The 65,127-nt window shown below is 43.3% G+C and overlaps 1 protein-coding gene and 4 long non-coding RNA genes across 5 annotated transcripts; all 5 read right to left on the bottom strand.

Annotated features, from left to right (window-relative positions):
- Positions 1 to 11,667: 11,667 nt before the first annotated feature.
- Positions 11,668 to 17,615, bottom strand: LOC129714837 (uncharacterized). The gene is made up of 5 exons (XR_008726409.1): positions 16,469 to 17,615; positions 15,058 to 15,084; positions 14,084 to 14,119; positions 12,431 to 12,457; positions 11,668 to 11,699 (listed from the first exon to the last, which is right to left on the bottom strand). It is a non-coding gene; the product is annotated as an uncharacterized LOC129714837 (long non-coding RNA).
- A 598-nt stretch (positions 17,616 to 18,213) lies between these two features.
- Positions 18,214 to 20,415, bottom strand: LOC129714812 (prostatic spermine-binding protein-like). The gene is made up of 3 exons (XM_055664656.1): positions 20,395 to 20,415; positions 19,323 to 19,358; positions 18,214 to 18,688 (listed from the first exon to the last, which is right to left on the bottom strand). Exons 2-3 carry the CDS (start codon positions 19,345 to 19,347, stop codon positions 18,258 to 18,260), a joined length of 456 nt encoding a protein of 151 aa, XP_055520631.1. The 5' UTR covers positions 19,348 to 19,358; positions 20,395 to 20,415; the 3' UTR covers positions 18,214 to 18,257.
- A 1,001-nt stretch (positions 20,416 to 21,416) lies between these two features.
- On the bottom strand, positions 21,417 to 24,883 carry LOC129714854 (uncharacterized). The gene is made up of 3 exons (XR_008726425.1): positions 23,714 to 24,883; positions 22,101 to 22,127; positions 21,417 to 21,443 (listed from the first exon to the last, which is right to left on the bottom strand). It is a non-coding gene; the product is annotated as an uncharacterized LOC129714854 (long non-coding RNA).
- An 8,569-nt stretch (positions 24,884 to 33,452) lies between these two features.
- Positions 33,453 to 35,927, bottom strand: LOC129714826 (uncharacterized). The gene is made up of 3 exons (XR_008726404.1): positions 35,901 to 35,927; positions 33,975 to 34,010; positions 33,453 to 33,479 (listed from the first exon to the last, which is right to left on the bottom strand). It is a non-coding gene; the product is annotated as an uncharacterized LOC129714826 (long non-coding RNA).
- Positions 35,928 to 59,124: 23,197 nt separating this feature from the next.
- On the bottom strand, positions 59,125 to 64,097 carry LOC129714846 (uncharacterized). The gene is made up of 3 exons (XR_008726418.1): positions 64,046 to 64,097; positions 63,313 to 63,339; positions 59,125 to 59,142 (listed from the first exon to the last, which is right to left on the bottom strand). It is a non-coding gene; the product is annotated as an uncharacterized LOC129714846 (long non-coding RNA).
- Positions 64,098 to 65,127: the final 1,030 nt, after the last annotated feature.

The following is a 65,127-nucleotide window of genomic DNA, read 5'->3' as shown; positions in this document are numbered from 1 at the left end:
ATTTCGCACACGGAACAATAAAACACAATTGAATCATTGAATCACTTAAACCACCACGATTATCAAGTGTGATATTTCGTGAAATCACAACATAAAATACAACTATAGCTGAGAACATCCTCGTTTTTGATCTGATGGTGGGAAGAATGTGGTTGATAAAGCAACGACAACGGACACCCCTCTGTGGAAGTGGTGGTCTGAGACTGGGTTGATGAATTTCCAGCCAACTCAACCATCTTCTTTTGCGCAAGAAACAACTTAAAACATATGGAGAGCTTCCATTTGATACGTATGTACTTTAATCTGACCAAGATGCTATAATGGTACTCGGTGAAATGCGAAACATAGTCCATCTCACCTTGTCCGGGAATTCGGCATTGTTCCGTGTGCCAGGAACATGACTGTGATCTGGACTGCAGTGTACAGGTCATGGCAAATTCTATGTTGGGCGTCCGAGAATGGGCTACTGGTAATAGCATTGTAGACATTGTTTTCCACGGCGCCTGTGTAGATGTTGGTGAGAGTGTTGGGGACATGCCAAACTTTCTAAGCCTTCTATGAACGAAGAAGCGCCCGTGTGCTCTTTTGGCTATTGCTTCGATATGGCGATTCCAGTTAAAATTACTGATGATATTCTCAGTTGTTTCATGATACCGCACGGAATGAATCAAATGAGCCTGATGCTTTTGTGATGGGAGCAATATTGGAATAATCCGAATTAGTTAACAATTACAACATGGTTGCACAAAGCCAACTTGGATGCCATCAACGAATCACGAGCGTCATAATAACGACGACTGATTTACCTTCATCTTTTGAACGTAGGATTGTTTCTGTACAGAGAGAAAGGTAAGTGGTAACATTAACGATGATATTACTGCAGATCTCGCCACACCTCACTTTTTTCCACTATAAAAGTGAATAATATTGTACAGATATACATTTGGACCTGGTAATCCCAATATTATTAATGCAGTGAAGTGCCAAATAACGACCCCACACCCGGAAAGACCGACTCACTTTGCATCAACCATTTAGAAGAGCAACTCCGTCGACTATGCACTCCCAATTTTATTCTACACCCCTTTCTACAAATCCTACAACTGTTAATGATAATCTAGAACAATAATGTGTATGAATGTGCATAGCAACATAGAAACGTAGAAAATAGGTGCAGGAGTAGGCCATTCGGCCCTTCGAGCCTGCACCGTCATTCAATATGCTCATGGCTGATCATGCAACTCAGTATCCTGCATCTTCCTTCTCTCCATGTCCCCTGATCCCTTTAGCCACAAGGGCCACATCCAACTACCTCTTAAATATAGCCAATGAACTGGCCTCAACTACCATCTGTGGCAGAGAATTCCAGAGATTCACCATTCTCTGTGTGACAACCATAGAAACATAGATAATAGAAGAAGGAGTATGGCATCCATTCCTCGATGGCTGCTCCATAATTCTGTATAACCAAGCTGATCTTCCAAATTCACAGCTAAATTTGTAAAAATAAAGCCGATGAAATGTGCGACCCACATTTCTTCCTTTTTATATTCATGGTGTGGCCGATAACACATATTTCAAACATGTTGGAAATATCTTTGCTTTCTGAAATCAGTAATCTTCAATAGAACGCAAAACTGCACATCACAGGAACAAACCTAATCTGCTTGCACACAACCCTCCATTTTCTGCACGTTCAGGTGTTTGCAAAATGCCACAGTGTCGTGTTTGTCCCCATCCTCCTCTCTCGTTGGGGTATTCCACTAACCTATCAATTTCTGCGTTAAAGAAAACTTTCCCCGTACAGCTCCTGTAAATGTCATCCGTCTCCCTCAACGACAAGCCTTGTAATATTTGATAATTGTAACCGTCGGTGTGCCCGATCTATACCTATCAATACTAAGTGTCTGTTTGGTTAAACAGAAGCAGGAGCATGCCATACGTCTAGGAAACAGAAAACATAGAAAACGTAGAAAATAGGTGCAGGAGGAGGCCATTCGGCCCTTCGAGCCAGCACCGCCATTCACCGCCATTCACCGCCATGGCTGATCATCCCCTATCAATAACCCGTGCCTGCATTCTCTCCACATCCCTTGACTCCACTAGCCCCTAGAGCTCCATCTAACTATCTCTTAAATTCATCCAGTGACTTGGCCTCCATTGCCATCTGTGGTAGAGAATTCCATAAATTCACAACTCTCTGGGTGCAAAAGTTTTTTTCTCACCTCAGTCTTAAATGACCTCCCCTTTATTCTAAGACTGTAGCCCCGGTTCTGGACTCGCCCGACATTAGGACCATTTTTCCTGCATCTATCATCTAGATTCCAGTGAATACAAGCCTAGTCTTTTCAATCTCGCCCCCATATGACAGACCTGCCATCCCAGGGATCAATCTCGTAAATCTAGAAAATCAATGCTACAACATGTTTTTCTTTAATGGCGAAATCACTCGACATAATTGCACTTCGACTTACCAATCTCCAAACGAATTGTTTCTGATATCCCAAGTTCTGGAAGTTAATGTTGTTTGTTTTGATTCAGATAAATCACCCCAGACGCCAGCATCACACGAGAAGCAGCGCGTTTACGGGTCGTTTGGACATGAGCTGTATCGGCGTATATACGATCTGTCAGTGATGATATTTATGAGGATCGCGAGTGCATTCATTTCTTTAGTTTAGCTTAGCGATGCAACGGGGATACAGGTCCTGATGTTCACCGAGTCCGCGCCGTCCAACGACCCCCCAATACAGCAGTCCTTATGTTATCCCAGTTTTGCACCCGCCACACGAGGGGCAATTGCACAGAAGCCAATCAACCCACAACCCTGCAAGTCTTTATAGTGCGGGAGGAAACCTGAGCACCAGGAGAAAACTCACGCGGTCACAGAGAGTACGTACAAACTCCGCACAGGCACCATTCATGGTCAGAGTGGAGCCCAGCTCCCTGGGGTTGTAAGGCAGCCACTGTGCCGCGCTGGCGGTAGTACTTGCATGAGCATGATAATTTTGGTTGTGCTCTGGTGCAGCAGCAATAGACTACTGAAGAGTCAGAAGCCGTGTTTTTTAGATGAATCGTTAAAACTAGATGCCCATCTGCTTTTTGGTGCACAAGAAAAACACCCAATCGGTTTATTTCAAAGAAATGCTCGGGAACTGACACCATACTCTGGACAATATTTATGATTTGAAAACAGCGTTGAGACCGTTGATGCGCCCAAATGTTTGATCTAATATCGTTCCCTGGATTTTCCCATATCGCTTAAATAATGAGAGTAAGAATATCTGATTGCTTTGTTAATAACAGCAGATAGAGCTGGTGCACAACGATGTATATGGTGCGAATCAGATGTTTATTCTTAAGGCAAGCCAATTTCACTGCTACCAACGTCCCCAGCCAGCAGTAATCTATAGAGAGGGTTCTGTACCTTCAACTTTTGAACGCAAGGCTTTCTCTGTATCGAAAGGAGGGGAGGTTATAACATATTGATGATACTAATGCAGAGCCCGTTATGCCAGTAATGTTTCCAGTATGACGATACATATACCACCAGGGGCGCCGTATGATGGTTACCTCGCCAATGGTATATCTCGTCTTTTCCCTTCTTTGTGTGTTTTGTTTGTTGTAAAATGGATGTTCATCTTATTAGTTTTGTATTATGTGAGGGGGGGGGGGGGACTTAAAAAAACAATTGTTTTCCTCGACGGAGATGCGACTTATTTCGTGTCGTATCTCCGTCCGCACCGCGGCCTAACATCTTGGAGCTGGCGGTCTCTTGCTGGGACCTCGGAGCTACAACCGCGGGAGTCTGCGGACTTACCATCGTGGAGCTCGCGATCCCTGGTTCGAGGCCGACTTCGGGAGCTCAAACCGCTCCGACGCGGGAGCTTCGTTCACCCCGACACGGGAGCTTCGATCGCCGGAAGTCAGGGTTTCAATCGCCCCGACTGCCGGTGGTTCGACCCCACACCACCGACCGCGGGTGAAATGGAGAAAAGAAGATATGACTTTATTGCCTTCCATCACAGTGGGGAATGGGGAAGAGCCGCTGTGGTGGATGTTAATGTCAAATGTTTATGTGGTTGTGTGTTTTGTTGCCTTTTTGGTATGACTGTATGGCAAACCGAATTCCTCATTTGTTCCAAAACATACTTGGCTAAGATATTTCGATTCTGATTCTGATTATGATAATAGTGTACAGACATATATTTAGACCCGATAATCTGAATGCTGTAAATGCAGATAATTACCGAATAGTAGCGCAACACGGGAAAGGACCAACTTATTTGGCATCAACCACTTTGAATAGAAACCTGTCAATTCTACTCCACGCACTTCTGTCAGTTCTAAGTGTTTATTTGGTAAACGGTCCGTAAAACCGATTTATGGTTTTCCTAATGTGATACATTTCTATGAATTTTAAATGTTTATTTGGTAAACTCTAGAACACCCAAAAGTAATGTTTGTTTTACTGGTGAGATCACTCGCATGTGACATAATTGCACTTCGTCTTACCAATTTCCGAGCGAAGGCTTTCTGAGTTTTTCAGTTCTGAAAGTTTATGAAGTTTGTTTTTATTGGATCAAATCACAACAGACGCAGCATCACACGGGAAAGAGATAGTTTGAACCTGAGCCTTAGCAGCGTGTATACGATTTATCGGCGAGGAAATTACGGCTCACCGAGTAGGCGCCGACTAACGTACACGTGATCACAGTTTATCCCGGTTTCACATCCAACACACTCGGGGCATGTTTACAGAAGCCAAGTAAGCAACAAACCTGCACGTCCTTGCAGTGTGTGGGGAAACCGGCGAACCCAAGGGCAAACGCACGCCGTCACATGGAGAACGTACAAACCGTACAGTCAGGATGGAACTAGGCTCCATGGCGCTGCAAGACAGCATCTCTACTGCTGCGCCACCCTTGCATTACGACCTGTATTTGAATGATAAGTTTGGTTGTGCTCCAGTGCAGTACGGAAAGAATACATAGAAACATAGAAACATAAAAAATAGGTGCAGGAGTAGGCCATTCGGCCCTTCGAGCCTTCACCGCCATTCAATATGATCATGGCTGATCATCCAACTCTGTATCTTGTATCTGCCTTCTCTCCATACCCCCTGATCCCTTCAGCCACAAGGGCCACATCTAACGCCCTCTTAAATATAGCCATAGTTGAACCGGCCTCAACTACCTTCTGTGGCAGATAATTCCACAGATTCACCACTATGTGTGAAAAACGTTTTTCTCATCTCGGTCCTAAAAGACTTCCCCCTTATCCTTAAACTGTGACCACTTGTTCTGGACTTCCCCAACATCGGGAACAATCTTCCTGCATCTAGCCTGTCCAACCCCTTAAGATTTTTGTAAGTTTCAATTGGACCCCCACTGAATCTTCTAAATTCTAGCGAGTACAAGCCGAGTCTATCCAGTCTTTCTTCATATGAAAGTCCTGCCATCCCAGGAATCAGTCTGGTGAACCTAAAGTAACTGAAGTACTGAAGTATCAGAAGCCTTGTTTTTGGGATAAAACTTTAAATGCGGTCTTTCTGGTGCACGGACAATACCCAATTGGTTTATTTCAAGGAACTGGTTGTGTATCCTTGACAGTATTTACTACATGTAAATAATATTGTGACTGTTGACGTTGCCACATATCTTTTTTCGTAGAATCTTGCTCTGGGGTTTGCCACGTCGCTTATATAATGAGAGTCGTGACATCTGATTCATTTTTTTAATATCACTGACATTTGATTAGGCTGGTGTACAGCGACTTCTACAGTGCGAAACATATGTTTATTCTTGTTGCAAACCAACTTCAATGCTATCAACGCATCGTGAGCATCATCAGAAGATATGAGACGGAACAACGAAAATGTGCTTTACCTTCCTTTTTCGAATTCATGGCTTTCGCTGTACAGAAATAAATGAAATAAAGGAAGGCAATAACACACGGATGACCTTAGAAACATAAAAAAAACATAGAGAATAGGCGCGGGAGGAGGCCATTCGGCTCTTCGAGCCAGCACCGCCATTCAATGTGATCATGGCTGATCGTCCCATATCAATAGCCCGTGCCTGCCTTCTCTCCATATTCCTTGACTCCACTAGCCCCTAGAGCTCTATCTAACTCTCTCTTAAATCCATCCAGTGACTTGGCCTCCACTGCCCTCTGTGGCAGGGAATTCCATAAATTCACAACTCTCTGGGAGAAAAAGTATTTTCTCATCTCAGTCTTAAATGACCTCCCCTTTATTCTAAGAACCTCAGTGCAGAACTCGTTATGGCAGCAATTTCCATTATAACATCATATTTCCCAGACATCTATTTGGATTTGACAATCAAAGTGCTGTAAATGCAGAGAAATACCCAATGGTCGCGCAACACGGGAAAGGACCCATTCAATTTGTATTTAGAAGAGCAACATCAATTCTACTCCTTCATTTTAATTTTATACCCTGTTCTCTAAATGTTAATGACAATACATAGCTCAGTAATGTGCTTTAATATGTATGAACCATAGAAACATAACACCCAGTAGCAGAGGCATGTCATACAGTCTTCCATGGCTGCTCCACAATTCAATGTCTCAAATATACTACCAACTAGTCAGTGCCTACTCAGTTCTGTTGTGCTGAAGCAAAGCAAGAATTTCATTGTCCTATCAGGGACACATGACAATAAACTCACGAGCTTGAACATGACCCGCACTTCCTCCTTCTAGTTTAATTGCCGGGTATGGCCAATAAAACCCATTTGAAACAGGTTAGAACGACATCCCCGCCAAACATCAGTGGGCACCAATAGAATACAAAAGAGAACAATACGGGAACAGGTCTTGTGGACGACGAGGTGTAACGATTTGATGCCATGTTTAGCAACCCCAATGTGCCTGCATATGATCCCTATCGGCTCCCCCACACACCCCATGTCCTACACGTTCACATGGCTGTAAAATGTCTCATTATGGTATCTGCTCCCACCCTCCATTCGCGGCGGGGCATTCCAGTTATATACCAATATCTGCGTACAAAAAACTGTCCCGGCGTATCTCCTTCAAACTTTACATCCTCTTTAACGCTACACCTTGTAATATTTGATATTTCTAACATAGGGGGAAATTTGTACCGGAGGGGAAACCGCCAATTTTCGATGCTTATTATAATTTGGATAAGCGATCTATGCTATCATAATTTTAGAAAAAAAACTATCCTTGCTAAGTGTTTAATTAGAAAACAATAGAACACAATTGGTGCATTAGTACTTCAAAAAAGAAATGGTGTCAGTATTGGTAAGGGGGGTAAGGAAGAAAAATACGAAGTCGGTATATCCCTTTTGCGCGGTTTTCATAGTTGAGCTTTTGTGTTTTTTTTTTCTTTCTTTCATTTCTAGGGTCTATCTCTTAACTCTTTTCCCTAATTAATGTTTTTTTTAATTGATCACTCTTTTACACTAACACAACGTGCTTTCACTTTCTCTATTTTTTTTTATTTCTGTCTTTCCTTAAAGCTTAAACAATGAAGGGGTTCAATAAATATAATAAGATATATGTGGCTTGTACTACTGCAATTTACTGTACTTCTAATAAATACATATATTAAAAAAAAAGAAAACAATAGAAAAGTCAATGATACAAAATATATTGTTTAAACCGGGGAAATAACGCGCATGTGACACAATTGCACTTCCTCTTACCAGAATCCACACGCATATTTTCTGATTTCTCCAGTGCTAGAAGTTAATATCGTTTGTTTTTATTTGGTCAAATCACAAGAGACATTACTAGAGAAACTGATCGTTTATAGATGAGACGTTGCGGCACGTCTCCGTCTTGTCATGGAGACGTTATGAACATCACGAGTCACGAGAGTCCGCGCCGACTGCATTTTTTCAGTTTAATTGTGTAGTTACAGTCGGCCCACAGAGTCCGCGAAGAGCGACTAAGAAATCAAAAAATAAATAATACTTATCCGTCGGGGGGGGGGGGGGGGGGGGGGGGGGGGGGGGTTAGCGCCTCCCGGATGGTAGGAGGGTAAACAGTCCCGGCCCCTACACTGACTCTAGCAGCACTTTAGCACACAAGCTAGTTAACCCCACAGCCGTGCATGTTAACCTCCGAACCTTTACAATGTGCGAGGAAACCGGGGCACCCGGAGAAAACCCATGCGATTACAGGGAGAATGCACAAACTCCGTAGAGACAGCGCCTGCAGTCAGGATCGAACCCGGCTCCCTGGCGCTGTGTGGCAGCACCTCTACCGCCGCGCCCTTTCATTGCATCTTGCATTGGAATTAACATTTTGGTTTCGCTCCAGTGCAGTACTGAAAGACCACTGAGGTGTCAGAAGCCGTGTCCTTTGGACGGAACCCCGAAACCAGACGGCCTGCGGTCTTTCGCGTGCACGAAGAATTATTTCCAGGGACGCGTGAGAACGTGCACGGTATCATGGCCAGTAGAAACATAGAAACATAGAAACACAGAAGCATAGAAACATAGAAAATAGGAGCAGGAGGAGGCCATTCGGCCCTTCGATTCATTGTTATCACGGCTGATCGTCCCCTATCAATAACCCGTGCCTGCATTCTCTCCATATCCCTTGACTCCACTAGCCATAGAGCTCTATCTACCTCTCTCTTAAATCCATCCAGTGACTTGGCCTTCACTGTGGCAGGGAATTCCATAAATTCACAACTCAAAAGTTTTTTCTCACCTCAGTCTTAAATGACCCCCCCCCCCCTTTATTCTAAGACTGTGACCACTGGTTCTGGACTCTCCCCGCATTGGGAACATTTTTTCCTGCACCTAGCTCGTCCAGTCATTTTATAATTTTTTATCTTTCTTTGTCACATAATTTAGATCGCATAATCCTATTCTGGATATTGCCACGTGTTTTATACAACGAGAGAAGGCATGTCTGATTAGTTTTTCAATAAGAACAGATTGAGATGGCGCACAGCGAATTCTATAGTGTGAAAGAGATGTTTCCTCGGAGCAAGGCCACGTTCAACGTAATCAGCGCATCGCGAGCGTCATCAGAAGGAAGACGAATAAACAAAAACAAAGGCTGCTGTACCTTCTTCTTTTGAACGCAATACATTTTCTGTACAGAAAACGGTGGAGTTAGTAACTTAACTTAACTTAATGCAAAACGCGGTATGCCAGCAATGCTTCCAGTGTAATGATATTGTACAGAAATATATCTAAACTTCACAATCTAAATGCTAGTGCAGTGAATTATCAAACAACAGCGCAACACAAGAAAAGACCCATTCATTTTGCTCCGACAATTTCGAGGAGTAATTAAGTAAATCGTATTCCACTTTAATTCTACAGCGAAGGAATTCCCATTTCACGTTTTAATACATCTAAAAATGGATGAAAAGCTTGAATCCGTATGAATATTAGAAACAAACATAGAAGCTGGCGTGCGCCATTTTGCCGTCTGAGGATGCTCCATGATTCAGTTTGACCATAGATGATCTTCCAAATTCACTACGAGCTTTTCAAAATAGTACGGATGAGATGAGTGGCCCAGACGTCACAGGTTTACGTTGATAGCCCTGTAAGGCTGACAACGCCAATTTCAGATGGGTTGGAATTACGTTTTTTTCTTAAAATAAGTTGACATCAATAGAACACTGAACAGCACCTCATATTCCGCTTGGGGAGCCTGCATCCTGCGGCCATGAACATTACATTCTCCAAATTTTGTTAGCCCTTGCTGTCGCCTCCCCTTACTCAGCCCTCGGGCTGTCTCCTCCCATTCCTCAGCCCTCGGGCTCCTCCTCCATTTTCCTTTCTTTTCCCCGCCATCCCTCATCAGTCTGAAGAAGGGGTTCGGCCCGAAACGTTACATATTTCCTTCGCTCCTTAGATGCTGCTGCACCCGCTGAGTTTCTCCAGCATTGTGTACCTTCGATTTTCCAGCATCTGCAGTTCCTTCTTAAGCACAAGATAGGGAACAGGTTCTTCGGTTGAGGATGCCTGTGCCGCCCCTGATGCCAAATGAAACTAGCCCAAGCTGCCGACATATGATCCGCATCCTTCTATTTCCTGCACGGTCATGTGCATGTAAAATGCCTGTCAAACGTCACTTCCCTGTTCGTTTTTTACCCTCGTTCCTCGGCAGAGTATCCCAGTTACCCGTCGTTATCTGCGCAAAAAAAAAAAATGCTTTCCCTGCAAAACTCTTCTAAACTTTCCGCTGCTTGCCTAAAAGTAAAGCCTTGTAATAGTTGAAATTTCTACACTGCAGAAAACTAACTGTGTCGATTGGCTCTAGCTCGTCATACGTTTATCAACTCTATCACTGGTGAGCGCTTATTTGATCAGATTGGTAGCTGAAAACTGAATGCAGGAGACGCGTTTCACGTCGCGTAATGTGTCCGAGTCTTAGAGTCATGGAGTGATATAGTGTGGAAACTAGCCCTTCGGCCCAACTCGCCCGCACCCACCAACAATGTCCCAGCTACCCTAGTCCCTCTTGCTTGCATAAGTCCATAACCCTCCAAACCTGTCCTATACATTTACCCGTTTAAGAAGGAACTGCAGATGCTGGAAAATCGAAGGTACACAAAAAATGCTGGAGAAACTCAGCGGGTGCAGCAGCATATATGGAGCGAAGGAAATAGGAACCCCTTCGGTGAGACCAAGCGGAGGCTGGGCGATCGTTTCGCCGAACACCTCCGCTCGGTCCGCATTAACCAACCTGACCTCCCGGTGGCTCAGTACTTCAACTCCCCCTCCCATTCCGTATCCGACCTCTCTGTCCTGGGTCTCCTCCATGGCCAGAGCGAGCACCACCGGACATTGGAGGAACAGCACCTCATATTCCGCTTGGTGAGTCTGCATCCTGAGGGCATGAACATTGAATTCTCACAATTCAGTTAACCCTTGCTGTCTCCTCCCCTTCGCACCTCTCCCTCCCCTCCGCCCCCGGGCTCCTCCTCCTCCTTTTTCCTTTCTTTTTTTCCCCCCCCCCCTGGAGAAACCACCCCCTATCAGTCTGAAGAAGGGTTTCGGCCCGAAACGTTGCCTCTCTCCTTCGCTCCATAGATGCTGCTGCACCCGCTGAGTTTCACCAGCATTTTTGTGTCCCTTCGCTTTTCCAGCATCTGCAGTTCCTGCTTTAACACTTAAAACTGACAGAAGTGCGTAAAATTGGGTAAGGCGCCGATCGGGTAGTCAGACAGTTTCCACCTCAAATATTACAAGGCATAGGATGCTCCATAGATGCTGCTGCACCCGCTGAGTTTCTCCAGCATTTTTGTGTACCTATCCATTTACCTGTCCAACTGGTTCTTCAATGGTCCCAGCCTCATCTACCTCTTCTGGCAGCTTGCTCCATGCACCCACCGCCCTATGTGTGAGAACGTTACCCCTCGGATTCCTATCAATTATTTTCCCCTTCACCTTGAACCCTTGTCCTCTGGGTCCTCGATTCCCCTACGCTGGGTAAAATACTGTGTTATTTGGTGAAATATGCAACACCATATGTACTAATACATTTTCCCTGACATAAATACACTACTGCTGATTAAAAATGCTCTCAACATATTAAGGGCAGTATTTCTGCACTGGGCAACCATAAAGTCCCCATGCTACGAAACGTACACTTTACTAGTGTAACAACTCGACTGTGCCGAGTGTGCTTTGACTTACCAATATCCGAACGAAACTTTTCTGAGTTCTCCAGTTCTGGAAGTTAATGTATATATATGTTTTAATCGTTCAAATCACAACGGACGCAAGCCTTACTGTGCTCAGGGAAACAGGCCGTTCGACCCTGAGCATTATCTGGGTTTTTGCGATTCGTATGTGACGAATTTTATGAGAGTACTGAAATGATAATAATGGCCACCGAAAACCACTGAAGTATCAACAGCAGTCTTTTCGGATGAAAGGTTTGAAGTGTGGTATTTCCCGTGAACAAAAACAAGCAGTCAGGTTATTTTTTTTTTTTTTGTCTCGTTTGAGTGTGAGTGTGGTTTATAGTGTGTGTGTGTGTGTGTGTGTGTGTGTGTGTGGGGGGGGGGGGGGGGGGGGGGGGGGGGGGGATGGATTTTGTATGGCTGCAGAAACCAAATTTCGTTTCAATGAGGTTCAAATGACAACAAATAAATGGTACCATTGTATCATTTAGGGGACTTTCATGGTATCCCGGGCAGTATTTATCAATTAGTTATTAATTAAAAACAGTACTGTGGTGGTTTTACTGTGTCACATATGTTTGACCGTAGAATCCTGCTCTGGAATTTGCTTCGCTACATATAATGAGAGTGGGTGCAACTAATTAGACGTTAGATTGGGCTGGCACATAACAAGTTGTATGGTGCGAAGCAGACGTTTCTTCGTGGCGCAAAGCCAACTTCAATGCGCTCAATCCATCGAGAGCTCCAACAGAAGGCAGAAGACTCAAACAATTTTACCTTCATGTTTTGAATGCAGGACTTTCGCTACAGAAAGAGTGGGACGCAGTTACATAATGACGACGTTATTGCAGAAATCCTTAGGTCGACAATGTTTCCAATATGATTCAAACAAGTGATTTAATGATTCGATTCAATTGTACTTTATTCTCAAATGTGCCTGGGGACAGCGAAATGCTTGGCTTTGCATGCAATCGAACAGCAGATCTGACCTAGGCAGAACGCGAGTGAGGCCACGTGTCTGGCGCCGACAACGTAATAAACGATACACAATGTTCTACATGAATATAGTTAGAGCTAATTACCTAAGTGCTGTTAATGCAGGGGATGACCAAATAGCAAACACTCGGAAGACAGGGGGAAAGCCACACTCATTGTCTACCGGCCATCTAGAAGAACGATTTTACTCTACATCCATGGGATTCCACCTGCTCCATGCATTCGTGCAAATCTGTTTGACCGGCGCGCTGAAATACGCACGAACGAGGAAACATGGAAAATAGAAGGAGAGGTGGGCCATTCTGCCCTCTGAGGCTACTACATAATTCAGTTTGATCGGAGCGGATCTTCCCAATCCACAGAAATAACCTCACATTTATCCGCATTAAACTTCATCTGCCATGCATCTACCCACTCCCCCAACCTGTCCAAATCACCCTGCATTCTCAAATCATTCTCAAAGCAGCCCCCTCACAGTTCACACTGTCACCCAGCTTTGTGTCATCTGCAAATTTGCTAATGTTACTTTGAATCCCTTCATCCAAATCATTGATGTATATTGTAAATAGCTGCGGTCCCAACACCGAGCCTTGCGGTACCCCACTAGTCACCGCCTGTCATTCTGAAAGGGACCCGTTAATCCCTACTCTTTGTTTCCTGTCTGCCAATCAATTTACTATCCATGTCAGTACCTTACCCCCAATACCATGTGCCCTAGTTATGCCCACTAATCTCCTATGTGGGACCTTATCAAATGCTTTCTGAAAGTCCAGGTTCACTACATCCACTGGCTCTCCCTTGTCCATTTTCCTAGTTACATCTTCAAAAAATTCCAGAAGATTAGTCAAGCATGATTTCCCCTTCGTAAATCCACGCTGACTCAGACCGATCCTGTTACTATCCAAATGTTCGGTTATCTCATCTTTTATAATTGACTCCAGCATCTTCCCCACCACCGATATCAGGCTATAATTCCCTGTTTTCGCTCTCTCGCCTTTCTTAAAAAGCGGGATAACATTAGATACCCTCCAATCCACAGGAGCTGATCCTAAGTCCATAGAACATTGGAAAATGATCACCAATGCATCCACGAATTCTAGAGCCAATTCCTTAAGTACCCTGGGATGCAGACTACATTCCACCTCTGTCCCGCTCACTCCCCTGACATCAGTCTGAAGAAGGCTCTCGACCCGAAACGTCACCCATTCCTTCTCTACGGGGGTGCTGTCTGTCCCACTGAGTTACTCCAGCATTTTGTGTCCTCCTTCGATTAAAACCAGCATCTGTAGTTTTTGCACTATTGATTAAAGATTGTTCCCAACAAAATGATAGTCGTTTTTATAACACTAGGCTCTCATAACGTGCGTAGTGCTAGGACATATCTATATTTGACATGAAATCACTAGCAGGTGACTTGATTACAACTCGTCTTACCAATATCCGAACGAACTTTTTCTGATTTTTCCAGTTCTGGAAGTTAATATAATTTGTTTCTGTTTGGTCATACCGCAACAGACGTAAGCATTACAAAACAAACAGACCATTTCACCCTGAGCAGTAGCCGTGCATCTACAATTTGTTCCGGAGAAATTTTATGAGGATCACGAGTGCATTGGAATGATAATTCTGGTTGCATCCTAGTGTAGTGTCGAAAGACTACCGTGTCTTTCGACACTACCGTGGGGTTTTGGGTGAACGGAACATTTCAGAGACACATAGAAATATAGAGAATATGTGCAGGAGTAGGCCATTCGGCCTTTCGAGCCTGCACCGCCATTCAATATGATCATGGCTGATCATCCAACTCAGTATCCCATCCCTGCCTTCTCTCCATACCCCCTGATCCCTTTAGCCACAAGGGCCTCATCTCTTAAACTCCCTTTTAAATATAGCCAATGCACTGGCCTAAATTACCTTCTGTGGCAGAGAATTCCAGAGATTCACCACTCTCTGGGTGAAAAATGTTTTTCTCATCTCGGTCCTAAAATATTTCCCCTTTATCCTTAAACTGTGACCCCTTGTTCTGGACTTCCCCAACATCGGGAACAATCTTCCTGCATCCAGCCTGTCCAACCCCTTAAGAATTTTGTAAGTTTTTATAAGACCCCCCCTCAATGCAACTGCGCGGAGACGTTTACGGCATCATGGACAATATGTATCAATTGAATACAGTATTAAGGCTGTTTCCTCTTCCACATATTGAATCGTAGTATCTTTCTCTGGATATTACCACATCGCATTTATAATGGGCTGCTTAGTTTTCTTAATGGTTGGATTGAGTTGGTATGTAGCGATTTCGATAATGCAAACTAGATTTTGTTTTTGGTACAAAGTCAACTTCAATTGCATCAGCGCATCGGGAGCGTCAACAGAAGGAAGAAAAAACAAAATAACAAAAGATGTTTCACCTTCATCTTTTGCCTGCAGAACTTTCTCTGGAAGGGGGGGGGGGGGGGGGGGGGGGGGGGGGGGGGGGGGGGTGTAATAAACGTCCATTAGGTTAGTTTAGCTTATTCTCACGTGTGCCGAGGTAGAACGAAAAGATTAATGATGACACAAATGCAGAACTTGTTATGCCAACAATGTTTTCAAGTTGACGATACATAATAGTATAGACAGTTATTCAGAGTTTATAATCTAAATACTATTAAGGCAGAGAATTGCCAAATAACAGCGCAGTACTGGGAAATAGCCAAACATTTTCCAATTACTATTTTAAAAGTATCCCATCAATTCTACTCCCTCGTTTGAATTCTCTATCGATGGGATTCCCCGTCTCCGCGTGTTAATGACAATCCAGTTGATTGGCGTGTCTGAATATGTATGAAACATAAAACTAGATGCAAGAGCACACCATTCCGCTGTACGTGGATGCTCCACAATTAGGTCTGACCAAGCTGATTTTTGCAAATTTATTACTATCTTTGCAAAATAGCGCAGACGAGGTGTGTGATCCAAACTTCCTCATTTTACGTTGACCGCCATGTAAGGCCGATAACGCTAATTTCGGATAGGTGGGAAAGAGCTTTTTCTGAAAATCGGCTGACATCAATAGAACACAGCACAGGACAACACAGGAACATGGTGTCTGTGGTGACCTTGAAGCCAAATTAAATTAACCCCAATATGCCTGCTCATGATCCGCATCTGCCCATTTCCCGCACATTCACGTGCATGTAATAATGTACCTTTCACGTCCACTGTGTCATTTTGCACCCTCCCCCCTAGCCAGAGCATACCAATTATGAAGTAATATTTGCTTAAAAGTCCGCGGTCGCCAGCAGGATTAACAAGCTCATCAGGAAGGCTGCCTGAGGACTCGAGGCGGAGTTGGATTCATGGGAGGTGGTCTTGGAGTGGGGGATGCTCCTCAAACTGCGGATCATCCCGGACAATACAAGTCACCCTCTCCATGACGCACTGGTCAATCTGAGGAGTACCTTCAGCAACAGACTGGTTCCTCCAAGATGCAGCACAGAACGCCACCAGAGATCCCTTTTCCTTGTCGCTATCAAACGGTGTAACTCCTCCCCCTCTGTCGTAGGGTAGACTGACGGTAGCCCCCCTCCCCCCCCAATCTTTGTACATTCCCAATAATTTCCAGTCTTCACGTTAATTACATCATATATCTTGTGTTTTATGACTGTTGGCCGACCAACATCCCTTGTGGGGGTGAATAAAGTTGTGTTGTATCGTATCGGCCCGTATGGTTATCGCATCGTAAAAGCCACTTCCCTCATAACTCCGTCTCATCTCAACGATATAACTTGTAATATTTGATATTTCTACCCAAGAAAAAAAACAAACCCTAATTCTTACCAATATCCGAACGAAGTTTTTCTGATTTCTCCAGTTCTGGAAGTTAATGAAATTTGTTTTTGCTCCACAAATCACAGCAAACGTAAGCATTACGCGATAAATGGATTATTTAATACTGAGTACCAGGTGTGTGTCCACGAGTTGTCAGTGTGGAATTTCATTGTGGTCACGAGTGCATTGGAATGATAATTCTGGTGTGCAGGACCGAAAGGCTATTGGCGTGTCAGAAGATAGACATAAAATGTTGGAGTAACTCAGCGGGACAGGGAACATCTCTGGAGAGAAGGAAAGGCTGACGTTTCGGGTCGTGACTCTTCTTCAGACTGACGTCAGGGGGGAGGGAGATACAAAGATAAGGAAGCGTGAAGGTTTGAAAACGGGGCAAAGGGAATGGAGATTAATGAAAATGTGGAATAGATAAATGTTAGCTGCGAGGTTAACAACAAAGATGAAATATAGTCGGAGTTAGGCAGATGGGACGGAGAACTGGTAGAGGAGGGACGTGGAGAGAGAGGAAAAGCAAGGGTTATTTGACGTTAGAGAAGTTAATGTTCATGCCGCTTGGGTATAAGCTGCCCAAGCTAAATATGAGGTGCTGTTCCTCCAATTTGCGCGGGGCGTCACTCTGACAGTGGAGGAAGCCCAGGCCAGAAAGGTCAGTGTGGGAACGGGAGGAGGAGTTACATTTAAAATGTCCAGCAACCAAAGTGTCAGAAGTGGTGGCTTTTGACTGTAAAGTTAAAGCATGACCGCCCGTGGTGATTCCACTGCTCGAAAAACACACCCATTCGATTTATTTCAAGGGAATGCGTGGGAACGTCCACGGTATTCTACACAATATTTTCTCAAGTGAAAATAGTGTTAAGAATTTTTGATGTGATACATATCGTGAATCGTGCTGTTAATTTTGTACCATCGCTTGCATATTGAGGATAAGCACGTCGGATTAGTTTATAATGACGAGACAGAGATAATATATATCCATTCCAAAAGTGTGTAACACACGATTATTTTTGCTGCTGATGTCCTATTAATTCCTTTCTTCAACGTTTGTGAAAGGAGAGAGTATAAAGTCCGTACCGTTGTATGAGACCCGCATTCTTCAATAACATCCCCATACGCTCCAGCACTCACACTAGCGAATGTATGAAAACTTCTAGAAATAGTTCACCTGTTTGAACTTCCTTCAATTTCTCTGCTACGAGATTGAAGAAAACATAACACAACTTTTTACTCGAAGACCATTACCATCATGATATATGAGCCATGTTTAGCAGTTCGATGTTACGTGAAGTAGAATTCCATGTCACAGTTTTTTTGTTAATGGATTATTTCCAAACTCACCGTTAGTTGGCAGTAGAGTTGATAATCCACCAGAATCCAATTATTTCAAGAATTATTTGGTTATTTATTTGTTTATTAGAATCTGGGGTTCGCAGGCAAAACCGACCTTTATTGTCCGTCACGCATTGCGCAGGAGGTATCTCCTCTCATTGCAATTTGCTATATGTAAACAAAACAAATACCAGTTGTCCAAAATTACTAACAGTCACGGTTTGTCAGAGAAGATGAAATCTAAAAGCTCACTATGTCGACAAGATAACGATGTTTGTTATTGCAAATGTTTATGACGGGAACAGTTGCACGCTTTGGACTTTCTCTAACTGGTAAACTTGCTGCTGAGAAATGAATAGCGCTGTTTAAATTCTTGCTCATGGCTGCAATCCTAACTCTACTTAAAATACTCACAATTGTTCTTCAATTGGTCGCTGATCGCTGAAAATTAATATTAATTATCATCAACATTATCATTCTCATCACCTTTACCATCATCATCACCATCACCATCATCATCATCATCATCATCATCATCATCATCATCATCATCATCATCATCATCATCATCATCATCATCATCATCATCATCATCATCATCATCATCATCATCATCATCATCATCATCATCATCATCATCATCATCATCATCATCATCATCATCATCATCATCATCATCATCATCATCATCATCGTCATCATCATCGTCATCATCGTCATCGTCATCGTCATCGTCATCGTCATCGTCATCATCATCATCATCATCATCATCATCATCATCATCATCATCATCATCATCATCATCATCATCATCATCATCATCATCATCATCATCATCATCATCATCATCGTGTTTACCTGAGTCTTTTTGGCGGATAGTTGTTTCTGGGATCATGTTAAAATAAGGAAACATAGAGCATGAAGTTCAGTACGGGTTTAACGAAGATTTATATGAAAACATTTAATTATTACATATTTAGACCGCATATTTCATTTTAGATATCCATTCTACCAGTATATCGATCGCACTCAATGGCCGCGAAAGTAAAACAATTGTACTTTTTAGAAACCTTTCCGCGTTTTCTTCAACTAGTGCGAAGGACGTTTGCAGTCATTGATCAGGGCATTAATGTCGGAGCAATATGTGTCAAATAACTTAATTTGCGCTGTTCTGCATTGAAAGACGCTCGGCTAGTAAATAATCAAAGTTAATAATTACTGATAGTGGAAGCAATGCCTGTTCTGCCGAGCAGCAGACAGTGTGATCAGTTTATGAATTAGTGTAAATGAGAGTGACTACGGCAGAAGGACGACTTCAGAGTGACTCTGCAAACCGATGGGGCACTTCGAAATCTGTTATTCAAACGGATGGAATTATTGCATATTCTACCATTCAATTTAGCTGGCATGTACCCATCGATTGTCCGAAGTGGCCTTAACGAGAATGCGCTGAGCCCACTGGAGAAAAATATTAAACATATCTTTCAAGGGGAGAACACGTGAACACGCATGACCTCACCAGCTTCCTCGAGTTTATTCGTCATTTTTTCCAGATCTGAAATTAGATGTTGATATGAAACAGATTTATAGTCATTTTCAACTTCCAACTTCTAACTGGCGATCTTCAGGTTGCAAAACCCGTGGTTATGCGGAAGGGATACCAGAGATAGACACATAGAGACATAGAAACAGAGAAAATAGGTGCAGGAGTAGTCCATTCGGCCCTTCGAGCCTGCACCGCCATTCAATATGATCATGGCTGATCATCCAACTCAGTATCCCATCCCTGCCTTCTCTCCATACCCCCTGATCCCTTTGGCCACAAGGGACACATCTAACTCCCTCTTAAATATAGCCAATGAACTGGCCTCAACTACCTTCTGTGGCGGATAATTCCACAGAATCCCACACAAAGTGCTGGAGTAATTCAATGTCAGGCAGCATCACTGGAGAAAGAAGATGTGACGTTTCGGGTCGAAGCTCCCCTTTTTAACCTTGTCACCGTATATTGAGTGGGATCCCTGTCTGCAGTCAACGGTTCCGCAGCAAGAAGTTCATTAAATATTGTGGGTTGCACTTCTGTGAATGCGGGCGGTACAAGCGTGTCTGCATCGGAGCTCCAGAGCAGGTTCAGTGCATTTCACCCATTGTTGCATCCTTGCTCGTCCGAAGCTCTTCTCGTCATTTTTTTCTGAGTTATTTGCATATTCTCAAATTGCGTTACACCTACCACAGTCGCCTTGACGCCGTACGCAGCGTCTCGACGCCGTACGTCAAGCACGAAACTTCCCGCGGACTTCGCTCGAACTTCCCGCCACTCACACGACCTTCGCGTGGCCCCCCCGCTTCCGGTTTGGTCGCGCTCGCCGCATGCAGGTCGCATGCTCGTGGGGCAGGCCCTTTACACGCTCCCGGCGCTGTCATGGGTTTATTCCATGGTATCTTATACAGTATCGTTAATGAAGAGTGGTAACATTTTCCAACTCAAGTCTCCACAGTTGTACTTTCCCTACTCTTCATGTTGAAAGGAAAGTTCGATTGTTTTATGTGACCTAAGTGAATTATGGATATACGCATTGCCATTGATTTACCTGTATCTTTGATCAGCAGCTCTTTCACTGAAATGGAAATTCACAAATCAATATTTAATATTATTGCTGGAATGGACACGCACCACGAACAATTCTAGATTAATGAATCATTTTCAAAATTTAGTGTAAACCAAGCAATTTGTGATCAATAACCACATCACGGTGAAATTAATCAATATGGTTTAGGAAAAAAAATGAAACAACAGATGCAAATTGAACATTAAGTAGGTACTTGGTAGATTTTAGCCAAACCAATGTTTGAGAAATTGATGGGACTGAGTGCAAACTGAAACGGAGCGCTACCATTTGACTGAATTTAAATTTACCATTCGGGTGGATTGCTAAAATGGAGTGACTTGCTTGTTGTGAAATGGAGGGAGGTACTAAGGATTAACGAAGTTGAACACTTACGAAGTCGTTGCATCAAAGAAGCCATTTCTGGGTTCACTCAGACTGTTCAAAGTTCCCTTTAAGTGCTTTTCCTTTGCCCAATAAGAATGAGGTTGACGCTTTTATGATCCTACCTTGGCTGTATAGACCCCCTGAAACCAACAGCGCAAGGCGGGAGAGAAACCATCGGCCGTGTATTGCGCTCGGTGGAAGTGTGGGAAAATATCATCGTTGCGTATTGCGTATATGCATCAACGACCGCTCGCTGACTTTGAATAAATTGATCACGCGGTGAAGATTGCTAGGGGTTTTCCATAGGGCTAACTTTGTGTTTATTGTCTGGGCCTTGGCGATCACAATCGTGTATCAGTATAGGATGAAATGGAGCGATATAAAGCGGATGAGAAGATTTTTCAGAAAATCGCAATAGTCATGGAGAACCAGCAAGCCAATTAGTATTTTCTCATGAAACAAAATCTCCGCATCCTGCTGGAAGCTGTCCTGCTGCCAGATTCTCATTAAATCATTCTAAACCAATTGTTTGTTAAATGACAATTACAGTTCACACTTAGAAATTGAAATTAACCGAGAGAAAGATAAATGTAAAATACGAAATACCCTTGAATACTTACTGGCAGATTGTAGAAGTTTCTTCAGTTCTAAATTGATCAGAACACCATGTCATTATTTTCTCAACGCGATATTAGCGGGAACATCGAAGCGGAAATGACAAGGATTATTTTGAAAGACATATGAACCACGCTCTTGTAGTGAAATAGTTAGCCCTTGTCCCACTTACGAAATCTGAACGGAAACCTCTGGAGACTTTGCGCCCCATCGAAGGTTTCCGTGCGGTTCCCGGAGGTTTTTGTCAGTCTCCCTAATGGTCGAAAGTGGTTTCCGCTTCTTCTATGTTCCGAGGTTGAGGAAGGACATCCTTGTGATTAAGGCAGCGAAGGCAAGCACGGATTATTGATAGGGGACGATCAGCCATGATCGTAATGAATCGATCGAAGGGACAAATGGCCTCCTCTTGCACCTAATCTTTATGTGTTTATGTTTCTAGGTTTATTCGTTTTGGATACTTTGAAGTTGACATCTTACTAGTGCCTGTATGGAACGGGTCCCGCCCCAAATTGTCCTCTGAGCATCCCCATGCCAATATGCTGCCCGACCCTCTGAATTTAACAGGTATTTCCAAGCGATTTATACAAATGTGTGAATTATTAGAAGTCAATTCATCTTCATTTCCTTTGAAAAATGAATGCATTCGAAAATTGACGCGGTCAGTGCGCACGCTAGTTGGCATTATTTACCTTTCAGTTGTCTGGTAGCATTGATTTCTGCGGAAAAGCAAAATAAGTTGACGTTATGGCTCAAAAGGACACTTCCTGCTGTATATGCACTTTTTACAAAAGTGGAGAAAACGACACATCGGCTAGCTACAGGAGAGTCAGCCCTATAGTTCTGCATTAGGATAATTCGGAGAATAGTTACAAGGGATAGCATAAATTTGCTTTTATGGAAATAAAGTTAATCATGGATTTGCAAAAAATAAATCTCCATTGATTTAATTGAATTCCTGTTTTGGAAGCAAAAAGGAGAGCAGCATATGCACTTTAGCCATATTTTACTAAGTACCAAGTGGCGGAGTAACCCGCTATAAAATAGTCCACTGATCCAACGTCCAGGTACGTTGTAATGCTCCTCAGTATTAAAACAAATACCATCAGCAGGGTTTTAATTAGTGGCGAGATCTTAGCAGTGTGCAGATTTCAACACGCGGAGAGTTCTGTTTAGTAACAATGTTGAAGCACCTTGTCAATATTTTCAAAACCATCAGCATGGCTGGCAACAGGGGCAGAATCTCCAAACTATAGTGTATGGAAGGAGCTGCTTGAGAAGGTAGTTGAGGCAAGGGCTATCGCAACGTTAAAAAATCAATTGTACAGGTGCATGGGTAGGGCAGATTTAGAGGGGTATAGACCAAATGCACGTGTGGGACTAGTTTAGATTGGACATTTTGGTCGATGTGGCAAGTTGGGCTGAAGGGTCTGTTGTCACACAGTATAACTCCATAACTCTGTGACTACATGATCATGAATGTCCTGTTCACTGAATGAGAAAGTGCCAATGCGATTTATTTTATTATGTTGGATATAAAGAATTAAATAAATAAATAGATAAATAAATAATTCCAATCTACGCATGTAGGCAGGGTGAAGAAGAGCGATATATTTCACTTCGCAGAGAGCAACATAGTTGTAGGACATGCCATTATGTTGGACAAAAGAAGGATTGGAGGAAGTTGATAAACTGGAGGAATCTCATGGGTTGGAGGTCTGGAACTCAGCTCTCTCCGCGTCGCGAAGACGGAAGATAGAAACAGACATGTGGAAATTTGGGATAAGTTCTGCAACCAGAGACTGTCTGAAAGTAGGATTCTCAATTCCGCCAGCAGATGATCTGTGCGTTCGTTTTCTCTGGCACGTGTTATTATCTTTTATTAAAAACACGGATATGTCAATGTTGCAGTTGCAACATTTCTGGCTGTCATACCTGTAAAAGCAAAACATTTTTTTGTGGTAAGACGCAAACGATGTTTTCTTCATTTGAACGGAAAGAGATCAGCTCCAGATTACAATGCGTGGAATCCGCGGCCTCCGTTCAGTTAGAACAACTATGCATTCTGATTTTGTTTCCCTTTGAAACAACTGGAAATAAAGTAGGCGACACTTCAAATAGTTGGTGACACTTGATCTCTTGCTAATCAAACGTTAATAAGAAATGACCTCCATCCCCATTGGTGCCGTTTAGCACTTTTAAAACCTGATGGACGATATTAAGCACAATCGATTATGTTTTTACATGGTTGTCACGATAAATCTTCTCAGCAAATATAAAGCGTACGTATAGCACATTATTTTACCAGCTTCTCTTGAGCTCAAAGTGTGCTCCTCTGAAAAAGAAAAATGCATTGGATTGGAGGTCGTAGGAAATCATTGAATTTTCTGTTGATGCAAATAGTCAATTGCAAGACAGAATGTTGGAACACAGTAACATTTGGAAATAATCACCGACATGGTCACCTGACGATGTTACATCACTTCAACATCAACGCCATTAACAATCATTAATAATACAATTAAGCAAAATGCACAATGCAGGCCGTGCAACATTTTCAGGTTGAAAGCTGTTAAGGCTGGAGCTAAACCCAGTGTAATATTGCCACTGTATTGGGATTATTTCACGTCGGATTGTGCATCAGTTTACAATATAATTAAATTATATTTAGTTCTATTCAGTAGAGGAATAAAAATACAATGAATCGCGGATCGAATATAAATAGCAGAAATACAAATAGGATTGAAATTCTACAGTATTGGTTCCAATATTTATGATAAAGACTATGTTTGTGTATATAGGTATACTAGCTATCTTCATTGTTTACTCGATCATAGTAAAATAACTACTGGATTGCATATGTTGCAGTCTTAAAATCGGCAACTGCAAGCCAGAATTGCGTTTAATGGCGGCAGGATACCAGTAGGTGATAAAGGCATTTGAGCAAGAATTACTTGATGAAATAAATCTCAAATTATTTGATTTGAAGGCGAAAACTAGTTAATAAACGGTTGAGTTATTTTATGTTCTATCACAGACTACTTATAGAAACATGGAAACATAGAAAATAGGCGCAGGAAGATGCCATTCGGCCCTTCGAGCCTGTACCGCCATGCATTGTGATTATGGCTGATCGTCCCCTATCAATCAATGAAGCCGTGCCTGGCTTCTCCCCATATCCCTTGACTCCACTAGCCCCATAGAACTCTATCTAACTATCTCTTATATCTATCCAGTGATTTGGCCTCCACTGCCCTCTGTGGCAGGGAATTCCATACATTCACAACTCTCTGGATTAAAAAGTGTTTTCTCACTGAGTCTTAAATGACCTCCCCTTTATTCTAAGACTGTGGCCCCTGGTTCTGGACTCGCCCAACATTGTGAACATTTTTCCTGCATCTAGCTTGTCCAGTCCTTTTATAATTTTATATGTTTCTATAAGAAGCCCCCTCATCCTTCTAAACTCCAGTGAATACAAGCCTAGTCTTTTCAATCTTTCTTCATATGACATCATAAATCACTCCTGAAGACATATCTATTCTCCATGGCCTTTGTAGACCAGTGAGGTGTCGAATTGTTTATTAACTTTATTTGCTTGGTTTTGCTGCGTTGTTTGTACTTGTGTTTTATGTTTTTTAATTTATTGTTTGGATTTTTGTATGTAATTTATGCGCCTCGTGTTAGTTGTATGTTCTGTTGTTCTGCCTGTTTTATGATGTCTTGCTTGTTTTCTTTTTTCTGTACAGCACTTTGGTCAGCTTTGGTTGTTTTTAAGGTGCTTAACAAATAAAGTTATTATTATTATTATTATTATTATTATTTCCTCATGAGTCAAAACGATTCCTATGTATATTTCGTCGGGTGTTTGATAAAGTATTGTATAAAAAATCCAAGTCACAAAGTTGAAACTCATGGTGCAAAAGACTGATGAAAACGTAATTGTAAAATGATTTTGGATGGACGACAAAGAAAGACAAGATCAGATAGAAAGACAAGACATATCTTGGGACGGAGAGAGGTCTACATCTGTCCTTCTCCAGGAAGCAGTCTCTGACCATTTTCCTTATTTGCAATCAAGTGGCAACACTTTAATAACTGGATCGTCACTTTAAAATTCGAAGATTATACAAAAAAAATGGAAATGTGGCAGTGGATGAATGGTGCAGATTTTCAGACGAATCCAATTAGTGAAATGGGCAAGCGCATGATAATTACAATTTAATTCTGGAGAACAGCGTACATTCGAGTAGGATGAGATCAAAGACAACTGATGTAATAGGTGTAGTTGTAGAAGGAGGAACACTTGCATATATGTACGGAGATTATTAAGCGACATTTGGCAGGCATGTATGAGTGTAACTTAAAAACGTTTCAAGTTAGCAAAATAAAATGATGCACTTTTTAAGTGATTGTTATTTTGATGAGCAATATATAAGGCAAATGCCAAAGATACCGAAATACACTGTTTTACCGGCTGCGATCAGTTTATCGGCTAGTCTTCCTAGTTCTGAAACCAGACATGGGCGAATATATAAATGTGCTCGGTTCTGAATATAACAGTAGAGTTAGTTTCCACCTTATTCACCATTAACATTATTAGATGCCATATGGGTGGGGAATTAAGCATTGAAGAAGGCGAAGACTTCAAGACGACAAAAAAAAACTATAATTGGAAAACGTGGACAGGAAGAAGTGTAAAGTGGGGAAAGAGCAAGTAACCAGGACATGGCCGAATGACATCCAGGAGCTTAACGAGTTTTTTTAACATCAATTGCTTAAATTGTTTATAAAGGAAGCGTGGCTTTGTAAATGTACATCCCGAGGCATGAAATGCACTTATTGTTTCTGTTGTGCCAGTTTTCCGAATCTACGCTCATCCTGATATTCAATAGATAGTCAGTAATGGCTGCAAAATGATTCTGTTTCTAATTCAATTGTCAGATGGGATCTGTTTTAGCAGCATCCAACAAGGTGGTTATTACGTAGATATTGGTGTTTCGAGAGGTTTACAATGTTGGAAGTACATATAAATGCTGGAGAAACTCAGCGGGTGCAGCAGCATCTATGGAGCGAAGGAAATAAGCTTCAGACTGAAGACGGGTTTGGGCCCGAAACGTTGCCTATTCCTTCGCTCCATAGATGCTGCTGCACCCGCTGAGTTTATACAGCATTTTTGTGTACCTTCGATTTTCCAGCATATGCAGTTCATTCTTAAAATGTTGGAGTCGTGTTGAGCAACCTACAGGGATCAAGCGTAACTGGTTGGCTCTTGTGGGTCAAATCATGCACTCAAAGCGAGCACCAGAGGACATAGGTTCAAGGTGAAGGGGGAAATATTTAATAGGAATCCGAGGTGTAATTTTTTCACACAATGGGTGGTGGGTGCATCTAACAAGCTGCCAGAGGAGGTAGTTGAGGCTGGGACTATCCCATCTTTTAAGAAACAGCTAGACAGGTATATGGATCGGACAGGTTTGGAGGGATATGGACCAAGTACAGGCAAGTGGGACTAGTGTAGCTGGGACACTGGTGGCCGGTGTGGGCCAGTTGGGCCGAAGCGCCGGTTTCCACACTGTTTCACTCCGTGACTCTATTGAGAAAATAGTCCTGCTTCAGAAAGTTTCCCCCCCACTATTTTATAGGCTTATAACATAGATGACCTTAATTGCCATTCAGTGAAATAAAACAAAATAGAAACATGGAACCATATAAATTAGGTGCAGGAGTAGGCCATTCGGCCCTTCGAACCAGCACCTCCATTCATTATGATCATGGCTGACAGTACCCCGTTCCTGCTCACCCCCCCCCTCCATTTCTCTTGATTCCGTTAGCCCTAAGAGCTAAATCTTACTCTCTGTTGCAAACATCCAGTGAATTGGCCTCGACTGCCTTCTGTGGCAGAGAATTCCACAGTTTCACAACTCTCTAAGTGAATAGTTTTTCCTCTTCTCAGTCCTAAATGGCCTAACCCTTATTCTTAAACTGTGACCCCCTAGTTCTGAACTCCCCCAACACGGGGAACATTTTCCTGCATCTAGCCTATAGAATCCCTTAAAAACTTACTATATTTCTGTAAGTTACCCTCTCATCCTCCTAAATTCCAATGAATACAAGCCCAGTCGACCCATTCTTTCATCACGTCAGTCCCGCCATTCCCAGAATTAGCCTGGTGAACCTATGCGGCAATCCCTCAATAGAAATAATCTTTTCTTCCTATCGACAGAAGGATCAAATAAACCATGCCGTAGGTGTAAAAGTTATTTACCGTCTTCTGTTGACCGCAAGCTTTCCTCTGCAGATAATAGGACATGTGAGATTAGTAATGGTAGCTAATGGTGAGGTAAATGTTGCTGCAATGAATTGCACGCAAAATCTTGGAACAACTGACAACTAAGATAATGTCTTAACCAGCAATGTAAAGATTTTAGAGTATGTAAATATAAATCCATGAAGGCAATAGTGTTTAATACTGTTCAGTATGAATATCCCTCGCACTGCATGCTTAACACTATGATTGTTCAACGAACAGCCATACATTTGGGCTGGCAGAAGGAGTAAAGTTGAAGTTCCCACAAGGATCACCACTTTGACCATCACTTTTTGATTGCTATTAACAGTTTATACTTAAAAATCATGAATTCAAAATGAAATGAATGCAGATGAAAGAAAGCATGGAATTGTGCTAAGCAGAGTAAAGTGGTAGAAAAAGGAGGATATGGACTGTTTTGTGGAATCACAAAACATTTAGCACATTACTCGATGAATGAGAAATATTGGTGGAATGGCAGAAACAATGACTACTGCAAGAGCCCTTCAAGATAGCAAATAAGGTCAAATCAGTTAGAAACATAAAAGCATAGACACATAGAAAATAGGTGCAGGATGAGACCATTCGGCCCTTCGAGCCGGCACCGCCATTCATTGTGATCATGGCTGATCATCTCCTATCAATAATCCGTGCTTGCCTTCTCCCCATATCCCTTGCCTGCACCAGCCCCTAGAGCTCTATCTAACTTTCTCTTAAATCCATCCAGTGGCAGGGAATTCCATAAATTCACAACTCTCTGGGTGAAAATGTTTTGTTCACCTCAGTCTTAAATGACCTCCCCTTTATTCTAAAACTGTGGCCCCTGGTTCTGGACTCAACCAACATTGGGAACATTTATCCTGCATCTGCCTCGTCCTTCTAATCTCCAGTGTATACAAGCCTAGTCTTTTCAATCTTTCCTCATATGACAGTCCCGCCATCCCAGCGATCAATCTCGTGAACCTACGCTGCACTGCTTCAATCACAAGGACTGTGCACAATGCTCCAGATGTGGTCTCACCAGAGCCCTATAGTTCAGTTTGTAAACCGGACATGTACTGGAAAATGACACGATACAGTTACGTCAAATAGGTACATTGATAGATAATTGTATGTTGAATGACATTGTAGTAATTTTAACATGCTTTACCTGTCAACTTTAGTGCTTCGTTTAGGCTGTCTAATTCTGAATTCGAAAAAAAAATATTAACTTAAGAGTCAGTCCAATGGAGCCGTTTGCGAAAATAATATGGTATATATTTTCTAACTAACTAAAGAATTGTAGTATAAAAAATGATGCCAGCCGGTACACATCTTTTTTTTACAACAGCAGTCAAAGGAGTGAGTGTTTAGAAAACAATGCTCTGACTTGCTTTTTCATTTAAAGTAAGGTGAATTAGCAGGTGTAGCGGCAGATTATCATATCTTTCAGCACCCTAGCCGCTATTTGGATGAGCATGGTTGAAGGGGGTGCCTTCACAGAGACATTCAGAGCTTCTTCTCTGATATGACTTCAAAAGTCATTTTGATGAATACATGTTTTATTGTTGATAGAAAACAACAAGATACATCCAAGTTTCTTCCGACGTTACTACAATCTTCTTCGAACTCCAGCTTATTACTTTAGACATTAGTAAACTCCTCGTGTCTCGGTAACACTGGCAAGATCTGCATGATCTCCTTTTGATCTCCCATGATCTCCCATGATCTTACATGTTCTTACATGTTCTTACATGCTCTTACATGGTAGCAAGGTTAACCTTCCCCATGGTCTCTCCAAACTAATCTAAACAAACTAAACTACTGCGCAAGGAGCTAACCTCCAAATACGCCCCCAAAACACGTCATTCCCACATCCTTGCGTATAACCTACTTGAACCCCTCCAATCTGGCTTCGCCCCCTCCATAGCACAGAAACTGCTCTCCTCCAAGTCCTCAACGACCTCATCACCTCTGCTGACACTGGTTCCCTCAACATCCTCATCCTCCTCGACCTAAGCGCAGCCTTCGATACAGTGAACCATAACATCCTGCTCACCAGACTCAAAGACCTCGGCATTGAAGGCTCTGCACTCAGCTGGCTCCGTTCCTACCTTTCCAACAGACCCCACTTCATCTCTCTCCACAACCACACCTCTGCTACAGCCACAGTCACTCAAGGTTCCCCAAGGCTCCGTACTCGGCCCCCTCCTCTTCATCATCTACATCCTCCCCCTTGGTCAGATACTCCGCCACTTCAACCTGGACTTCCACTGTTACGCCGATGACACCCAGATCTACCTCGGCACCAAATCCCCCCACAACCCCCCCCCCCCCCTCTCCCCATATCAGCTCCTGTTTGTCAGCTATAAAAACCTGGATGCAACATAACTTCTTCAAACTCAACAGCGAAAGGACATCCTCCTCATAGGCTCCAAAGCCACACTCAGCAAAATCAATAACCCTACTCTCACCATCGACGGCACCACTGTCTCCCCATCTCCCCAGGCCCGCAACCTTGGCGTGATCTTTGATTCCACCCTCTCCCTTGAGCCTCACATCCGCCATGTCATTAAAACCTCCTTCTTTCATCTCCGCAACATCGCCAAACTCAGACACTCTCTCACACCTCCTGCTGCTGAAAGACTCATCCATGCCTTCATCTCCTCCCGACTGGACTATTGCAACTCACTTCTCCTTGGCATCAGCTCCACCTACATCAACCGACTCCAACTGGTCCAGAACGCAGCCGCCCGACTCATCACCCACACCAAATCCTGGCATCACATCACTCCAGGCCTTAAACAACTTCACTGCCTTCCCATCACCCACCGGATCACCTACAAAACCCCGATCCTCACCTACAAAGCCCTCCACCATCTGCCCCCCCCCCCCCCATATCTCACTGACCTCATCTCCCCGTACCAACCCTCACGGTCCCTCAGATCCACATCAGCCGGTCTCCTCTCCATCCACAAGTCCAACCTCCGCAGTTTTGGGGACAGAACCTTCTCCAGGGCAGCTCCCAGGCTCTGGAACTCCCTCCCCCAACTGATCCGTAATTCCGTGTCCCTCACCATCTTCCAGTCCCTCCTCAAGACCCATCTCTTCACCTCTGCCTATCCTTAGCCCCACGTCCCCCCCCCCCTTTTAATCTGTGCATTAATTGCCTCATATTGTGTTTTGTATTGCATTCTGTCTTTACTTTGTGTACTAGTCATGTCTCCACTATTTATTTCATTCCCCTTACGTGTTTTTCCTGTATCTGCTAAATTTTTGTAAGGTGTCCTTGAGTCTTGAAAGGCGCCCATAAATAAAATGTATTATTATTATAAATGCCACCCACATTATAGTGTAACATTTAAAGGCCCCTGCCATCCACAATGACATGCAAAACAGGCCAAATGGCCACTACAGCAGGTTTTAATGGCTATTCTGTTTGACAGTGGCCTTTTAATACGACTGACGAAAGGTAATACTTGATTGTCATATTTTATGCTGCTGATTGCATGTTCAGTGTTTATTCTTCGCTTTAGACTTATCGGGCCAAAGAACGATACTGTACAGAAAGAGGGCCATCGGCCCAATCCATCCACGCCAACCAGGTTTAATAATTCAGCCAGTCCCACCTGCCTGCGTTTGGCCCATATCACTCTAAACCTGTCCTATCCATGCATATGTCTAAAGGCACTTTAAAAATGTCGCCATTGTATCCGCCTCTAGAGTTCCTTCTGGCAGATGGTTCCATGTACTGACAACACTCTGAGTGATTTAATTGTCTGTCTGGGCCTTTTTAAATCTTGTTCCTCTCACCTTATATCTATGCCCTCTAGATCTGGATCCCCCTATCGTAACAGAACACTTGTTGCCATTCACCTTATCTCCGATTCTCACGGATTTACGTACATATCGGGTCAAAGAACGATACTGTACGGAAAGAGTCACACTTTAATCCTTTACGCTCCAGGGAAAACATACCAGTCCATCCAGCCTCTAATAACTCAAGCTCTTGTGTACTGAGAGCACACTGGTGAAACATTTCGGCACCTTCCCAGCTTTTCTATAACACCCCACGCACTTGTATAAAAACGTCGTCGCGAATTTGGAAATCGACTGAACATAGACGGTATCAACTTTGGAAAAGATTATGGCATTATAATGTCAGTTGTTGTTGAACCATCTATGGCTGAGTCGTTTGTGCTTCGCATCAGTATCACCCAGAAGACATCAAGACATCGTCATGAGCATTATCTAGCATTGTTGACATTCAGAACAGGTAGGTCTCTATTCAGATGTACTTCACACCTTCGGGGGATTTAGACGGAGTAAGGTGAGAATGGGTAAAATGAGATATTTCGGGGGAAGTTATGTTACGCAGAGACACGTTTCATAGACTTTTAATTCGCAAATGGAAACATTGCTTTTTGGTGGGCACATGAATGTATAGGGAATGGAGGGATGCGGAGCACGTAGAGATAGAGGAAATTAGTTTATCCTGTCACCATCTTCGTCAGAGATATTGTGCGCCGAAGGACCTGTTTCTGCGGTGCACTATTATATGTTCTACGTTCGATGTTCTAATTACAAGGATAATTAACAGAGTTGACGTGGAAAAGCTTTTCCCACTGAGAGTAGGGAAGATTCAAACAAGGGGACATTACATGAGAATTAAGGGACTGAAGTTTAGGGGTAACATGAGGGGGAACTTCTTTACTCAGAGAGTGGTAGCTGTGTGGAATGAGCTTCCAGTGAAGGTGGTGGAGGCAGGTTCGTTTTTATCATTTAAAAATAAATTGGATAGTTATATGGATGGGAAGGGAATGGAGGGTTATGGTCTGAGTGCAGGTATATGGGACTAGGGGAGATTATGTGTTCGGCACGGACTAGAAGGGTCGAGATGGCCTGTTTCCGTGCTGTAATTGTTATATGGTTATATGGTTATAAGAGCACCGCAAACTCCGTGGAAGCTCACCGGCGTCTCTTCTTCCCGAGGAGACTGAAGAAGGTCCATCTGTCTCCTCAGATCCTGGTGAACGTCTACAGCTGCACCATCGAGAGCATCCTTACCAACTGCATCACAGTATGGTATGGCAACTGCTCTGTCTCCGACCGGAAGGCCTTGTTGTGGGTGGTGAAAATTGCCCAACGTATCACCGGTTCCTCGCTCCCCCCCATTGAGTCCGTCCAAAGCAAGCATTGTCTGCGGAGGGCGCTCAGCATCGCCAAGGACTGCTCTCACCCCAACCATGGACTGTTTACCCTCCTACCATCCGGGAGGCGCTCCAGGTCTCTCCGTTGCCGGACCAGCAGGTCCAGGAACAGCTTCTTCCCGGCGGCTGTCACTCTACTCAACAACGTACCTCGGTGACTGCCAATCACCCCCCCCCCCCATTCCCCCCGGACACTCCTCCCACAGGAAAAACACTATGTCTGTATATATGCTAATGTAAATATTTATTCAAATCATATGCTATGTCGCTCTTCCAGGGAGATGCTAAATGCATTTCGTTGTCTCTGTACTGTACACTGACAATGACAATTAAAGTTGTATCTGAATCTGAATCTGAATAAATTGATGTATGAAAGGGAATCAATTCTGGGGGTTGTTGTTGATATAAAAGGCATTTATCCCTCAATTAATATAATCCGACTAAATCGTCATTTGTACCACGGACTGTTCATAATCTGACGTTAGCGTATGGGTTGGAAAAGTTCAAACATAACATAACTTAACGCAGATGATGAGCAAATTTATTACCGCTCTCTTTTGAGTGAAATTCGTTCGCTGCAGGAAAAGACATACATATATATACCACGTTAATAACATAGCAAATCAGTAATGCTCCTGGTGGCCCAATAATATGGTGCAAGAAATACCTTTGACCGAAATGGGAACTGGAATTAATGTTGTAAAGCGTAAACTGAAACTCTAGGTAATTACAATAATGCCCCTGTCCCACTTAGGAAACCTGAACGGAAACCTCTGGAGACTTTGCGCCCCACCCAAGGGTTCCGTGCGGTTCCCGGAGGTTTTTGTCAGTCTCCCTACCTGCTTCCACTACTGCAACCTCCGGCAACCACCTGCAACCTCCGGGAACCGCACGGAAACCTTGGGTGGGGCGCAAAGTCTCCAGAGGTTTCCGTTCAGATTTCCTAAGTGGGACAGGGGCATTATTACGAAACGTGTCTGATGTGTTATTCAATTGACAGGACTTCAAAATTGTCTCCTTGATGTGCTAATTCACGGCGAATGGCGAGCAACTGAAGCAATTTGATTTACCTGATTCCTTGAGTTGATTGACCAGATTTCCTTGCTCTGAAACCAGAAGATAGGAATGATCATGAATGTTATCTTTATGTTCTCCGTTCTGACTATTGTATTAAATCTATTTTGTAACTTGGTAATCGAAGACGGATGCAATGGGATAAACATTTTTCCTGGTAGTTACAGAAAACGGAGTCACCCTATATTTTGCAGCGGTAGTAGAAGGGGAAGCACAAAGTTTTTCCAAGGTGAATTTTTACTCGACGCCGTTGCATACTAGTCTTTGTTGAACTCTTTGAGCAACCTTTACGCACGGATAAAATGGCGCGTATGCATTTCTCGGTTCCAATCTGTTTGGGATAACTTGCATACGAGGTGACAACACAGCAGAATGATTCAATGCAACATTTTCAGTTATCAAAACAGTAATTAAAACAGTTGAATGATCTTGAAACTATAAGATTCCAATATTAAATTACTGCCAAATTAACGCAGATTTGAAAATTACCATTGGTATGAAGAAATGAAATAAATACCACGACATCTTAGCTCTGGTCGCATTCTCTTCAAATAAATACCCTCAGTCTCCGATTGGTAACCACGACTTGCCTTCTCTCCATAACCGTTGACTCCCGTTTAAATCAAGAATGTATCTATACCTGCTTTAAAAAATAGCTACCGACTTGGCCTCCACAGCCCTCTTTTGCAATTTCCTCAGATTAACTACCCTCTGACAAAGATTAACGGGGCGAAAAGACAGACAGCTGTGGAGGCCGAGTCAACAGATATACATAAGGCGGGGATTGACAGATTCTTGATTGTTAAGAGTGCCCGGTGCCAGGGAGAAGGCAGGAGAATGGGGCCGAGAGGGAAAGGTAGATCGGCCATCAATGAACAGCGAAGTAGACTTGGTGGGCCAAATGATTTAATCCTGCTCCTATAACTGGTGAATTTATGCATTTATGTAAAGGTGCTGACTTTTATTGGTGGATATTATTCCAAATGGAATTCGCAAATTTAAAAAAAACCCCTCTAGTAGGGAGTTACGGCACCCTTTCACGTCGTTACTACTTACCGGTTGAAAACAAAACGAAGCAAATTACGCAGAGTGTTGCCCTCAATGCTGAATTTAGAGTGATACATTTATGTAAAGCCGTTCTCAAAAGTAAGGTGCCCTGCCTCCCTTTTATTGGTGGATCGTATTCCAAAAGTTCAGCCCATTAAAATGGAATTCGCAAATTTCAAAAAAGAAATCCCTCTAGTAGGGAGTTACGGCACCCTTTCACGGGCGCCAGCAGCCGTTATGGTTTATGTGTACATAAACACGACGAAATTTAATGAGAAGTGGATACTTGGAATGAAAAGTGGAATCTCTACCGAAATGGAAAAAATCAGGGCATTTGTGGGTCGGGTGTTGTCGTGGCAACGAATCAAATGCTGGCAGCCACAAGTCAGAAATACACACAGCCAGACACACGCACAGTTTTAATAGATATATATAGATAGATAGATAGATAGATAGATAGATAGATAGATAGATATTACTTCTTACTTCCTGTGTGCAACTGACCTTTCACAATAAAAGTCCAATAGAGGCGCTATTGCACATAAATTCCAGCAGAGGACATAATATGATGGGAAGCTTTGCGAGAATTACGCCATTTTAGGAGATTAGTTGTTACATTCTCTCTGGTGACATTGGCATATTCTATCATTTTAATATTTATCAGGTTCCACGTGTGTTAATTGATGCTGATGGTTACGCGATTTTTATAAACACAATTAATGCAAATATTGGATATCACAGTTATTACTTTGACCAAATTTCGGGATCACTTGCATATCTGTACCAGATCTGGATAAATACCACAGCAATCATTAACAGGGCAGACGAAAATAAAGTATTGGACACGTTAAGTGTAATTGTTCCGACCCATTTACCGATATTTTTGTGAAGCAGTTGTTTCACTGTAAGGCAAGAGCTAAATGTCATTGTTGCTAATTTTCGATCAAAGCAGAAAATGTAACACAATAGGAAGTGTCGTTCATAATTTGAATTTCGGCTGCGGTGAAGGATTTTGTACATGCAATATTTAAAATCGACTTTTAATATCAGAAATATGTAATAGTTTATGGTATTGAATTTAAAGAAGGCTCATAGGTTATTCTGATCCGCACTTAACAAATAGCGTACATCGTTAGTAAAACCAAAAGGTTTGAGAGATAATGAAATGCTTGGATAGAATGGATTGGGCGAAGGTATTCCCATTAGTGCGAGAGTCTACGACCAGAGGGCAGAGAATAAAAAGGCGCACCATTAGATAGGAGATGAGGTGGAATTTATTTTGCCTGAGGGGAATCTGTAGAATTCATTACCGCAGACTGGAGATAGTAATTGGGTAGTTTTTAAAGCGGAGATGGAAATGTTCTTGATCATTATGCCCCTGCCCAACTTAGGAAACCTGAACGGAAACCTCTGGAGACTTTGCGCCCCGCCCAAGGTTTCCGTGCGGTTCCCGGAGGTTCCCGGAGGTTCCCGGAGGTTTTTGTCAGACTCCCTACCTGCTTCCACTACCTGCAACCTCCGGCAACCACCTGCAACCTCCGGGGACCGCACGGAAACCTTGGGTGGGGCGCAAAGTCTTCAGAGGTTTCCGTTCAGGTTTCCTAAGTGGGACAGGGGCAATACATTCACTTGAAGATGCAGTAACTGCCTTCGTTCATCTGTTAATACCAATACTCCTGAAGTTTTTAATTAGTTCAATTCAGTTTAGTTTCTTGTCACGTGTACCGAAGGACAGTGAAATCAATTTGTTGCGTGCTATCCAGTCAGCAGAAAGACAATACACGATTACAATCGAGCCAATTACACTGTATAGATACATGATAATGGAAAATGTGATTGTTTGCACAGATTAGTTCTTCAGTGGCGACAGTCTCGTGTGTACAGTGATGGGCCGAACGTATTCACTCAAAATATTGTTTTCAGTCTGAGATTTATTTTTTATTGTTGAAGTCCAGAGAGATGTTATTTGATATAAACTGGCGTGCTTACTTACTGCTTGCTTGAAGGAGAGATTTGTATTCTGAAAATTAAAGGAATAATCAGCGCTGTGGAACACTCGTGAAACAATCAAATGTCATTTCTGGAGCATAACGCCACGAACATGCAATGTGAAGGATGGCATAGAATTTGTAATTAGAGGCGCATGACGACAAAATCAAAATATTTTCTACGATTTTACCTGACAAAAATCAAAAAATCTGAATAAATTGTGGTGGGTGTATTGACACATTGGGAATTGTGAGTTTCAGGGTGTGGCAGCAATTACAGCAACACGGAGAGTGCTTTCACATAGGGTCTATGGAACGAGCTGCCAGAGGGGGTGGTACAGAGAATTGTTATAATAAGACAAAAAAAAAAAGATTTGGACTGGGACATGGATAGAAAACGGTTGGACGGATAACGGCCAAACGCGGGCAGGTGGGACTAGTGTAGATGGGACACCTTGGTCGGCCTGAGCAACTTGGATCGAAGGGCACGTTTCCATTCTCTGCGACCCAATGATTCTATGATAGAACGGCATCAGACGCTCCACCGTATCCAAACTGGTCAATAAAGGATTACGTGGCCCAATGCCATTCGCTAACACCTCATTCTGAACATGACATTTCCTCTAGCATCCACCTGTAGATCGTTTGAATGCAGCCACGGGTCTTCGTCTGCCACCCCCTCAGCCATTCTGTTTCGAAGCCATGTTACTCTCTTGGGGGAATTTATTTTGTTCTCATGTCTTGTACCAAATATTTCAAATCTATTTTCTTGTCCCTCTCGGGACGTATAGATAACTGGCACAATTTAGTAAATCTCCCTTACACCATTTCTTTCTTTTCCATTGCATTGAGGTCTAGAACTATGTGCCTGTGCAAACTATGGTCTAGCAAGTGCTATGTACAAGGCCAGCAATACTCTCCGAATATTCACGCGCGTATGCTGCGAGGATGTTTACGGAACATTTGGAAAGCTGGAGTCCATTAATGGAGTCCGAAATCATGGTACTTTGCGGAACACATGGAAGACACTTGTTAGGGCACGGTCCGGCCATGTTTCGGTGTTACCAAGCTTGCGAAAGGACACACTTGTAGCAAGGAGACAGCAGACATGGTTTACAACGAAATCCGCAGTATAGCCTGCAGGAAACGGGGCTGTAAACTGAGGCAAACATAATTTCGGAGGATAGAAACATAGAAAATAGGTGCAGGAGGAGGCCATTCGGACCTTCGAGCCAGCACCGCCATTCATTGTGATCATGGCTGTTCGTCCCCAATCAATAACCCGTGCCTGTCTTCTCCCCATATCCCTTGACTCCACTAGCCCCTACAGCTATATCTAACTCTCTCTTGAATCCATCCAGTGACTTGGCCTCCACTGCCCTCTGTGGCAGGGAATTCCATACATTCACAACTCTCTGGGTAAAAACGTTTTTTTCTCACCTCAGTCTGAAATGACCTCCCCTTTATTCTAAGACTATTTGATAAAGGCGAACAAGATTTAGATAAAACGTTCCCATGGCGGCAACATTGAAGGACAGAGGAACACACATTTAAAATGTGGGGCAATCATGGGAGGGAAGAGTGTTTGTGTGAAGGAAATTATTTATCTTATATAGATAGTTATAGCCTGGAATTCACAAAACAATGCAAAGATAGAAACAGCGGCATTCAATATTTCAGTGTATATCTAACATATCTAAGCACTGGGCATAGCAAAGGACAAACTGCAGCCCCTCCACACACATCTAGATCTCCTGCCATCAGGAAAGAGACACCGAAGCATCAAAGCCCGGACAACCAGACTGCTAAACAGCTTCCCCCCACAGGCTGTGAGGCTGCTAAACAGTCACCCCACCTGAATCTGCTGCTTTTGCACTTGACAATTTAATAACTGGCACTGAGTAATAACTCTGGCACTGGCTCAGGGCAATTGTAGATATAGATAGATATGCCATTTATTGTCACTATACATGTACAGTGAAACTGAAAGCTGCTCGTACTCAGTGCATACATACAATTTAGCACAAAAAACAAGAAACAGAAAAAACAAAAAAACAGAAGGGAGATGGGGGGGGGGGGGGGAATAGGTGCACAAATTCTGCGGCGCTACATACATATATACATATATACAGATGGAAGTCCGTGTTGGGCGGTGTAGTCAGTGCATGTGTGAATTTGAATTTATAGTAGATATAATTCTTGGAAAGCAACTATTCCTGAGTCTGTTTGTCCTGGATTTGATGCACCTATAGCGCCTTCCAGAGGGCAGCAGGTCGAACAGTCCAAACGCAGGATGGGAGCTGTCTTGTCAGTAATTGGGGAAGTATAGGGGACAGTAATAGGGGACTATAGTCAGGGGGTCGGATAGGCGATTCGGTGGACGCAGACAGGAGTCCCGGATGGTAGTTTGCCTCCCTGGTGCCAGGGTCAGGGATGTGTCTGAACGGGTCCAAGAAATCCTGAAATGGGAGGGAGAGGAACCTGAGGTTGTGGTGCATATAGGTACCAACGACATAGGTAAAAAAAGAGAAGAGGTCCTGAAAGAAGAATTTAGGGAATTAGGTAGAGAGTTAAGGAGAAGGACTGCAAAGGTAACAATCTCATGATTACTGCCTGTGCCACGCGACAATGAGAGTAGGAATGGAGCGAGGTGGAGGATAAATGAGTGGATGAGGGACTGGTGCAGTGGGTATGGATTCAAGTTTCTGGATCATTGGGACCTCTTTTGGGGAAGGTGCGACCTGTACAGAAAGGACGGGTTGCACTTGAACTCAAGGGGGACCAATATCCTGGCGGGGAGATTTGCAAAGGCTACTGGGGAGACTTTAAACTAGTATGGTTGGGGGGAGGGACTCAAATTGGGAAAGCTAGCAGTTAGTGTGTGAGGCAGGAGGCAGAGAATGGTAGCACTCTGACCCAAAATGTAGGGGAGAGAGAAGAAAAATACAATAAACAGAGAATAAGAGAGGGTGGATTTCTTAAATGTGTATATTTTAATGCTAGGAGCATTGTAAGAAAGGTGGATGAACTTAGAGCCTGGATTGACACCTGGAAGTATGATGTTGTGGCGATCAGTGAAACAAGGTTGCTGGAGGGCTGTGATTGGAAACTAAATATTCCAGGATTTCGTTGCTTCAGGTGTGATAGAATTGGAGGGGCAAGAGGTGGAGGTGTTGCATTGCTTATCAGGGAAGATATTACAGCAGTGCTTTGGCAGGATAGATTAGAGGGCTCGTCTGGGGAGGCTATTTGGGTGGAACTGAGAAGTGGGAAAGGGGTAGCAACACTTATAGGGGTGTATTATAGACCGCCAAATGGGGAGCGAGAATTGGAAGAGATATGTAAGGAGATTGCAGATATTAGTAGTGAGCACAAGGTAGCGATTGTGGGAGATTTCAATTTCCCACACATAGACTGGGAAACACATTCTGTAAATGGGCTGGATGGGTTGGAGTTTGTAAAATGTGTGCAGGATAGTTTTTTGCAGCAATACATAGAAGTACCTACTAGAGAAGGGGCGGTGCTGGACCTGTTAGGAAATGAGACGGGTCAGGTGGCAGAGGTATGCGTTGGGGAACAGTTCGGGACCAGTGATCACAATACCATTAGTTTCAATATAATTATGGAGAGGGGCAGAACTGGACCTAGGGTTGAGATTTTTGATTGGAGAAAGGCTAACTTTGAGGAGATGCGAAAGGATTTAAAAGGAGTAAATTGGGACATTGTGTTTTATGGGAAAGATGTGGAAGAGAAATGGAGTACATTTAAAGGTGAAATTTTAAGAGTACAGAATCTTTATGTCCCTGTTCGGTTGAAAGGAAATAGTAAAAATAGGAAAGAGCCATGGTTTTCAAGGGAAATTGGACACTTGGTTCGGAAAAAAAAGGGAGATCTACAATAATTATAGGCAGCATGGAGTAAATGAGGTGCTTGAGGAGTATAAAGAATGTAAAAAGAATCTCAAGAAAGAAATTAGAAAACCTAAAAGAAGATATGAGGTTGCTTTGGCAAGTAAGGTGAAAGTAAATCCAAAGGGTTTCTACAGCTATATTCATAGCAAAAGGATAACGAGGGATAAAATTGGTCCATTAGAGAGTCAGAGTGGACAGCTATCTGCAGAGCCAAAAGAGATGGGGGTGATATTGAACAATTTCTTTTCTTCGGTATTCACAAAGGAGAAGGATATTGAATTATGTGAGGTAAGGGAAACAAGTAGAGTAGCTATGGAAACTATGAGATTCAAAGAAGAGGAAGTACTGACACTTTTGAGAAATATAAAAGTGGATAAGTCTCCAGGTCCGGACAGGATATTCCCTAGGACATTGAGGGAAGTTAGTGTAGAAATAGCAGGGGCTATGACAGAAATATTTCAAATGTCATTAGAAATGGGAATAGTGCCGGAGGATTGGCGTACTGCGCATGTTGTTCCATTGTTTAAAAAGGGGTCCAAGAGTAAACCTAGCAACCTGTTAGTTTGACGTCAGTCAGTGGTGGGTAAATTAATGGAAAGGATACTTAGAGATAATATATATAAGCATCTGGATAAACAGGGTCTGATTAGGAACAGTCAACATGGATTTGTGCCTGGAAGGTCATGTTGGACTAATCTTCTTGAATTTTTTGAAGAGGTTACTTGGGAAATTGATGAGGGTAAAGCAGTGGATGTTGTATATATGGACTTCAGTAAGGCCTTTGACAGGGTTCCTCATGGAAGGTTGGTTAAGAAGGTTCAATGGTTGGGTATTAATGGTGGAGTAACAAGATGGATTCAACAGTGGCTGAATGGGAGATGCCAGAGAGTAATGGTGGATGGTTGTTTGTCAGATTGGAGGCCAGTGACTATTGGGGTGCCACTGGGATCTGTGTTGGGTCCACTGTTGTTTGTCATGTACATCAATGATCTGGATGATGGTGTGGTAAATTTGATTAGTAAGTATGCAGATGATACTAAGATAGGAGGGGTTGTGGATAATGAAGTAGATTTTCAAAGTCTACAGAGAGATTTATGCCAGTTGGAAGAGTGGACTGAAAGATGGCAGATGGAGTTTAATGCTGATAAGTGTGAGGTGCTACATCTTGGCAGGACAAATCACAATAGGACGTATATGGTAAATGGTAGGGAATTGAAGAATGCAGGTGAACAGAGGGATCTGGGAATAACTGTGCACAGTTCCCTGAAAGAGGTAGATACATGTAGATAGGGTGGTAAAGAAAGCTTTTGGTGGGTTGGCCTTTATAAATCAGAGCATTGAGTATAGAAGTTGGGATGTAATGTTAAAATTGTACAAGGCATTGGTGAGGCCAATTCTGGAGTATGGTTTACAATTTTGGTCGCCTAATTATAGGAAGGATGTCAACAAAATAGAGAGAGTACAGAGGAGATTTACTAGAATGTTGCCTGGGTTTCAGCAACTAAGTTACAGAGAAAGGGTGAACAAGTTAGGGCTTTATTCTTTGGAGCGCAGAAGGTTAAGGGGGGAACTTGATAGAGGTCTATAAAATGATGAGAGGGATAGACATGGTTGACGTGGATAAGCTTTTCCCACTGAGAGGAGGGAAGATGCAAACAAGGGGACATGGCTTGAGAATTAAGGGACAGAAGTTTAGGGGTAACATGAGGGGGGACTTCGTTACTCAGAGAGTGGTAGCTGTGTGGAATGAGCTTCCAGTGAAGGTGGTGGAGGCAGGTTCGTTTTTATCATTTAAAAATAAATTGGATAGTTATATGGACGAGAAAGGAATGGAGGGTTATTGTCTGAGCGCAGGGACTAGGGGAGAATACGTGTTCGGCACGGACTAGAAGGGTCGAGATGGCCTGTTTCCGTGCTGTAATTGTTATATGGTTATATGGCTCTGGCCACTTATATCAGCTGCCCTGGACATTTTATGACTGTTTTTACTTGTATTTTATTGCTTGCTGTTTTTACCTGCACTTTAAAAAAAAAAACTATTCGTACTGTTTTATCAGGAACTGGATTGTTTTTTTATAGTTTTAATTTTATGCGTGAAATGTTTAAGTTTTATGTGCGATGCTCCGGTATTCCCTGGGAAACGTCTTCTCATTTTGCACTGCACAACTGTTGCTTTGCAAGATGACAATATAGGATGATGATGATTATGATGATCTCCTATGACTATTGTCAAAATTCAGTGCATAAAGTTGCAAATAATTAATAATATACCGATTCGCCATTTACTTTGGGTGTATTGTTTCTAAAAATCTTTAATATAGTAAATTATTTTGCGATGAAAATATATTCTTATTATCAGTCCCACATGCTGTCATCATTGTATTATGCTCTCGTTATTTAAACTTTATAATCGGAACAGCGTTTACCTTTGTATTTTTCCTGATGCGTGACTGGAAGAAGACAAAACACAAGCAAGTTGCAAGTGACAAGAGCTTGGATACACTCAATGTGAAATTATGATGGTAGAATGAAGGAACGGCGCTGGAGTGGAATACGCTAACATATCGAAGTGTGAGGATTTATTACGCATCAAATCCCATTTCCATTCTTCTACTCTCATGGATTAAGTAATTGGCTCTATTACAGTATTAGAAGGGGCAAGGATTTCGAGTAGGACGCTAACTGAAACATGTCAAGCATATCCACAATTGCAAAAAAAGGTTGTTCTTTGTCTCGTGGACGTGTTCGCTATGGAGAGCTTAGATGAAGTGCAACTGGACGCCAAGAATTGAATTTTAATTACCAATTGTTTCCTCTGCATCTCTCCCCTTCTATCCTTAACTCTAAGCTAGTAGACCTCAGATATTTTACACGGCAAATAACTCGAATGGGGAAGAAAGTCACCTGGACAGCCTTGACGTATGGGCAGCCCTGCCATCAGTGGAGCTGTAAAGAAGCGCAGCTGACATTTCCTGGGAAGGGTTCCTGCGGCATTGCGAGTTTCCGGGCCGATTCCGCACTAAAGCTGATCCACGGCTAGTTGTAGCAGATGTCTATAAACCCTTGCGTGCGCCCCTCTCCCGCTGCCCAGTCACGTAAATCATCGTAGTCTGCCATGGTTCCATTGTTGGAGATATCTCAGCAATAAACTCCTTTGCAAAATTAACTCTTTAAGTGAGAAAACCCCACTTGAAAACACTTTGGTACCTCACCTGCTAATTGCTCTTTTGATTCGTCTAAAATAGAAGGGCAAGTCAGAAAGGTAATGTACGGAGCGAGACAACCAACAATTATCGTTTACATTTTAATTTTGTTTCCTATTAGTGAGCCCCACCGAAGTATCCCATGACCTAATTTGTTTTAGTTTAGGTTAGTTTAGAAATACAACGCGGAAACAGGCTGCTTTAGTTGACCGAGTCCGTCGCGACTAGCGATCCCTGCCACTAGGGCCAATTTACATTTACACCAAGCCAATTAACGTATAAACCTGTACGGCTTTGGAGTGTGGGAGGAAACTGAAGATATCAGAGAAACCCCACGCAGGTCACGGGGAGACAGTACAAACTCCAGACAGACAGGATCGTACCCGGGTCTCCGGCTCAACAAGGCAACGACTCTGCCGCTGCGCCAATGGTCGATATGGCTGATTCTGGCTGATATGGGATGGAATGAACTGAACGTGCCCTGCCATACTGACTGAATGAAGGAACACTGACAGATGCGATCAATTAATAAAGCTATCCAAGAATACCAGGAAATAGTGCAAAAATAGCCATTCGCGAAACAATTCAAGCCAAATCAACATTAAACGTGTTAGGGATGTCGGTATGTAATGAGTGCTGTCTGCAAATAGTTCTTCTTGAGGATAAATACCAAACATAACACTTTGGAAGCGCACGAGAAACACCCGCGTTTGAATTATTCGATGAATGAGAAATAAAGAATGAGTTACGCTGCTGCATAAATGAATTGTGAGCGCAAGTGAATGTCAAAGAACAGTATTCTAGATTATTCATCTTACCAAGTTCCAACAACTTTAAATGCAGTGCGTCAATTTCTGTCAACGTAATACATTGGATGTTAGTTTGCTATTTGCCCCGGTGTTAACCACAAGAAATACAAAGAGTAAGTAAGTAAGTTTATCGGCCAAGTATTCACATACAAGGAATTTGCCTTGGTGCTCCGCCCACAAGTAACAACATGACATACAGTGACAGTTACGAATGATTCAGAAAACACTAAACATTAATAATAATAAAACACTAGACCAAGTGCAGACCCGTTGGGTCTGTTCCCCCAACATGCTGTTGTGGGGGGAGGTGGCATTCAGCTTCACACACACTAACTATCCCCCCCCCGCACTCACGCTAATTACCCCCCTTGATATTATATTAATATTATTAATTTGCTCCTTTTACCCCATAATCACCCTATCTACTGACGCATAGCCCCCAACTTGCAGTCACATCTAGAGAGAGGAAAGGGGGGGGGGGGTAGATAGTAGTGAGGGCAGATAGAGAAGGGGCAGAGACAGAGAGAGAGCGACAGAAACACAGAGAGAGGGGAAAGAGGGAGAGGGGGGTGGAGAGGAGGAGAAGAGGAAGGGTGGGCGATGGGGGAAAGGTGGGGGAGGAGGGGAGGAGAGAGAGAGGGTGAAAGTGAAGGGGAGAGAGAGGGGGTGCTGAGAGGGTGGGGAGCAGGGGGGGGGGTGGGGAGGAGGGAGGGTGGAGGGAAGAGGGTAGGGGGTGGGGAGGGGGAGGGGGGTTTAGGGGAGGGAGGGGAGGGTGGGGGAGGGGTGGAGGGGAGAGGGAGAGAGGGAGGGAAGGAGGGAAGAGGGAAGGAGAGAGGGGGAGGGAGAGGGGGAGGAGGAGAGGGGGGGAGGGGGGAGGGGGGGGGGAGAGGAGGGGGGGGGATGGGGGAGACATGGGAGAGAGGGGAGGGGGGGGGGGAGGGAAGAGGGTAGGGGTGCGGAGGGGAGGGGATTTAGGGGAGGGAGGGAGGGGGAGGGGAGAGAGAGGGTAGGGGTGTGGAGGGGGGGGGGGGGAGGAGAGAGGGGGAGGAGAGGGGGGGGAGGGGGGAGGGGGGATGGGGAGGGGGAGGGGAGAGGAGGGGAGAGAGGGGGGGGGGTGAGGGAGAGGGGGGAGAGAGGGGAGAGGGAGGGAGTGGAGGAGAGGGGGGGGGGGGAGAGGAGGGAGGGGAAGGGGGTTTAGGGGGAAGGGGAGGGGGGGGGGGAAGGGGAGGGAGGAGTGGGGGGGGAGAAAAGAGGGGAGATGGAAGGGGGGGGAGGGGAGGAGAGGAGGGGAGGAGGAGAGGACGGGAGGTGGGAGGAGAGGAGAGGAGATAGGAGGGGAAAGGGAGGGGAGGAAAGAGAGGAGAGGTGAGGAGAGGGGAGGAGGAGGGGGGAGGGGGAGGAGAGGGGGAGAGGAGAGGAGAGGGGGGGAGGGGGAGAGGGGAGGGGAGAGGAGAGAGAGAGGGGGGGGTGGAGGAGGTAGAGGGGGGGAGGAGAGGAGAGGAGCAATGGGGACAGAGGGGGAGAGAGAGAAAGGGAAAGAGACAGGGGGAGACAGAGAGAAAGAGAGAGGGATAGGGAGAGAGAGAGAGGTGGGGAGAGAGAGGAACCCAAACCCCCCAAACAGCCATTTGCTGGCAGTGCTTTTTTATTTCAAACTAACCATATTTTATTTTCAAACCACATTAAGGGTACTTGCTCACAGGTGTGAAAAAATTTGTTCAGTGTCATTCATAGTTCAGAGTGCCCTCCATGTTGCAGAGTGATTGAGGCACACCACTTGCAGAGACTGATTGAGGCACACCACTTCCTGGTTTTATAGTCCCTCCCCCTCCCTCCAGCAGGGGCAGCAGAGAGAATGGGGAATTGTGTAAAAACATTAATATCTCTGTCATTCATCATCGACTGGAAAAATCCTCGGCACACATGCGGCGGAGGGGGGCTCTGAGCAAGGTGGCCAAAAATGACGGCCGTAGGTGGCGGCGTTCTCTCGGAAATCGCTGCACAGAAGGCCAGAAGGTCAAGAACAGAGATTTAGTAATATAGATAAATGATAAACCACCATAGATCAAGCATGTGAACCAACAAAATACCAGTTCAAAGGGAGGCTACAGATTTATGGCTGTTGAGTACAGCAACTACTCGTGGATAAAAACTGTTTTTATGTCTGGCTGTGGCTGCGGCTGCTTTGACAATCCAGAGTCGCCTTCCAGAGGGAAGTGATTCAAAGAGTTTGTGACCAGGGTGAGAGGGGTCAGAGATGATCTTGTCCCCCCCCCCCCCCCCCCCCCCCCCCCCCCCGCTTCCTGCCCCTTGCAGTGTACAGTTCATCAATGGAGGGAAGATTGCAGCCAATAATCTTCTCTGCTGATCGGCCGTTTCGCTGCAGCCGTGCTGGGTGGCTAAGCCAAACCAGACCATGATGGAGAAGGTGAGGACAGACTCTACGATGGCCTTGTAGAATTGGTCCATCATTGCCTGTGGTAGATTGCGCTTCCTCAGCTGCCGCAGGAAGTATATCCTATGTTGATAGACTGGAATAGATTGTGCTTCATATCCAATTAGCAACTTTTCGGAATATGTATTAAAATATCCATCCACTACAAAGGTCGAAGGCACGTTGCAAAATTGCACTTGATCAGTGCTGCAAAATGCTTCACTGTCGCGAAGAGATCATTATTAAAGCACAATTAAATTCGGTTCGTGAGATAAGATGGTGATGTCTAAAACAGTTGTACCGACGACATATTAATCCAAATTCTTTCTTTAACTATTCCTCGTTGAAATGTTATGAGGGTTCAATTGCCATTAAATCATTGTGTGTGATCACATGATCTGATACATTGTAAATATTATTAAAGTTGAATTGATATGTTTGTTAATATATTGAACTCTATTCTCGTCCCTCTATTTGCTCGGGCATTTTATACGGCGTCGATGTTTCCCTTTTCCCCGTACATTACCAGCTCCATCTTTCGCGATACTCTTGCTCACTTGGGCTCCATTCAATGTGACATCTCTAGTGACCAGAACTCTCCTGGTCTGCGTTCTGCACCGCGACCCCGTTTCCAGGATCGCATGTCTCAATGGTGCCACTTCCAGCGTTGCATTTGCTCTAGGCATGTGGGTGCCATATTCGTTTAATACTATGTTTCTTGCAATCCATCAACCCACATGATACAATTTCACGCCTTATTTACCCGACTCAAATCCCCGATCTCGACTCCTCTAGTCCATTTCGCCATTTGAGTCATATACTCATACAGCGTGGAAACAGGTCCTTCGGTCCAACTTGCCCACGCCTATCAATTTGTCCCATCTACACTAGTTCCACCTGCCTACGTTTGGCCCATATCCGTCTCAACCTGTCCTAACCATGTACACGTCGAAATATTTTTTAACCGTTGCGTAAATATCGACCTCACCTACGTCCTCCGGCAGCTCGTTCCAGGCACCCAGTATCGTTTGTGTGCACACGTTCCTATTAAGCACATTCCCTCCCTCAACTTAAACTTGAAGTTTAAGTTGAATCTTGTATTCAGCATTGTTGCCAATAATGTGTCCTCCTGACCTATTCGACACTTAAAGCAGAGTTTTCTGTAAATTCACTTTGTACATCATCTTGTGAAAGACCTGATAGACTTTCATAAAAAGTTTCATTGTAAGGATCATCTAAATGCAATCTACTCCTGTCTTTTGTAAATGATTCTAAGTGCTGCTGAACTGGTTCTGGATTCCCCTTCTGTGACGAAGGGACTGTGCGAATACAGGATGTATTCCTCTCATCAACTCAACAATCCAGTATTTCGACGCTCTTTGAAACCCAAAGGATCTGTGTTTTGTGTCTCTTTTTTCCCCTCAGTGGTACTCTTGTCACCAGCACTCTTCGTGAAATTACCGCAGCTATGTTTACTGAGTCATTTGGTTTGGGTAGATTGGCTATTTCATACTAGACAATTATAGAATTTAGAAGATTGAGAGGGGATCTTATAGAAATTTACAAAATTCTTAAGGGGTTGGACAGGTTAGATGCAGGAAAATTGTTCCCGATGCTGGGGAAGTCCAGAAAAAGGGGTAACAGTTTAAGGATAAGGGGGAAGTCCTTTAGGACCGAGATGAGAAAAACATTTTTCACACAGAGAGTGGTGAATCTCTGGAATTCTCTGCCACAGAATGTAGTTGAGGCCAGTTCATTGGCTACATTTAAGAGGGAGTTAGATGTGGCCCTTGTGGCTAAAGGGATCAGGGGGGTATGGAGAGAAGGCAGGTACAGGATACTGAGTTGGATGGTCAGCCATGATCATATTGAATGGCCGTGCAGGCTCGAAGGGCCGAACGGCCTACTCCTGCACGTATTTTCTATGTTTCTATACTGTTTTTTATTAGTGACTCCGCCTATTATGTGCTTCATATTATCAAGAGCTTGCTTAGTTTAGAGTGGCTGCTCGGAGATGTAATATCTGCAGATCCATTCTGTAAGTATATTTAATCAACATGTGTTATATCTTGATGTATGTTCGAGTCGACTCATTACATTGTGCTCACCGGGGTATGGTCTGTCGAGTTCTGTATATTGAATGGGATTTTGTGTTGCTCTTGTTTTTACATATCGGGGACTTTGTCTGCCGTGATGTTAAATTAAAGATGCATTACTTACCTGCATTTTTCAGTAACACTTGTCGCGCTATGAAAGAAAGTACAAATTTAACGCATCATCTGCAATAAAAGTTTGATTCCATAAAATGCTATATATTTCAATGATTGGATTTGAAAGTGAAGGCTCATCCACATTTTGCCATATGTTAGGAAAATTACTTCACGCACTAATTCTAGAAGTCAAATTTGGAAAAAGGATATCAGAATGAACAGTCCTATTTCACTTACTGGTTTTTTTGAGAAGTTCTTTATTTTCTAAAAATATATATATATTAATTAACTGACTATACGTCAACATCAGACCATTTTATCTGAAGCTTTGTTAGGACATGGCACTGATATAATTGTTCTTGTTATGCTAGATCATGTCCTGTGTGGCTAAATGCCAACATAAATGGCTCACACCATTCCCACTTTCTCGTACGCCCAATCGCCTCTGCATCCCCGCTCAACTCCAAATCTACCTAATGACGAAGCATGGAGCGAGTAGATTCTGAGATCCAAGCACCTGACCGGCTTGACAGTCTTTTGCCAATTCACGTTTATCCGAGCAGTCTGAACGGTACTTATGTCTCCGACATTGAAATGTCATGCCTGCAATGCAGCATTAAAATACCTCTGTGTCATGGCTCTCCAGATAGATCAATTAACAGTGTTCAATTTCAAATGACAGTGGATGATCATGCGGTCAACAATATAACTAAATAACCATATAACCATATAACAATTACAGCACGGAAACAGGCGATCTCGGCCCTACAAGTCCGTGCCGAACAACGTGTTTTCCCCTTAGTCCCACCTGCCTGCACTCATACCATAACCCTCCATTCCCTTCTCATCCATATGCCTATCCAATTTATTTTTAAATGATACCAATGAACCTGCCTCCACCACGTCCACAGGAAGCTCATTCCACACCGCTACCACTCTCTGAGTAAAGAAGTTCCCCCTCATATTACCCCTAAACTTATGTCCCTTAATTCTGAAGTCATGTCATGCACGTCATTATTCTTCAGTTTGTACATTTCAATTAAGGAGGCGGCGATTATACCGCGTGAAGTTACCTGAATAGCTTTTGACTAAAGGCAACTCTGATTTAAAGGAAATGAAAATCAGATCCATGTTCAGTTTCGGTACAGCCACCTCGTACAGCCGGTACGTCAAATGCCATTTTCTACGCTGCCTGGAAACATGTGATAAGAAGTTACTATAGTAAACATTTAACAATTGCTCGGTTTTTCGGGCACCGAATCCTGTACTTCCTTCATCCCTTATAAATCATTCATACGTTCAGCACTAATTCATGAACTTATTGTTTAATTTATTGTTTCTGTAAAATTAAATATTTTTCTTAATTTAAAGTATCGAATACGTGATAGAAATAACTAGATGAAGCCATTATACCGCGTTCTAAGCTCAGTGGAATATACAGCGCATGGAAGCCAACGATGAGCCATTTTAAAACTCTCATCTATAATCATAGCATGTAATAATCTACCAGAGCAAGTATTAGCCATTTGCTTTTGACACTCTCGGGATACGCATGTATTCAACAACTCCAACTTTAAGCGAGTATCTGATGTTGAGAATCAGTGATGGATCAGGTTTGCATTTTTACGCACGCTGTAATGATCAATTCCGAGAGTGCCGTTGATGTGTGAGTACTGATTCTATCCCCCATGCAAAATAAGTTATTTCTCTTGGACTCCGATTTGATTGAATAATGGGTGCATAACGTAACCCTCACTGACCTTTCTTCTTCAGCTCTTGCAACTCTGAAATTGCAATGGAAATATGTGTACGGTCACCTTTTTATAGTTGAAATACAATAATAATTACAACTTATCCGATTAAAAGTGGTACCAAGTAGAGATTCAAAGCATGCACGTAGTGAATACATAAGGAAGATATACATTTTGGGCCACATGCCCTGTTTCTAATATTCTAAAGCGTTTAATGTTTTATATAATGCATCTGTTAACTGTTATTTATGTTAGATATAATTATGAAATACAACGGTAGATTCGTCTTACCTGTTTCCTTCTCAAGCAGTTGTTTCACTGTAAATAACACCGATACGGTGAGCAACACATTTTTGTATTGTACAAATTAAACCCCGTAACCATTTAAAGCAATAGTCAGACACGGTAGAAACACGCATCCATGGAATCTGACAATATTGATTTAACGGAGCAAAGGGGACATTTTTGCCTTCTACCTTTTTCCGAATGGTTGGCAACCTTATTAAAATGGGGTGCTGCCGTAAGAAATACATTATATAACCATATAACCATATAACAATTATAGCACGGGAACAGGCCATCTCGGCACCACAAGTCCGTGCCGAATAACTTTTTCCCCTTAGTCCCACCTGCCTGCACTCATACCATAACCCTCCATTCCCTTCTCATCCATATGCCTATCCAATTTATTTTTAAATGATACCAACGACCCTGCCTCCACCACTTCCACTGGAAGCTCATTCCACACTGCTACCACTCTCTGAGTAAAGAAGTTCCCCCTCATGTTACCCCTAAACTTCTGCCCCTTAATTCTGAAGTCATTTCATCTTGTTTGAATCTTCCCTATTCTGAAAGGGAAAAGCTTGTCCACATCAACTCTGTCTATCCCTCTCATCATTTTAAAGACCTCTATCAAGTCCCCCCTTAACTTTCTGGGCTCCAGAGAATAAAGACCTAACTTATTCAACCTTTCCATGTAACTTAGTTGTTGAAACCCAGGCAACATTCTAATAAATCTCCTCTGTACTCTCTCTATTTTGTTGACATCCTTCCTATAATTGGGCGACCAAAATTGTACACCATACTCCAGATTTGGTCTCACCAATGCCTTGTACAATTTTAACATTACATTCTGAAAACAATGGTTGAAGACTGAAAAACCATGTGCAAAACTAAGGTTCGTTGACACTTTCAAAGTATAGTAAGAACATTTGTGATTTGAATGACCTCCGACGACATGACAAGGTCGCCCTCTTACATTTCGCCGTAACTCTTCCCTTCTTTCCACAGACTGAAGTTACAAGATCAATGGGTGCATATTCGTGGCGTGTGTTTTAGACTGCAAGGAGAACAGAGCGGTAGGTAACAAAAGTAACTGACGAGTAAGTAATATCTAAGTTCCAATACAGAGTCAGCAATCTGCGTTGTTTGATTTTAATGATATACAGGGGAATTGAGGACCAGAGGACACATGTTCTAGGTGAAGGGAAAAATAATTAATAAGAATCTGAGGGGTAACATTTCCACACAATGTGTGGTGGGTGTGTGGAACAAGCTGCCGGGTGAGGTCGTTGAGGCTGGGTCTATCCCAGCGTTTAAGAAACAGTTAGACAGGTTTGAGGGATATGGACCAGGCCCAGGCTGGTGGAACTAGTGTAGCTGGGGCATGTTGGCCGGAGTGGGCAAGTTGAGCCGAAGGGCCTGATTCCACACTCTATGACTCTATATCTCTATGCTAATATGAAAGAAATCGGGTTCGATCCTTCCCCCTTGTATTTATTTTCTGTTGCGAATATTTAAATTTGGGGCAAACATTCTTTAACTCTTATAATATGTTTTACGCCTCACCTCACTTTGCGGCAGTCCTAATAAACAACGATTTTTGCTTGAGGTTAAATATTTTCCCATTCCTGCAGTCTTTACGAATCCGCAAATTATCATATGCTGAACACAGCTGTATGTGAGGTTTCAATACTTACTGAATTTTCTGAGCAGTTGTTTGCAATCTATAAAGAAATGCACACAACGTTGACTTATAGTTAAAATACCTTCAGCAGTTTTATTTCGTTATGCAAAATGTTTCTTAATTCAAGTTATACGAATAATATTTCGTGCACAGTATTTGATTTAACTTGCACGGTTTGATACACAGCACACAGATGAAGGTATGGAGGGTAGTCTACTTGCAATTCCGTGCCCCAAATCTAGCAAAAGCTCCTGTTGTCTGCCATGTTGAATGCGGTACCCGATCGTGGCGTCGAAGGACGAGAAGCCGAAGCAAAGAAGTGGAAGCCAAATAACCGAACGGAAACAAAGCTGAAAAGCCAAATAACCGAAAGCGTACAAAGCCGAAAAGCGAACTAACCGAAAGGGCGTGACGCCTAAAAGCGAAATAATAGAAAGGGTGGGACGCCTAAAATCCAACCCACCGAAAGGCCGCCATGCCGAAACGCCAACTAATGGAAAGGCGGCGGCACCTACAAGCCAACTCACCGAAAGGCCGCTGCGCCGAAACGCCAAAGAACGTACATGACGTCGCTGGAAGGGGGGGGGGGGGGGGGGGGGGGGGGGGGGGGGGGGGGACTTGTCAGCGTTTGGTCCAGACCCCGGCGTCTGTCACATCACTGGAGAGTGACTGGGCACTCTGAACCCGAGCACCAAGTTGTAAGCGACTCGTTATTGACAACCTAGCGACAGATGAAGCTCTGGACAAGATCAAATTTTTTGATGCTTACAATAGAATATTCTGAACGGTTATACGCATTGTCTGAAATACTGATAAACAAACGGCCCACATTGTGTTCTACCTGAAAATCTATCCAGGAATTCGCCGGAGTCTTCGGTTGGAAAGACTGAGGAGCAAAAAGATACAAAACGTAAATGGTGACACCAAAAGCTCAAAATTGAAAACATGTTCTCAGTATGAGGACAAAGGTACAAAGGACTCGTTTTACCGATAAATTTGTAAATCATTAAATTGTTCTCCTTCGAGCATGGAGAAAGATGTTTTGCAGATACATTTAGGAGAAATAATGGAATATTACCTAATTTTAGCGATGACTTGAGTTCTGAAGACGAGAAGATTAAAATAGGCTGATATGATTTAGCTACCACGTAGAACTGTTGAAGTATGTAAAATGGATGCAGCAGCTCGCAAACATTTCACATTTCTTATAAAACATATTATGAACAACTGCAATGGGATCATCTTTCCAAAGTTTGTTTCACGTTCAACTCTTATCATCATTATTTCTCGCCGTCACTGCTCATCAACATGTCCACTTGAAATACTTAACGTCCATTTTATTACACAAAGAAAAGTTCGATGGGCTGCAAGGCTAGCGAACAATTCAATTCACGTTACCATTTGCATAAATACATATCAAACGACTGAGTTTGTAATAGGTTTGGAGTTCGGCGAGAAATAATGGAGATAGCAGTAATATTCTATGTTCAGCGATGGCCTTCAACAATGTAAAATGCGTCTACGCCTTCTAGCGCGTATGCTACTGACTCGGTTAAGTAACTGAAACATGCTACATCCATGTAGAGTCATAGAGTGATACAGCGTAGAAACAGGCACTTCGGCCCTCTCATGATCCATTTGTGCAGACAGCATCATTAAAGTGTGGGTCCAATTGATTAAAACTAAATATTAACACGCATCCTATTGTTTTATGGCGTAGACAAAGGACATATGATGTACATTTGCAGGACGACATATTTAATAATTACCTTTCAGTTCCATGGTAGCTTCAGCTGGTGGTACGGTATGGAAAATTAATACATCGTGTGACAATTATTTTAAATGTAAATATGAAACAAAGTAAGTCGATTTCACGAAGAACGGGTTGTGATGAGGTAGACATATAGTTTTCTTCCAACACGTTCGCTTTGCTACGTGAAACGGACGAATAACAACATAACCACGTTGAGTAATTTGGTCTGATTGAAATGTATTTTCTCATATCGTTTGGGAATCGTGTAAATGACGATTACATACGGTTTGCATTGTAGGCTCCAATAACATGAAGTACATTTCTGTAACAAACCTCAGCAAGTAAACACCTCTCTCATAATTTTACTCGCGTATTAAAATATTACATTATAATTTGCGTCATTAGGTATCGTTCGAGCTTCTTTGGTCTAACGTTATGCGTACAAGTAGTGCTCCAGAGCATTGAGCATATACTGTGGATAGGCCGCCCTACCTGCTACCACTGCAGCTGCGCCTATAGTCAGATGGCAAGGGGTATTGGCATGCAATATCCCAGACAGTACAACCATATATAATTGGAGCAAGATATCTCTGAGCAAGGCACCCGATTAGGATGCTGTAGATTCCGAAAAAAAGCAAGAAACCCCAGAACAACATCTGGACAGAATACATTTCCCGGGAACCTTGACTTAAACCCATTATTGGGTTTGTTGATGGTCAGATTAACTACAGCATTAAGAACATTTCAAATGTTCATAATCGCAGGAGACATTTAGACGGGCATTTGGGCATTTGGGCAACGGCAAGGCGTAGAATCCTAGAGATCCGGATGATGATTGTAGATGGGCAAACAAGTCGGCATAGACGCGATGGTCCGAGGGGTTAATGTCTATACTGTGCAATTCTGTGGCTCAAGTTCTGGGTTTATAAAGTGCACGATGTAAATGTGTAGCTTAAGAAAGGACTGCAGATGCTGGAAAAATCGAAGGTAGACAAAAATGTTGGAGAAACTCAGCGGGAGAGGCAGCATCTGTGGAGCGAAGGAATATGTGACGTTTCGGGTCGAGATACATGCACGTTCTTTTCATCTGATGGTAAAACTTACAACACAATACAATTCATCCACAAACAATGGATCAAATAGTTACGCCATTTATTGTACAGTGTCATTATGTGGGTTTACAGGATTAATAGAAGCCTTAGCTGTGCAATCCCTAATTCAATTTGTAATTTCTTTACGCAGAGAGTGGTAGCGGTGTGGAATGAGCTCCCAGTGGAAGTGGTGGAGGCAGGTTCATTGGTATCATTTAAAAATAAATTGGATAGGCATATGGATGAGAAGGGAATGGAGGGTTATGGTATGAGTGCAGGCAGGTGGGACTAAGGGGAAAAAAAAAATGTTCGGCACGGACTTGTAGGGCCGAGATGGCCTGTTTCCGTGCTGTAATTGTTATATGGTTATATGGTTATATGGTTAATGCTCATTATTACGCGATTTACGGAAACATCTACAGAATGGACCCGAAAGATTAAAATGTTATCTTGTTGTATATTGCCTTTCACCTGCATTGTTAAAATTTCTGCTTTCATGTCCCAGGCCGGAACCCAAAAGTATCCGGCATTTGGCTCGCGTTCGATTGTCAAGGGGGGGGGAATCTTATAGAAACTTACAAAATTCTTAAGGGGTTGGACAGGCTAGATGCAGGAAGATTGTTCCCGATGTTGGGGAGGTCCAGAACAAGGGGTCACAGTTTAAGAATAAGGGGGAAATCCCCTAGGACCGAGATGAGGGAAACATTTTTCACACAGAGAGTGGTGAATCTCTGGAATTTTCTGCCACAGAAGGTAGTTGAGGCCAGTTCATTGGCTATATTTAAGAGGGAGTTAGATGTGGCCCTTGTGGCGAAAGGGATCAGGGGGTATGGAGAGAAGGCAGGCATAGGATACTGAGTTGAATGGTCAGCCATGATCATATTGAATGGCGGTGCTGGCTCGAAGGGCCGAATGGCCTACTCCTGCACCTATTTTCTATGTTTCTATGTTTCTAAGTGTGCCCGGCGATCGCATTATAGTTGTGTTCCCGAGATCTTCCGTGAAGAGAAACCAGTTTAAAGCCACCTTGGATAGATACAAAAAGCTGGAGCAACTCAGCGGGACAGGCAGCATCTATGGAGAGAAAGCATGGGTGACGTTTCGGGTCGAGACCCTTCATCAGGCGGGTTAGGGATAAGGGAAACGAGAGATATAGACGGCGATGTGGAGAAACAAAGAGCAGTGAATGAAAGCCACCTTCCTGACGGCACCAAGCAGATGCCGTGACAGGTCGTGCTGTTCTTCGTTGGGATATATTGCAATAAATTGCGACTGGATAGTTAGGTTACAACCATTAGAAATCACGTTTATTTGATAACGTTTATGCTAAGGAAATATACGAGTCCAAATGAATTCGCAGTAACTGCGAGAAAATGCGAGTAACCATTTTCGCGCACTTCGGATGCGAGCAGGCATCCAAGTGCCTGGTAGTTGGCATCCAACTACCATTATAACTTGTGTTTAAGAGGGAGCTGCAGATGCTGGAGAATCGAAGGTTACTCCTCTTCTCTCCGGAGACAGTTTCACAACCTCCTCAGCACTTCACTCCCCCTCCCACTCCGTCTCCGACCTCTCTGTCCTGGGTCTCCTCCATGGCCACAGCGAGCAGCAGCGGAAATTGGAGGAACAGCACCTCATATTCCGTTTGGGGAGTCTGCACCCCGGGGGCATGAACATCGAATTTTCCCAATTTTGTTAGTCCTTGCTGTCTCCTCTCCTTCCTCAGCCCCCCTGCTGTCTCCTCCCATCCCCCAGCCTTCTGGCTACTACTCCTCCTTTTCCCTTTCTTGTTCAGTCTGAAGAAGGGTTTCGGCCCGAAACGTTGCCTATTTCCTTCGCTCCATAGATGCTGCTGCACCCGCTGAGTTTCTCCAGCTTTTTTGTGTAACCTACCATTATAACTTGCTTTTCATTCATATTTCAGGCTCTCATTTCGAGATGTGCTGAAACTATCATTGATATATATATATATATATATATATATATATATATATATATATATATATATATATATATATATATATATATATATATATATATATATATATATGCATCATTTCACAGGGAATCAGTTTACCCGTTTGTAGAAAGAAAAGACGACAATGCTAGAAATAAGATTTGTAATCTTAAAATGATGTCATACCGAGATTTATTTGCAGTGTTTCATTTTCTGAAAGTAGATATATGGATAAGTCACAAATTCTTCCACTGATCGCGTACGAAGAAGAAAAACAGCTTTGTAGAAAAACAAAGAAGAAAATGAACTACATAAGGCATTTCCTAAACCGTAATTGAATCTATCCAGCCAACCACAATAGGAGACAGAAACACGTTGTAGGTGTAGTTTACACTGAGGTAATATCTATAATTTCAAGGGAAAGAAAAGTACAATTTCATGATGTTTAACTCAGCGGGAGAGTGATTTGACCGTAGGAGATAGGATGAAGGTGTTTGATGAATATACTCAACTACAAGGCATTGTAGTTCCACAAGCGAATATGTCCTGCCTCGAATATTCGCAACATTGTCGATTCTTTCACACATAACGGAGTATATGTTTACCAAGCCAATTATGTATTAAAGAGAGAGTTAGATATAGCTCTTATGGCTAACTGAATCAAAGGAGAAGGGGAGAAAACAGAAACGGGGTACTGATATTGGATGATCAGCCATGGTTATATTGAATTACGGTGCTGGCACGAAGGGCCGGTTGGCCTATTCCTGCAGCTATTTTCTATGTTTCAAACGGTAGATAGTGTAAATTAGCAAAATAACGATAGTGAATACATTAATTATAAAAGATGAATTTATTTACATTTTAGTCTGATGCCATACATTGAGCAATTAAAAAACCTGGCGAATTGGATTGTTCCAAACAAGCGTATTCCAAACGCTTGGGGGTATTGCGATGAAACACCGCAGAAACTCACCGTGCTATTCTGTTTTCAAATTCTATTTATTTGAAGTATTAATTTAGTCTTACCTGCCGTGAGTTCTTGTGCTGAATGAAATAAATAGATTTATGCAATAGAGCTCATGGTGGGACTGTACCTTACATGCTCATATTATTATCGTGCGGGCCGAATCACAAAGGTGATTTGCAAATGGCATGTCTCCTTACAGTTACTGGCAGTGGATGGGAAATGGCTTGGGTGACCACAAAAAATTATGGCTCAGAAATGGATTCAAATATTAAAATAATGGACTTGCATCAGATTTTTGATGAAGTTTAACATGGACGATGTGGATCTTATGACGGCGGTAGCATTTTGCTTCAGATTTTTGGGCTATTTAAAGTTTTTCCCCCTGATTTTATTTCATATTGCGTCGTACTTCGCTCTTGAGACTAAAGGGCCTGTCCCACGAGCATGCGACCTGCATGCGGCAAGCGCGACCTAAAGGGCCTGTCCCACAAGCATGCGGCAAGCGCGACCAAACCAGAAGCGCGGGCCGCGCGGAGGTCGAGTGAGTGACGTGAAGTTCGAGCGAAGTCCGCGGGAAGTTCGAGCGTGACGTACGGCGTCGAGGCGACTGTGGGCCGACAGGCCGTTGCCGCGCAGAATTGTTGAACACGGTCAGCTGTTCCGAACCCGGCGCGATGTCGGGACCAGCTCCGCACAACTCCATACGGCCCCGGCGATCGAAGTGGGACCCGCCCAGCGAGGTCTACGGCTCAAGCGAGCACGTTAGGTCGCACTTGCTGCATGCAGTCGCATGGGTCGAGCTTGCCGCATGGAGTCGCATGGGTCGAGCTTGCCGCATGGAGTCGCATGGGTCGCGCTTGCCGCATGGAGTCGCATGCTCGTGGGACAGGCCCTTCATGTTACAGTAATCGGTTTCTCTGTTTCACTGACGACTTTTCCCTCAAGCATTTTCCTGTGGTTTTCTTGGCGTATGTTCTCCGACCGACACCTCTGAGAGTTTCCGTCATCAACAAGTACATCATTTGAGGAATATCTTCCACACACATAGATTTTATATGCTTCAGTGGCAGTCCAGAACGCTAAATATGCAGTTGATTACCATCCCGTCTTCGCACTAAATATTGATTCTCACCAGGACGGGAGTCCGTGGCTGCGGTGTGTGGCGAACACAAATATACATGTTGTTCCATTTTATAAATATACACAAATATAAATGTTGTTCCATTGTTTAAAAAGGGGTCTAAGAGTAAACCTAGCATTTATAGACCTGTTAGTTTGACGTCAGTGGTGGGCAAATTAATGGAAAGAATACTTAGAGATAATATATATAAGTATCTGGATAAACAGGGTCTGATTAGGAACAGTCAACATGGATTTGTGCCTGGAAGGTCTTGTTTAACTAATCTTCTTGAATTTTTTGAAGATGTTACACGGGAAATTGATGAGGGTAACGCAGTGGATGTTGTGTATATGGACTTCAGTAAGGCCTTTGACAAGGTTCCTCATGGAAGGTTGGTTAAGAAGGTTCAATGGTTGGGTATTAATGGTGGAGTAGCAAGATGGATTCAACAGTGGCTGAATGGGAGATGCCAGAGAGTAATGGTGGATGGTTGTTTGTCAGGTTGGAGGCCAGTGACGAGTGGGGTGCCGCAGGGATCTGTGTTGGGTCCACTGTTGTTTGTCATGTACATCAATGATCTGGATGATGGTGTGGTAAAATTGGATTAGTAAGTATGCAGATGATACTAAGATAGGTGGGGTTGCGGGTAATGAAGTAGAGTTTCAAAGTCTACAGAGAGATTTATGCCAGTTGGAAGAGTGGGCTGAAAGATGGCAGATGGAGTTTAATGCTGATAAGTGTGAGGTGCTACATCTTGGCAGGACAAATCAAAATAGGACGTACATGGTAAATGGTAGGGAATTGAAGAATGTAGGTGAACAGAGGGATCTGGGAATAACTGTGCACAGTTCCCTGAAAGTGGAATCTCATGTAGATAGGGTGGTAAAGAAAGCTTTTGGTGTGCTGGCCTTTATAAATCAGAGCATTGAGTATAGAAGTTGGGATGTAATGTTAAAATTGTACAAGGCATTGGTGAGGCCAATTCTGGAGTATGGTGTACAGTTTTGGTCGCCTAATTATAGGAAGGATGTCAACAAAATAGAGAGAGTACAGAGGAGATTTACTAGAATGTTGCCTGGGTTTCAGCAACTAAGTTACAGAGATAGGTTGAATAAGTTAGGGCTTTATTCGTTGGAGCGCAGAAGGTTAAGGGGGGACGATAGAGGTTTTTAAAATGATGAGAGGGATAGACAGAGTTGACGTGGAAAAGCTTTTCCCACTGAGAGCAGGGAAGATTCAAACAAGGGGACATGACATGAGAATTAAGGGACTGAAGTTTAGGGGTAATATGAGGGGGAACTTCTTTACTCAGAGAGTGGTAGCTGTGTGGAATGAGCTTCCAGTGAAGGTGGTGGAGGCGGGTTCGTTTTTATCATTTAAAAATAAATTGGATAGTTATATGGATGGGAAGGGAATGGAGGGTTATGGTATGAGCGCAGGTATATGGGACTAGGGGAGATTATGTGTTCGGCACGGACTAGAAGGGTCGAGATGGCCTGTTTCCGTGCTGTAATTGTTATATGGTTATATGGTTATATGGTTAAGATAGACACAAAATGCGGGAAAAACATACTGATTATGGATAATCAGCTTTGACTTTGACTTTGACATCGGGAGAAGCATGGAGAACAGTGGAGAGACAAGACTTTGCCTCCCATCACAGTGAGCAGGAGATTCACTGTGATGGATGTTTGTGTAAATTGTGTTGGTGTGTGTCTTGGTTCTTTTTTTCTTGGTGTATGACTGCAGAAACCAAATTTCATTTGAACTTCATGTGAGGTTCAAATGACAAATAAGCGGTATTGTATTGTATTGTATTGTATTGTAATCATCCATGATCACAGTGAATGGTGGTGCTGGCTCGAAGGGCCGAGTGGCCGACTCTTGCACCTATTGTCTAATGTCTATTAGCTCAGCGGTGCGACGGTGGTATAGTGGTGAGCATAGTTGCCTTCCAAGCAGTTAACCCAGGTTTGATTCCCGACCATCTCAACTATTTGGACCAAAAGGTGAACTGGATATTGCCTCTGTTTTTGCCGCCTCAGAACCGACTTAGAAAAGCATCGGTTTTGAATTCCGAAGCTTATTTTTCTAATACCATTCTTAGAATATCTTCTCAGAACGGCTGCACCCATTCTTGTACATTAGCTGCTATAAATTCCGCTAGTATTAAGGGGCGGTTAAAATATCCCAGGAACGCCCATCCTGATAACTTAATTATATTGATCAAATAGATGCTGTGTTTCGTCTGATGTTTTAGCACAACCACCGTGTGCCCAAGCATGAACCGAAAATCTGATTCGTTCTCCAAATCATTGTATAATAGAAACTTTGGAAGAATTTATCCCAGTGGCGGTGATACCAAACCACCCTCCTTACTGCTGTATTTATGTTTGTATCTTTTGTCCCAAATGTGGTTGGTCACAATGCCCCGGCCTCGACGATCTCGGAAATAACCAGATTCTGCCCAGATCACACTTGGACGCCATTCCAGTAATCCGCCGGAGAAATAATACAAAATGCAAATTTTCTCAAAACGTGCGTAAAATTGAGACAATTCGTGTTTTTTTTACAGGTAGAGCTACAGCACGTGGAACGGTACGAGTTCATTCCAAGAGTTCTCCCGAGTTTAAAAAAAATCAAACTCGTGGTAAGCACGGAGCATTAACGTAGCCGGTACGTCGGAGCTCCGGGACGTCTCTTAGCGGCTCGGAACGCTAACGGCAGGTACTCGGGAAGACTCGCTAACGGCAGGTAAGCACGGGAAGACTGGTGAAGATTTTTCAACATGTTGAAAAATGTCTACGAGAGCCCCGAGTACCGACGAGTGGCCATTACCGTAAATCTCCGAGTTCGAATCAAGGCAAACTCGGGAGGGCTCTTGGAATGAACTCGTACCGTGGGACAGGGCTTTAACCCACAATTATTTCCGACCAGATTCCACAGAAACATCGAATCCGTATTAAATTCCATTAAATAAACTAGAGATGAAAATCGGATGCATGGTATAACAGTCTGCAAAACGATTAGTATTTGCTGCCCGTTCCCGCGTCTGCTTAATTTCAACACCGGCAGCGAATTATGTCCAGGCCCCAATTGTTGCACGCATCCCAAGTGTATTACTCACCATGTGTCGTACAGGGCTTGTGTAGATCTAAAATAGTTACATTTATTGGAAATCACAAATGTAAGCGATAAGATTTATTTTGAATGGTACTCCGAAAGTGTTATTGAAAACAAAAGTATACTAAACAAAATTGACGAAGAATAATGTCCCAGTCGCACTTAGGAAACCTGAACGGAACCCTCTGGAGACCTTGTGCCCCACCCAAGGTTTCCGTGAGGTTTCCGGAGGTTTTTGTCACTCTCCCTAATGGTCGAAAGTTGTTTCCGCGTAGTCGAGCATCTTCTATGTTCCGGCGATTTTTTCAAAAAATTCATAACCGGCCTCGATTAAAAATAGGTAGCCGCTTAAAAAATGGGTAATTTTTTAGTCGACGCCAGTTGCGATGCTAGTAAGACCTTTTTTTCACCCAGTTTTATTCCACCAGGCAGGTCTTACCTTCCACTACCTGCAACCTCCGGCAACCACCTTCAACTAGCATCGCAACCGGCTTCGACTAAAAAATTATCGATTTTTAAAACGGCAACCTATTTTTAGTCGAGTCCGGTTTTGAATTTTTTGAAATAATCGCCGGAACATAGCTCGACTACGCGGAAACCACTTTCGACCATTAGGGAGAGTGACAAAAACCTCCGGGAACCTCACGGAAACCTTGGGTGGGGCGCAAGGTCTCCAGAGGTTTCCGTTCAGGTGTCCTAAGCGGGACAGGGGTTTACACGTTTTGCCTGAACGTTACCTGCATTTCGAAAACTCAGGTTCATTCCTGTTGAGAAATATTAAACAGAAATAAATGTCCTCATGCGGGGTACGACATGGAAGATTAGAATAATGCAATTAACTTTCCCTGATTTACGTTGATTAGGATTTACATGAATGCTATTCGATCACTTTCAAGGCAATTACGAGTATTATGTACCCTTGCGCGTTGATAATGCGCGTTTTCACAGGAGGAACAGCGAGAAATTCACTTGCTGGGGATGAGATCGAGGGCAAGCGTTTGGTATTCGTTTACATCAGTGTCGCGATTATTACAAGACAGTTTTGACTGAGTGCAGCATATATAAACGTTAATAACGAATCCCTATATCCAATCCCATGTGAGACATCGAGAAGTAAATGGCCGTGGGACTTACTATCGCCCGCATAGGGCTTCGACATCGGGAGAGAAATGGTGCCGGGGAGAGAAAAGACTTTGCCTTCCATCACAGTGAGGAGGAGATTCCCTGTGGTGGATGTTTGTGTAAATTGAATTGTTTGTATGGCTTGTAGGAATTGTCTCTGTTTGTATGGCTGTGGAAACGGAGTTTCTTTTGAGCTTCACTGAGGTTCAAATGACATGTAATAAATATTGTATTGTATTGTATTGTATTGTAAGTACACAAGGTGGATTGTGACTTGTTTTCTTCTCTGCCTACACTCCTCTGTCCTGAGCGATGACCACCTTCTGATGCGCGATGTCTCTGAAACTCTCAGGCTGCTGATTACAGGAACATAATCTGCCAATGATCGCTCTAACTTTCAAATCCGGAGCCCAGTCTGCTCCCGCTAACGCTCCCGCTCCCGCTCCCGCTTTCGCTCCAGCTCCATTATTAGCCACGATACAAGAACCGGAACTGTTTTTGGAAGCTGCAGTTGTTCTGTTTCAGCAAATATTTATGAACACATTCTTATTCCCGATCCGTACAACCGGGAAGAGATCTTAAGCTATTTGCGTTTGTAAAGACACGAACGCAGTTGAAGACGGATCTCATAAAATTGCAAAGAAGAGTGGATGATTGAAGTAGCCCTCAGTATTCCGGATTGAATACCGATGCCCAT

Source organism: Leucoraja erinacea, chromosome 42 (genome assembly GCF_028641065.1).
Source record: "Leucoraja erinacea ecotype New England chromosome 42, Leri_hhj_1, whole genome shotgun sequence".
Classification (NCBI taxonomy): domain Eukaryota; kingdom Metazoa; phylum Chordata; class Chondrichthyes; order Rajiformes; family Rajidae; genus Leucoraja; species Leucoraja erinaceus.
This window is presented reverse-complemented; position numbering and strand designations above follow the sequence as displayed.

What these genes read in the sequence shown, in the direction of transcription:
- LOC129714812 (XM_055664656.1), bottom strand. Translation starts at nt 19,347, where the DNA reads ATGACGAATAAACTCGAGGAAGCTG. An exon ending in GAATAAACTCGAGGAAGCTG is followed by an intron (nt 18,689 to 19,322) that starts GTGAGGTCATGC and finishes ACATGATCCCAG; the next exon opens with AAACAACTATCCGCCAAAAA.